The following is a 69928-nucleotide window of genomic DNA, read 5'->3' on the forward strand; positions in this document are numbered from 1 at the left end:
ACCCAAATGTCCATCAGTGGATAAATGGATAAACAAAATAGAGCATATCCATCCAATGGAATATTATTTGGCCTTAAAAGGAATGAAGTACTGGCATATGCTACAGCCGGGATGAGCCTGGAAACATCATAGAAAGTGAAAGAAGCCAGACACAAAAGGCCACATTCAAACAAAATATCTAGAATAGGCAAGTCCATGGAGACCGAAAGCCCGTTAGTGGTTGTCAGGTCTGGTTTTAGAACAGAATTACGGTTTACCCGTGAACAACATGGTTTTGAACTGTGTGGGTCCACTTAAGGGTGGATTTTTTCCAATAGTAAACCCTGCAGTGCTGGTTGGTTGCATCAGAGGATGCGGGACTGTGGATCCAGAGGAGCTTCGTATAGGGAGGGCTGCCTATAAGTTATACTCAGATTTTCTACTGTGTGGAGGGTCGGATCCCCTAACCCTGGCCTGGTTCAATGGCCATCGGTACTCAAGTGGGCTTCTTAATGTACAGATTTCCAAATCCCATCCCATATATATATATACTTATTTATTTATTTATGGCTGTGTTGGGTCTTTGTTGCTGTGCGCGGTCTTCTCATTGCGGTGGCTTTTCTTGTCTTGGAGCACCGGCTCTTGGGGGCTTTAGCAGTTGTGGTTCGCGGGCTTAGTTGCTCCGTGGCATGTGGGATCCTCCCGGACCAGGGCTCGAACCCGTGTCCCCTGCATTGGCAGGCAGATTCTTACCCAGTGCGCCACCAGCGAGATCCCCCATCCCAGATATTTTGATTCAGTAGGTCAAAACTAGGGCAGGCCAAAGAAGCTGCTTGTTTATTTATTAGTAGTTATTTTAAAAGTGCTCCTCAGGGGATTCTAGTAGGTGATCTGGTTTGGGGATCTCTGAATTAGAAGTTTGTGAAAATGAAAGGACCCTGTGGAGCTTCTGGGCACGGAAGCCTTTCTGTGTCCCCCCATTTCTTGGTAATAGGCTTCAGCCTCCATGACCTTCCCTGAGTCCGCCTCCATGACCTTCCCTGAGTCCCAAAGGGCAGATTCGAACAGTTGCTAATCAGGGAAGGGAGGGGATGCAGAGACAAGGGAGGAGCAGCCCAGAAACAGTAGCGCAGCCTTGGGGCAGGTTCCCAGTTCTGCCTCAAGGGACACACATAACAGTATCTTTGAGCTCTTCTGCAGAATTAAAACTCCCAACAAATGGAAGATAAACTACTTGATGAGGCATTCTTCATTCCAGAGAGAAGGTCATAGTTTGATAACCTGGAGAACCACAAAAGCTTATCAGGAGACGGCCTGAGGCCAGATTAAACAGGCCCTGCACACACCCTGATCCTTATCAGCAACTCACTCCTCACCAAATTCCCCTCCCCTATGTTTGCCTGGCAAAACAATAAAGCTATTCTTTTCTACTTCACCCAAAACTCTGTTTCCAAGATTCCATTTGGCATCAGTGCGCAGAGGCCAAGTTTTCAGCATCAAAAGTCCCTCTCAGCTACAAGGATCTGTGAGCCCAATTCAATAAACTTTTCTTTTCTTTTTTTTTGGCTGTGCAGTGCAGCAAGCCAGATTTTAGTTCCCTGACCAGGGATCAAACCCCTGCCCCCCTGCAGTGGAAGCATGGAGTCTTAACCACTGGACAACCACTGGACTGCCAGGGAAATCCCATCCTAATTCAGTAATCTGAAATGTTCATCCAGCCTTTACCATTCTCTTGTTTTTCTCCTTCGGCTTTCCCATATGTTCAGAGCTGTTTATATGCTTGGGGCCATGAGTCTTTTTTGTTATTCCTTTTCTCCTCCCCCTCCCCCTTCCTTCATCTCTTCCTTTTCCAGTTTATTATCTTTTGAAAAAACTGCATAATCATTGTTGAGATATCCAAACAAAGAGGAAGATTTCCTGGCCCATAGATAACCGTCACAAGTGTTGATATGGGTAGCAATCAGGGGAAGTGCCTGTGGTTCTGTGATATTGGCGTTTGTCATTCAACAGTATGTCATAGAGAGACGTGATTTTTAATTGTTAAAGTATTCTGTTTCCCTATTTATTAATTTTTTTATATTTAACAAGGCTTTTGCTGTTTCCCATGATCTTTGCCAAGTGGTTTCAAAGGCTTTTATTTTCAATTTTATTTCAATGAAGCCAATAAGTGTTTTAGGTGACAAAGCCTCTATCTTTTTGCAACACTTCTTGGGCTTGCAGATAAGATTGCTATTGATTTTTCTTTATATAGAGTGTTCTTGGTTTCATTGTTAAGGTTCTTCTGTTCTGCATTGATCCATTTGATATGGAGCTTATATCTTTCCATTTTTAGAGTTCTCCCAGTTAAAATTATTTTCCTTTATTTATTTATTATTATTATTTTTGGCCACACCTCGTGGCTTGCGGGATCTTAGTTCCCTGACCAGGGATCGAACCCGTGCCCCCTATATTGGAAGGTGGATTCTTAACCACTGGACCACCAGGGAATTCCCTCATATTCTTTTCCATTATGGTTTATCACGGGCTATTGAATATAATCCCAAATTCCCAGTCCTTCCCCCCCCCCCCCCCCCCCCCCCCCGCAACCACAGGTCTGTTCTCTATGCCTGTGAGTCTGTTTCTATTTTGTAGATATGTTCATTTGTCTTGTTTTATTAATAGATTCCACATATAAGTGATACCATATGTTATTTGTCTCTCTCTCTTTTTTTTTGACCGTGCCTCGCAGCATGCGGGATCTTCCCCTGACCAGGGATTGAACTCATGCCCCCTGCATTGGGAGCATGGAGTCTTAACTACTGGACCACCAGGGAAGTCCTGTCTTTCTCTTTCTGACTTACTTCGCTTGGTATGACAATCTCTAGGTCCATCCATGTTGCCGCCAATGGCATTATTTCATTCTTTTTTATGGCTGGTTAGTATTGCATTGTATATACGTACCACATCTTCTTTATCCATTCATCTGTCAATGGACATTTAGGTTGTTCCATGTCTTGGCTATTGTAAATAGTGCTGCTATGAACATAGTAGATTGTTTTTGATAGATGATTGCAAATAATGCTGTAGTGAACATTCTTGAACATGGATCTTTATGTACAATTATTTCTATGACAGATTTTTAGAGGTGAGCTTCGGGGTCAAAAGCATGTATTACACATTATAAAATTCAGCAGATATTACCCAGTTCATCACAGCTTTGCCAACGCTCATTTATCTGTAAATTTAAAGGGTGAAAATGGCAGACCATTAACTTATATTTCCCTGACTACTAGTGGGGATGAGATTATTTCTGCATGGTTATTGACATTTTGAGTTTGTGAATTGCCTTGCCTCTTCTTACACTTCGGTTATTTTTATCTTGGTCTTTTTTCTTACTGATTTATGAGAGTACTTTATAAATTATGAGTCTTAATTTGCTGTAAGTATTTTCTCCCGGGGTATTATTTGCCCTCTCATCCTGTTGTGGTTTCTTCAATTGTGTACTTTTAATGTTTATATAATTATATACATAGAGTTATATGATGAAATCTGTCATTCATAAATACATGAACACACAAACAAACATAGGGGCTTCTGAGTTTTCTGTCTTGGAAAGTCCTCTATCACTCCAAATTTAGAAAAATGTTTTCATATATTTTCTTCTATTAGTTTATCATTTTATTTTTTTTACATTTACAACCTTAATATATTTGATATTTATTTTTGTATAAATGTGTGGAGTAGGGATCTAATTTGACTACCGTATCAAATGAACAGCAAATTGTCTGATCATTTATTGAAGGATATATAAAATTTCCCTTGATTTGAAATGCTGCTTCATCATTTTCTCAGTTATACTTGGATCACTTTCTGGATTTTCTATCTCATTTATCTATGACTGTTTTCATTCCTGTACAACTGCCACACTGTTTTTAAAAAATTGAGATATAATTTACATACTCACAAAGTTAATAGCTTTTAGCACAGTCACAAATTGTGCAACCATCCCCACTCTTTAATTCCCGAACATTTTCACCACCCCAGAAAGAAAACTCACGCACCATTCTCCCATTGCCCTAGCCCCTGGCAACCACTAATCTACTTTCTGTCGCTATAAATTTGCCTTGTCTGTATATTTCACATAAATGGAATCATACAATTTAGGGCCTTTTGTGTCTGGATCCTTTCACTTAATCTTTCCTTTCCCTTTCTCTCTCTCTCTCTTTCTTTTTTAAAAAAGATATTTGAAATAAAACTTTATTCTGATTCTAAACGAAAGGGAGGAATGACAGTAACAAGATTTCACCACTGAATATTGTGATGTGATAGTAGCAATCTTCTATTAGACACTAAAGGAAAAAACAGCTGCATTCTAAAACAGCTAAATATGCAGGTCCAAAAAAAGAAGAAGGTTTGTGGGTTTTTTTGCGGTACGCGGGCCTCTCACTGCTGCGGCCCCTCCCGTTGCGGAGCACAGGCTCCGGACGCGCACGCTCAGCGGCCATGGCTCACGGGCCCAGCCGCTCCGCGGCATGGGGGATCTTTCCGGACCGGGGCACGAACCCGTGTCCCCTGCATCTGCAGGCGGACTCTCAACCACTGCACCACCAGGGAAGCCCCAAAGAAAGTATTTTTAAAACTGCCACATTCACTCTGAAGCCTGTTCTTCTCCTTCAGCACCCCAAAGGTTAAGCACATATCCTGCTCAACTTACATAATAATAAAGTGGCAAACATGCTGCACCACTGACATCACAGGACAGTTGCCTGTAAAACTAGACTTCTGACCTTGTTCTCCAGACTCATTTTCTCACAGGTCGTCATCCTCATTTGGGTGAACAGTTGTCTGAGCAACCTCTCAGTCATGCTTATGTTACACAGCCAAAGCCAGGTGCATGACAGTCTGGTAGGGCAAGAGTAGGCGTGCCACAAACTCCAAGTTAGGGTCTCTAATTAATTTTCTAGCCAGCCAGAGGAAGGGCTTTTCAAAGTTGAATTTACTTAGGACAGAAATTTCATAGTACTGAAATTTATTTTCTTAAAAAAATATTTATTTATTTGGCTGCATTGGGTCTTTGCTGCTGTGCGCAGGCTTTCTCTAGTTGCAGCGAGCAGGGGGCTACTCTTTGTTGCGGTGTGCAGGCTTCTCATTGTGGTGGCTTCTCTTGCTGCGGAGCACGGGCTCTAAGCGCGTGGGCTTCAGTAGTTGCGGCATGTGGGCTCAGCAGTTGTGGCTGGCGGGCTCTAGAGCGCAGGCTCAGAAGTTGTGGTGCATGGGCTTAGTTGCTCTGGGGCATGTGGGATCTTCCTGGACCAGGGCTCGAACCCGTGCCCCCTGCATTGGCAGGCAGATTCTTAACCACTGCACCGCCAGGGAAGTCCCTGAAGATTCTTTTTTAGTGGAAGACAATTTTGTCTTGCCTTTCCTGTCCTTAATATCCACTTTGTTGCCACACAGCACAGTGGGGGTGTTTTACATGCTCCTACGAGATCTCCATTACAGTTAAGCACATTCTTGTTAAGTAACTCTTGATGTTACATCCAACATTATAATGCACACTGGGCTTAGATATAATAGCCATCTCTCAGTCCACCAAATTTCTTCTGACAAACCGACCATACATTGAACTTAATAGATCATCTGCTGGTATGGAACACAGGGGGGTGGACCTCAACACCCAAGGTAGCTACATACTTCTTTTCAAATTTACCAGTCAAAGGATGTTTCATGAAAATAGTTTTTCCAGTAACACCATCACCAACCAGTATAAGTTTGAACTGAACTTGGGGTTCTCCTTGGGCAGTCATTGTGATATTTCTTCCAGAAGCATCTCTGTGCCCCATCTTAACATAATATTTTTAAGGTTCATCCATGTTGTAGCATGTGTCAGTACTTCATTCCTTTTTATTGCTAAATAATATTCCATTGTATGAATATAGCACATTTTGTTTACCCATTCATCAACTGATGGACATCTGGTTTATTTCCATTTTTTGGCAATTATGAATAAAACTTTTTTTTTTTTTGGCTGACTGCAGGGCTTGCGGGATCTTAGTTCCCCAACCAGGCATCTAACCCGTGCCCCCTGCAGTGGAAGCGTGGAATTGTAACCACTGGACCTCTAGGGAATTCCCTCCACTTTCTTGATAGTGTCCTTTAAAGCACAATTTTTAAAAATTTGATGAAGACCAATGTATCTGTTTTTTCTTTTGTCACTTGTACTTTTAGTGTCATTCTAACAAACCATTGCCTAACCCAAGGTGACAAAGATTTGCCTCTGTGTGTTTTCTTCTAAGAGTTTTATAGTTTTGGCTCTTGCATTTGGGTCTTTGATCCATTTTGTGTTAGTTATTGTATATGATGTGAGGTAGAGGTCCAATTTTACTCTTTTGCACGTGTATATTCTATCGTCCCAGCACCACGTGTTGAAAAAAACCGAGCTCCCCATTGAATTATCTTGGCCCCTTTGTTGGAAATCGATTGATCAAAAATGTAAGAATTTATTTCTGGATCCTCAATTTTATTCAGTTGACCGTATCAGAAGAAAATAGGGTTAATGTATCACAATAGGGTAAGTGAAGCAAACACCGAATTGCATAATACCACTGTTTTAAGCAGTAAAGTTTAACAGAAGATAAAAAGCTTGAAATGTAGAAACATGAGGTGACTAGTCAGGCCTACCCCCCCAGCTTTATTGAAGTACAGTTGATAAATAAAAATTATATTTAAGGTGTGCAACATGATGTTTTGATATACGTATACACTGTGAAGTGATAGCAAAGTAACATACCCATCACCTCATATAATTACCATTTGTGTGTGTGTGTGTGTGTGTGTGTGTGTGTTGTGAGAATATTTAAGATCTACCTAGTAGAAGCTAAACTCTTGATGTCTATTCCTCACTGTTGGGCCAGGAGTCTGGAGGTGCCTTGCTCCGTGGTTCCAACAGTGTCAACATTTTTGTTTAACTTACTAACTAGCCCAGCTCCCAATAAGGAGAAGGAAAACTGAATGGGAGAGGGTCTAGGCTATAATGAATTGAATAAATATCCCCCAGGATGCTGGAAACCTTGGTGTTTTGCATGCAGTATCTCTGTTATCACGTGCAGTGAAAGTCCTGCACTGCATGCCTCTGGGGGAAGAAAGTGAGATGTTCCATTTCAGTGGAAAGCATACAGCACAAAATTTTAGATGAAAGAGGTGTGAGGCAGAAAACAATGAGGGTCATTAAATTTCCTTTATTTTTTTCCATTGCATTTTCTGTTCTGTCTAGTAGAAAACTAACAATTGAAAGTTCTTGAGAAATGCTTGAGACACTCATGTATCCAGTAGCATTCCATTAGAGGGAAGGACTTTGTATCGGACCAGGCAATTTCATTGCAGTTATATTTCATTTCCGGCTAAGCCTCTTTTTTCTGTGGTGTCACAGCTTCCTTAACCCACATTTATGGGCTCAATTGGAATTCTCTTTCACCTGGTAAAGCAGGAAAAGGAGGATTTATTTTTATCTAAAGTGAATGAGCCTATCAGGGGGGATATGGTTAACGCTTCACCGAAGGGACTCTGAAGCCCTAGAGCATGTATTGTACATCATCTGAGGTGGTAAAGGTTCATGGAAGTTAGAAAGCATGAAAGCCTGAAAGATGGAAAGATTAAAAACTGCCCAGGAAGTCCCACCATGAGCTCGTATTTCTTCTGTCTAGAATGTTACTTTGGGTTACCCAATGTGTAAAGAGCCCAGTTAAACAGAGGTTCTGGCCAAAGGTGGGGCAATATGGAATGTACAATATTTGAAGGAGGAATGTTTTTAAACATTGTTTAAATGTTAAAAAAGGAGGAATGTTTTCAAACATACGGCCTTATAAGATACAGCACAAATATGCTACCTATTTTTCCTTGCTTGTATTATAGAATTACATGAAATTCCCTCTTTTCCGTTTTACTTACTGTTTTATTTAAGATATGTTGGTTGATGTTGAAACTTGCCATTTGATACACTGGTTGCAGAACTTCCGGGCAGGATTCAGGTAGTGCTAAAAGAGAAGGGACTTTACCTGTAAAACCCTAGCTCTGAAGGTAGTTGAGGTAGTGAACGGGACTTCCGATGGTCTCTTTTTGGGTTGTGTTAAATGCTTTTGGCTATTTTAATCATAAGACTTAAAAAGTTTATGAATGGAAAACAGTGCATATGAGTTAAAGAGTCAAGGGGTAGAATGTAGTGAATATTTTTGCTTTTGTCCACTATCCTCCATCTGGTAACAGCACCCCAATTGTTCTTTGCAGAACTTGCCCTTTGCATATTGGACTTTCAGTCATGGTGTCCTTTCTTTCCTATAAGTGTGGGCAGGAACAACTCATGAATGGGAGAATGGGGCGCTGTGAGTATTTGGGTAAGAGTCAGAGAATCTAGGCTTTTAATGTTCAGGGATTTTGGTTCATATTGGGCAAAATTTTTTTTTTTAATTCTTTGGCCTTGCCACGCAGCATGTGGAATCTTAGTTCCCTGATCAGGGATCGAACCCGTGCCCGCTGCACTGGAAGCGTGGAGTCTTAACCACTGGACCACTAGGGAAGTCCCAGGCAAATCTTAATTCTGTTATCTTATTGGTGCCAGGATATTTTCTTTTTGCTAAGGGGATAAATTATTATTTTGTACTTGGACATTATGAGTGAGAAAGGATTAAAACATTTTAGCTTGTAATGCATAGACTATATCAATTCTGTTATATATATTATGACTCCACATCTCCATGTGATTAATAGTATATATTCTATGTGGCAACAAATATAAGCAACCTTGATATGGATCTAGGTGGAACATTATTTTTGAAAAATGTTAAACTCATGTTTTAAAATTTCTGATAACCTTTAAATGCTTTTGCATACTTGAGTTCTAGAGTGTCATTATGATCCAGTCCTGTGTTGAGAACGTAATCAATATACAATTAGTTTCTCTGCTGTGCTAGGTCATATATTGTTAGAGGAAGCCAAATGCGGCATAATTCCTTTTTTTTTTTAAGGCTTTCATAATTAAACTGTATAAAAGACTTGGAATCTGATTTATTAGTCAGTGGGTAGAGAGGCTAAGTATCTTGTGTTGGCTGGAGTACATTCTCCACAACATGGAGACAGATCAGAGCCAAAGGCTGGAGTAAAAGGTATCTGGTTCCATGGTTCCAGCAAGGTCAACATCTTTGCTTGTCCTGATCACCAGCTCCATTGTCCTTATTAGGACAAGGCTGAATAGTGGCAGGGCTGGTGGGAGAGGCCCTAGGCTATGATGAAGGAATAAATATATTCCAGAGTGCTGAATGCCTTGTCTTTTCCCCTATGTGTTCGGAAGAAGGGCTACCTGATGGCACCATTATTTAAATATTGGGTTCCCGAGGTTCCTGTACGCTCACGTGCAAGCATGGGAGTGAATGTTCGGAACTGCAGGTCTTCAGGGAGAGAAGATGAAATGTGCCATTTCAGTGTGTGAGGTCTAAGACACTGGGTGAAAATGTTATGGGGTGGAAAATCAGCGAGGGTCATTAACTCCCTGCTTTGCCTGGATAAAACTTTTAAAAGAAGGATGCTTGAGGAAAGCTTGGGGTACCTAGTAAACCCATTAGAAGTCTATTTAAATAAGGAAGGAGTCTACATTAGACCAGTTATGACGTGGCCCAAAGGCACAAGTAAATTTTATGAGAAAGCAAATTACACTCTCAGCCCATGAAATATACTCTTCTTGTTGTGTTGTCACAGTATTTGAAATCCACACTTATGGTTTCTTTAGGAAGAAGCTGATTGCAGTCCCAGCTCTCAGCTGCTAGGTTATAAGAGCTATGAATGATGAAGCCAAACGGTAAGATGGATGGGGGGAGGGACTTCCATGAGCGATGCACTTGACATGAGTGATGCACTCGATGCAATTGGGACATCTAGTGCCAACTGTTTGCAAAATTTTGGAAGAATCAATGATTAAAATTCCATGTCTCTCTTCATATATCTTCCTATGAAGGCTGCTTGAGTTGTGTTGGTGTCCTTGTAACTTCTGGGATATCCAAACACAGGCGTTCATCCTTATATCCTTAATTTACTGTTTACCCAAGTAATTCGTCCCTTGTGGCCACCATATATTACATGACTACGGTGAATGAGGGAATTCCAAGCAGGCACCTGTGGACCCAGGGAGTTTTTAGCATTTAAGCTTCAGAAAAAGCTCCTTGATGTATTGTGAATATCTAACTCTCCTAGTCATGCTCTAAGGATCTTACTTTATCTCACCACTGTACTCATTACTGGATACACCTTATGTATTTCTCCCTTAGGACTGTGGCCCAAGGCTTCTGACCTTTTTCCATCAATTCTCATTTGGAAACGTCCCAGGCTGAGTCACAAGGCTAATTGGGAAGGGATCTAATTCATAAACTCCTAACAGAATTTCCTTCCAGTCTCACTCTGACTCCTTTCTGCTCCCTTGCAGATGCAAGAGATTTTATTTATTCATGAGCCTAATACTACTTTCTGACTTCAGGTTAAACAGCTCTCTCCACCACTGCACCAAAAGATTCTCCGGATTTGTCTAATGAAAAGTTTCAGCAATCAACTCCTTTCTTGGGCATCCACCTTCTAGGACAGGTTCCCTTACTGATTACTGCATTAAAGGTTTCTTAAGCAACTCAGCCCTACTGATACCCTACTATACTTATTTCTATCTTGAATCAATACACCTTCTTCAAAATCTTCAGAGTCATTCCATACCTTTATATATAGCATCCTGTACAGTAGTCAACCTCCCGTGTAGGATCTTTGACTGAAGTAATTCTTTGTTCACAGGCAGATATTCACTTAGTTCTGGTTGAATTAAAGGGGGAATTCTGTTCCAATCAGGATGTACTGACAGGATACAAAAGGACATAGTAAAGTTCCCATTAGAAGAGTCCCAGATTCCAACCAGAGCTAAGCCTCTGACCCCTCCTTTGGCTTCACCACATTCCCTTTCTCTTTTTTTTTTTTAATTGAAGTATAGCTGGTTTACAATGTTGCGTTAATTTCTGCTGTACAGCAAAATGATTCAGTTATACATATACATATGTATGTACATTCTTATTTGTATTTTTTCCCATTATGGTTTATCACAGGATATTGAATATAGTTCCCTGTGCTATACAGTAGGACCTTGTTGTATATCCATTCTCTATATAATAATTTGCATCGGCTAACCCTAACTTCCCACTCTGTCCCTTCCCCACCCCACATTCCCTTTACTTTTTTTTTTGGCTATGTTGGGTCTTTGTTGTGGCACACGGGCTTTCTCTAGTTGTGGCGAGCGGGAGCTACTCTTTGTTGTGGTGCGTGGGTTTCTCACTGTGGTGGCTTCTCTAGTTGTGGAGCACAGGCTCTAGGCGCGCGGGTTTCAGTAGTTGTGGCACGCGGGCTCAATAGTTGTGGCTCGCGGGCTCTAGAACGCAGGCTCAGTAGTTGTGGCCCATGGGCTTAGTTGCTCTGCGGCATGTGGGATCTTCCTGGACCAGGGATTGAACCCGTGTCCCCTGCACTGGCAGGCGGATTCTTAACCACTGCGCCACCAGGGAAGTACCTGATGTGGATATTGAACCACCTTTGCATCCCTGGGATAAATCTCATCTGATTATGATACACGATTGTTTTAATGTATTGTTGAATTCTGTTTGCTAATATTTTGTTGAGGATTTTTTGCATCTATGTTCTTCAGTAATATTGGCCTGTGATTTTCTTTCTTTCTTTTTTAAAATAACCTATAATTTTCTTTATCTTTGTCAAATTTTGGTATCAGGGTGAGGCTGGCTTCATAGAATGAGTTTGGAACATCGATGATTGTCTTTAGCTGTGAAATCTCAGCTAAAATCTATGAGACAACAGAAGAAGTCCCACTCCATAGCCTATCATAAATACATTCATTTTGCACCATTGGTCTACTATAAGTTACATAAGTAGTCTCCTCCTTTTGAGTATTAAATCTGATTCAAATATTTTATATTCATAAGTAATATTGATGAACATCTTTGACCACATCATTATTTCATCAGCACATCTTTTAGTAATGATCTTCACCTGGTGTGATGCCTATGGGTCCTCCAGTCCAACACCCACTTAATCCTCCAAAAACATGGGTCCATTCCTGTATCATCTCCAGTTCCTTCAGTTGGAAGTCCATATTGTGGGTGCCTATGAAATAGGAGAGCTCCATTTCCCAAGTCCCTTCACTACCTATTCCTGCCTCAGGCTCTTTTCATATCACACTCTTATGCCCTGAGTAAAAAGTTCAAATACATGCTTCAACAATTAATACACATCTTCGAATTTTATTCCTTTATGAATAATTGGAACTAAATACCAATACACTAAATGTAAAAAAAACTTCTATAATATTCAACCCTTGTAAAATTCTGACATCATGATTTTTTTTAACATCTTTATTGGAGTATAATTGCTCCAATAATGTTAGTTTCTGCTGTATAACAAAGTGAATCAGCTATACATATACATACATCCCCATATCTCCTCCCTCTTGCATCTCCCTCCTACCCTCCTTACCCCACCCGTCTAGGTGGACACAAAGCACCGAGCTGATCTCCCTGTGCTATGCGGCTGCTTCCCACTAGCTATTTACATTTGGAAGTGTATATATGTCCATGCCACTCTCTCACTTCGTCCCAGCTTACCCTTCCCCCTCAGCGTGTCCTCAAGTCCATTCTCTATGTCTGCGTCTTTATTCCTGTCCTGCCCCTAGGTTCTTCAGAACCATTTTTTTTTTAGGTTCCATATATATGTGTTAGTATACGGTATTTGTTTTTCCCTTTCTGACTTACTTCACTCTGTATGACAGTCTCTAGGTTCATCCACCTCGATACAAATAACTCACTTTCGTTTCTTTTTATGGCTGAGTAATATTCCATTGTATAAATGTGCTACATCTTCTTCATCCATTCATCTGATGTCATAATTTTTAATTAGCAATTATTATTTACACATCAGCTTTATAAAGCTCAAAGCAATGCCTTCCAATAGAACTTTTTCTGCAGTGATGGAAATGTTCTGTGTCTGCATTGTTTAATATATTAGCCACAAGTCACATGAGATTATCAAACACTTGCAATGTGATTAATGAGACTGAGGAGTTGATAGAATATTTTATTTTATTGAATTGTAATTAATATAAATTTACACTTAAATAGACTCCTGTGACCAGTGCCTGTGGTAACAGACAGATCAAGATTAGATGATTAAGACGGTGACAGCTGTAGTTTGAATGGGCCAAGCTTAATGTGAGAGGCCTGGCTCATTGAGCCACATCTGGTCAACTCATGGTGATAAAGGAAGCTGTAGAGTTCTCTGAACAATGTTTCCAGCTCTGGGCCAGGGGTTACCAGGGATCAGCCAGATTAGAAGGGTGTCAGATTAGAAGAAAAGTGTGGGACATAGAATGGTGATACATTTATCTTGGGAAAACTTCATTTGGAGGGGCGTGTGATTGGGGCAAAGTGGAATCATGGGAGTAGGTGACCACAAATTTCCAAGTTGGTAAATTTACATGGGATTTGCAGAGGGAAGCAACATCTTCCATAGCTGCTGGAGGTTTAGTAGAGAAATTGAGATCATTGTTAAATTAGCTGAGCTTTTATCATTTGATTTAATCCCACGATCTTTCAGGGATGGAGTACTTTCCACAAATATGCCTTGTTCCATCTGAGAAGATATTTCAGAGATCGGAGACACGATACTTGTCTTCTTTGGGAGCTAATTTATATGGAACCTAGAGGAAAAGTTTAAAAACATAGAGTTTAAGGTGGAATGTACATGTTGATTCCTTTATAAAACAAGAATTTTGGATAAATGAAGGTTTGGGAAGACACAAATAATAATAGTAACATTTTCCTTAGACCCTCTGCCAGGCACTGTGGTATGTGCTTTGCCTGTGCCATCTCATTTTGTCTCATGACACACCTGGGGTAGGTATTATTCAGCTCCATTTACAGATGAAGAGGTTGGAGCCTTGAGGACTCGGAAATACTCAGCATCTCCAGGTCAGCAAGGGCAGAGCCGGACTGAGTCCCAGAGCAGCCAGGACCCCTATAGCCCTATAGCCCTTAGTCTATCCTAGTCCTCCTTCTGAATGTGATATTCCCATGCTTCTTTTTTGTTTGTTTTCCCTCCTATTCTATTTTCCAAATCAAATATAAATTCGCCTTTAAGAAAAATAATTTGTAAAACACCTGAGTCCAGCAGACAAAATTGAAGTAGACAGCTGGTATCTGAGGGCTTCTGGACTAGCCAGTGAAGATTTTCTTTGCGAGAAAAATTCATGAAGTGTTAGGATTAGGCTACCCCTTGCCAGCCTGCTTCTCAGCCCATTTGAAAAGTCAGAATGATGTCCTCACTATATGCCAGGCATGGTTTTGGGTTTTAGGGTACCGTGGCAAAGGAGTCAGACACAGTTCCTACTTTTATGGGACTCATACTCTAGATTGAGAAAATACTAAGTTAAACAGTTACAATATAATGTGATAAAGTTTAAAGTAGGGCCAAGATAAGGTTCTGTGAAAAGAAAAGGAGAACCATTCTGTCTGGGGTGAAGCGTCCATGGAGATTTTTATTTAATATGAAACTTGAAGCATGAGTGGGAGTTTGTTGAAAAGTGGGAGAAAAACATTCCAGGCAGAGATAAGAGCTTGAGTTAGAGGACAGAGGGAGAGGGTGCCTGGGGCCTTGGAGAAAGACCAAGTTTAGTGAGGCAGGTTTCTAAGCGTGAAAGGGAATGAGGAGTCATGAGGCCCGAGTTGAAAGCAGGAGGAAAAGCATCAGTAAAAACATTCAGTGGAAACAGGAAGTGTGAGAATCTACTCAGCAGAAGTGAACTAAGCCACCCCAGGAAACAATCCTTTGGGACTAAGGCATCCCAAGCCTTGGGTTTGTAATCCAGCTCCACCACTGACCAGTTGGCTAGCGCTGAGCATATTACTTTAACTCTATGATTCTCGGTTCCCTTGTCTGTAAACTGGGTATTATGTTTGCTGTGAGGACCCCATGAGATGAAGCACCACTTGGCTAAAAATGTTAGTTGTCACTGACAAAGTTGGAAGCCCTTGACTACTCCCACCAGAGCCCAAGTTTCCTGGAAGATTGTGATCAGATCTCCTTGAGCTATTCTGTCCTCGATGCCCGGTCGCCACAGGAAGCTCAACACTGCACTTGCTGGGCATAAGATGAGTATTTTTTTCAGGCCCTCATTGGCACTGCCATCTCCTACCTCACCTGGTCTTCCCAGCCAACACCAGGGTCTCCAGAGCAGGAATGGTGAGTTGAGGGGAACCATTCTGCAGAGGACAGGCTGCAGGATTGGGGAGAGCAAACACTGCGACACGTGGATCTAACAGATCTCACAATGAATGCTGCACAGGCCCTGGATTAGGTCACAATGCTGATGCATTGATTGCTGGCCAGTGTGTGACCTGGGCAGTTAATTATTATAAGGTGCAGAGGAAGTTAGTATGGTCGGCTGATCAGGGCCTGAGCAAGGGTGAAAGTGGTCCTCATGCACTTCAACACCTCTACTGGCCTCTGCTAGCTACTCTTTTTTGAACTCCTTTGTACAGGGTTTCTAAGCTGAAATACCACGGTTCTAACTTGGAAACTCTGGTGACTTCAGAAGGACTGTTAGAAGACCCTAAGCTCCTAATTTCTCCCCACTCTGAAACAAATTCTACCAAGATATGAAGAGTAGCTTCCTTTTGGTGGCAGAGTTACAGAAGAGTCCATTTTGCTCACCTTTCTTGTAACATTGGTAAAATAAAGATAATCCCCCTTTTTTTAAAGAGGAAAAATCTGGAACCCAGAAAGAGTGAGTTGCTGGCAACTTCTACCTTTTGCAGAATCTTTGCAACGACCAAGTTCTTCCATTCCACGTGACCTCATGTAATCCTCACAAAACCCGAGGTATGGATGTCCTCTTCATCTTTTCTGTGAGGAAGCTGATGGTCTCAGAGATGTAGAGTGAGCTGACCAAGGCCACACAGTGTGAAGGGCTCAGCTTGACTCCTTGCCTAGGGCGCTGTCGACCCGGAGGCTGGCAGACACTTTTCCCTGGCAAAAGCTCAGATCTGAGTGTCCTGTGCTCGCCCTTGGGCCATGACCCTGCCTCCTCATGCTGTTCTGTGTTGCAGAACTCACCCTGGACCACACCCTGCCCCAGGGAGTGAGGACATAGCCCCAGGAGGGGAACTGTGCAGGAGGGGGCCATCAATGACAAAAGACCTTGTGGGAATATTTGAGTCCCTAGAGGCTGGAGGAAGAAAACTGGGGAAAACTTGTCTGGGAAAGTCCAGGTCCAACCCTGATACTTATGACATGCTCTGGGAAACATGAACTGAAATTCTCCATGAGACATGAGAAATTGACGCTTTCGCTGGGAGCTGTAACCCTATAAGGTTTGCATCCGAGTAGTTGACATCATGAAGCAAGGCCTGCATTTTGCACTGTTTGTTCTAATACTAATCTTTTCTGTTTATGAAACGTCTCTTACATACCAGGCAGTATGCTGTGCACATTACATAAATCATCTTGTGTGATCTTCACAAAAACTCTATGGCTCAGATTTTATTGTTTTGCCTTTTTCACAGATGAGGAAACCATGACCCAGGGAAGTTATGAGACATGCCCAAGTTTATTTAGTTCATAATTGGCCAGACTGGGATTTAACTTGCGTTTCTCTGACCCAAGCCTTTGCTAAACCATTATACTGTATCATTCTACCACTACTCTGCCAAGGATCTCTGCCCCTCAGAGAGGACACTCCCCTCCATCACTTTCCATACCCCAGAGAGACCATCAATTTTCCATGAACTCAATGCCTGTTCACTTTTGGGCTTTATTCTTTCTGGAAATGGAGTCTGGTAGAGGAAGAAAGGAACTCACAGAGTTGTGTCTGGGGTGGCAGAGAGGTCTTAGAGATCCTTGGCTTAGGGTGGGAGATAGAATTGGATGTGTATCTATTGACCTAATTCCGGTAAAATATAGCAATTTTGTACCAGTATAGCTCCATTTCCTGCTCCCATCTTTTGTGCTTTTGCAATATATCTTACATTTATGTATGTTTTAAACCTAACAATACAGTGTTATAACTATCGCCTTAAACAATCTTATCCTTTTTAAAGAAATTAAGAGAAGAGCACATACACACTTTTTTTTTTTTAATTTACTTTTATTTGTGTTGGATCTTCGTTACTGCGCGCGGGCTTCTCATTCCGGTGGCTTCTCTCGTTGTGGAGCACAGGCTCTAGGCGCGCAGGCTTCAGTAGTTGTGGCTCACGGGCTCTAGAGCACAGGCTCTGTAGTTGTGGTGCACGGGCTTAGTTGCTCCATGGCATGTGGGATCTTCCTGGACCAGGGCTCGAACCCGTGTCCCCTGCATTGGCAGGTGGATTCTCAACCACTGAGCCACCAGGGAAGCCCCCCGCACTTTTATATTTACCTGCATATTTATCAATTCTGATATTCCTGAGTTCTAGAGATATTTTCTCCACTTCTCTGAAGACCCTATTTATATTCAAGCTCTTTGGCCAAAAATACTAAAAATTATCCTCTGCTAAATATTCCACTTGTCTTTCTGAAGACATAAATTGACTCTGCTCTTAAAAGTGATCAAGCTTGTTCTCCCCCTCTGGTCATTTATTTTGAACATAAGGTGAAAATAGAAATAAACTCTCCTGGTATATGTGTGTTTTTGGTAAACGTATTTGTTATACGTACAAGCGAGTCTTCTCTCTAAGTCCCCGTTTCTGTTTTGTTTATTATGTTGGGATGATAACAATATCTATCCCAAGGACTTTTCGTAAGAATGTAATGAGTCAAGGCAGAAAATTCCCTGACATATAGCTGGTACTCAAGTGATGTTAGTTTCCTTCTACCTTCTAGAAAAGATAAACATAATATGGAGGTTATAATCTGAATGGGGAGACTTTACTTTTTCAAAATTCCACCCTTATTTACTTCCCCTGTCCCTACACTACCCAAAATCATCAGGTCTCAGTCAAAAGTAATTTAATTAATTATTTACACACGCACATACACATACACATACACACAGTTGGCATAGAGTTCGTAAGACTCCTTTTTTATATTAGAGACAGATACTACCCAATATTTATTCAAAATAAATCAATAAATCAATGAAATGATAGGAAGTTAATATAAGCATTTACTATGTCATCAGAAGTAATCAATTAATTTTTAAATTTTTTTTAAATTGAAGATTAGTAAGACTCCTTTGATGAGTATAAGTACTAGATAACTAGCAAGAGCTTCCTGCTAGCTTCTCTAATGTGTTTTTAATAAATCTTACGCTAGCCCTCCATCTTCTGGAATTACGGTAAGCATGATGCCCAAATCACCCGAGGAAGGGCCAAGTTACTGAGTCACAGCCAGAGATCTCCCAGGGCAACCTGGTACAGAGTGCCTGCTTGGGAAAGGCCAGTGCCTTGCACAAGGCTTGTTCAGCCAAGTAAGTGCAGGCACACCTCATTAAGCACCGCTCTCACTTTGTGGAGTTCGTATCTTGCTGCCAATGTTGGAAATATTTTTATAATTAAAAAGTGTTTATATTCATAACTCTTTTTTTTGTGGGGGGCAGAAAAACAATATGGGTTTATTTTAAGGCAAGTACAACAATTAAGACCACATAAGACAAACACAGGTCAAGTTAAATTTTTAGTGGTTTTTTTTTTTTCTTTTAGGAATGCTGGGGGAGGAATCTACTATACAACACCATCACACTTTGTAAATAAAAAGTATCAGATACTTGACTTCTTTATCCACCACCAACAACAAAAAATAAATTATTTTCTTGTTTTGTAAAAGACCTACAACTGGGAAAAGAATTATATCTCATAATTGTACGGGGGGAAACCCCACATGGGTTTCTTGAATTTTCACTTTGGCAGTTAGAAATGGTCGGGCAAGATGAGAAATGATCCAGGGAACTCAACTTTAAATATTGTATTAATGGCTCTGAAAAACAACAAAAAAATAGCCTGATTACAAATCCACACATTTGTACAGCACGGTTAGAGAAATTTAAAATTACACACAGCTCATACATAATCTCTAGAGACCCCCAGAGGTCTATGGGGGTCTCTACAGAGAGTCATTACTGGGTCGCTACGGGATTTGGTCCATAAGTTATAATTTTTGAAACCCCGAGTGGAGCAGTGAGCACAGCCATCCTGGAAGGGGAGGGGGATTTAAAAATCATTATTCATTTCGTTGGGCCGCGTCCCTGTACTGGGGCCTCTTGGGATCTCAGAAACGAGGCGGCGAATTAAAGTCACCTGCAGCTTCGCGGAGGGCTGAGGCTGGTGCGCGCGCTCTCTCTGCTCCCGGGTCTGCGGAAAAAGCGGTGGGCAACTTTGGGTTCTTTTTGCATCTCTGCAGCCTGTTTGAGAGGGGCGCGTCTGCTAAGCGAAGCCGGAGCGGGCCAGGGCAGAGGAGGGCCGGGGCAGCTGACTATTTCGTGCAGTCATAGGAATATGGAGCTGCGTGGCGGTAGAGAGAAGGCGTAGATCTGCAGGGCAGCGGACAGCTCGCGTTGCTGCTCACCTGGAGTTTGCCGAGCGTCGAGTTCTCAATCCCCAGCCGGTGGGAGTTGAACATCTCCCTGACGTTAGGGAAAGTCTGCTGCTGGGCTGCGAACGTGTGGTCGGAGAGCTGGTTCAGGTCCCCGCTGTGGTTCAGATACCAGGACGCCGCCTGGGCCGCGGTGCCGGCTGGGGCTGGGGAGCCGGCGGGGGCGGCGGCGCCTGCGGGTGGTGGTGGCCGTGATGCTGGTGGTGATAGCCGGCGGCGGCGAGCGCGCCCTCCTGGCCGGCGGCGAGGTTGAGGGCGCTCAGGGGCGATGTGGGTCCGCTCGGGTGGTCCGAGAGGGCCTCGTCCAGTGCGGGTGGTGGGGGACGCCCATGTGCGCCGGCCGCTCGGCCCCGGTGTACAGGCTCCTGGCGCGCACGCTGCACTGGTAGCCCCCGGCGCCCGCAGCCTCCAGGCCCTGCGCGCACTGCCGGCCGTAGGCAGCGGGCGGCGCGGCGGCGTAGGGCAGAGCCAGCGGCGGCACCACCAGGCCCGCGCGCCCGGCCTGTATTCATAACTCTTATGCAGGGTTTCCTAACCTTGGCACTATTGACATTTGAGGGCAGATAATTCTTTCTGGTGAGGATGTCCTGTGCATTGCAGAATGTTTAACAACATCCCTGGCCTCTACCAGTAGGTGTCCCCCCACTCCTAAGTTGTGTCACTCAAAAATGTCTCTAGACACTGTCCCTAGGGGGCCAAAATTGCTCCCACCCAGATGAAAACTGCTTTTCTGTTTTTTGGGGTTTTTTTTTGGCCGGGCTGTGCTGCTTGTGTTCCTGACCAGGGATCAAACCCGGGCCCGTGGCAGTGAACGCACAGAGTCCTAACCACTGGACCACCAGGGAATTCCCGAAAACTGCTTTTCTGAATTACGTATTAAAAGGCCAGTTCTCACTCTAGAAGAGGGAGCACTGTAGCAAAGCTCTCAGCCAAGGGCACCCATAGGCAATCCTGCCTTTCTTCTGCCTGAATGGCAAATGTCAGTCTGTGCTTCCTCCTTCTGCTCTTATTCTGGTTTCTGATGAACTGATTTGACCTCCTAAGAGAGCTGAGGAAAGAATACCAGGAATAATGCTGGCAGACCCACCAAAGTGCAAAAGGAGATGTACCCACAGGGATCTGGAAATGCAGGCTTCGGAGGAGCCTTCAAGGAAATAAAGTGAAAATCTGCCGGTGATGAGAGGATTGACCAACCATTGTGTGAACTATAGTTGGGAGAAGCAGTGGCCAAGGAATGAGGATCGTGGCTGCAGGGAATTTAAAAAGGAGGAAGAGCTACCACTAATGTGCAAAGATGGGTAACACATTTGTGTAGAGACCAAATGTGGTGCTGGTCCAGTTAACACTCCTGTTTCCAAAAAGGCATCATGCCACACACACACACACACACACACACACACACACACACACACACACACACCCCTGCAAGTGGCATATGCCTGTTGCACATTTCCAGTGTATGAAGCATTTGTTTATTCATTGAACACTTGCACCAGCTCTGGGAAATATGCTAAACCAGCATAATTAATCTCAATTTATAGATGAGAAAACTGAGGCTCAGAGAGGTTAAATGACTTGCCCACATCAGGAACACCTGAACTCAAAAGTACAACCTCAGACTTTGAACCTGAGGCTCACTAAAATCCCACCAAAGCAGACTGGCTTTGTCTTCCAAAAGATCGGATCTCTGGAGGATCCGAGAAAGCAGGTCGGTGGGGAATGTGCTGGACCCTGGTGATTGGGGTGATTCTCTAGACAGAATGATTCTCTAAACCAAAAAAAGTTGGGTCCTCCTTCTACACAGTAATGTGTGTGTTGTTCCCACAATTCTTTGGGAGCCCCCAGATGCCGGGGAGGCAGGATCTAAGACTATGCCTGGCATGCTGTGGGAACTCGGTGAGTGTTTGTTGAATGAATGAGTGACACAAGTTTATTGGAGCTGAACAGACAAGGGTCCCAGTCCTGGTTCTGAAATTCACTATCCATGTGATAATGGTCAAGGTAGCTTAAACTCTCCTCACTTACAAAATGGGGGTTCTAAGCCTTGCAGGGATCCTGTGTGGATTCAAGTGAGGTAATGAATGAAGAGTATTTTAAATGGTGCTTGGAAAGGTAGAGGCACTCAACAAATGGTAGCTGCTGTTTTATTATTGTTTAACGGGCTCACACCATGAAGTGTAGTAAAGTGGCCTTTGATAAATTCAGATCAGATAAGGCCAAAGGAGAAAGACAGAGCTGTGCTTTGGATGGACATTCTGTTCCAAGGGTAGATCAGCCTCATGAACAGCAGAAGTTAGGGATGAAAGAGCTGGATGTGGGATCAGGCTCCTCCTCCTTGGTCCCATTTCTCCCTAAAATGCCAACCCCAGGCTGGGCCACTTGCTGGGTGGCACCATGCAGCTCTGGGTCTCTCCCTCGCTTCTCCTGCTCTTCACCTTCTGCCAAGAACTTCGATCAGAATTAAGACAAGGTTGGTATGGAACATGGGAGCTCCAAAAATAGCCTGGGAATAGGGCCAGGGGCCCAGCAGCCCAAAGAAATTCTTGACCCAACACCTTCTAGCATGACATTAGGAAAGGCATTTCACTTCTCTGACCTTAGTTTCTTCATGTAAAGTTGGCAGTCCTAATATCTACTTTGAAGAGTAATTGCAAGGATAAAGCTATTCACATAACAGGAACATAAAAGGAGAGTTCAAGAAACTTGTAATCCTGCCTCAGAGGATCTCGTGGCATTTTTTCTCCCCATTAACAAATATTTACTGAGAACTCAGAGCCAGGCCTGTGTTAGGTATTTAGACTGCGGAAAAGAGTATGATGAAATTCCTGTTCTCAGTCTTCTTGGTGAAGGAAGGGAAGGAGTGATTGAGAGCAGCTCCTGTTTATTGATGCTTTTCTATTTATCAGGCTTTTCATTGGTTACCTCTCACCCTTCAGTAAGCCTAAAATGTGCATATTACACGCCCATTTACAGTGAAGGAAACTGAGTGCCAAAGATATAGGTGATTTGTCCAGGCTCACACCGCTAGAAAATGATGGAGTCAAGTTTCAACCCTGCTCTCAGATTGAAGTCAGTTCTCCTCTCACTATCGGATATCTACTCCAGAATGACAGTGAGACAGGGGATGGAAGCCTGAGAGACCTTACTCATCAAATCCTAGGCAATCAGATCTGGAATTGTGCTCAGAGATGGTGGAGTTCAGCTCCCTAATTTTACATATGAAAAGATGGGAATTTGGAGAAGTTAAGTCGATACAACATCACACAGTAGTATGTGGCAGGGCTAGGATTTGTATCCACTTGAATTGGAGTCTCAAGTCTCGGGTTTTCACCACATCAGGTTACTCCCAGGAGTGAAAATCTCAACTTCTGTGCAGATGGAGAAGGCCCTGGCTGGGTGGGCCAGGTGGTCTGGATGGGAAGAAATACACAGCTCAGCTAATATTATGGACAGCCTCGCATTTGTGGTCAGGGCCATCCCAGCCCCCTAGCATATGGGACCAACAAGCGGAAGGTGATGCGGCCTCTCTCAAACCACTTTGTCTCTTTAGGCAAAGCTGTCTCCGCAAATGTATGCAAACTTCGTATGGAGAATGGCCTTTGTCGAGGCTCCATCCTGTGCTGATTCTACAACTGGAGAACTTATGAATGTGAGGTTTTTTATTATGGAGGTTGTAATGGCAATGGCAACAACTTTTTGAGGAAAGAAGCATGTGAGAAAGCCTGCAAGAACACCTGATTTTCTAGTAAGAACACAGCCCTCCCTGGAGTCAGAGTTGCTCTAGGGCAATAGAAGTTATTTTTGTGAACAAGAGATGCATTCCTCCGCTTCAAATTTATTCTCCCTGCCTTGTTCTTTAAATCACCCACCTCTGTGCCCGAAATTCTACAACTATCACCAACATGTTTAAAATCTCAAGACTTTATTTTTAAAATACGTACATACATACAAATATACTGGGGGAATTAAGAGTTAAGAGTCATTCACACTTAGTATGAATTACTGCTTAGTGAATTGGAGGATAGAGGTTTTGGAGGAGGGAGGGTGAATTTGAAAACTTGGGGCATGGTATTGGAAGGGCCCACATTGAACAAGGAAGTAGACCTTTGCGGGTAAAAATTCAATTAAATTTTATCCATAGGGATAAGATTCAATTATCATCTCAAAATAACATTCCTCTGCATATGCCTTCATTTACTTTCTCCCTCCCTCTCTCTCTATGTATGTGTGTGTGTGTGTGTGTGTGTGTGTGTGTAAATTGTATAGTATTTTCTATCAGGATTTTTATGTAGCATTTCATTATAAACATTTAAACGTTTTCCCAGATCAGTGAATATTCTTCAGTGTCATTGTTAATGGCTATATAATATTCTAAACTATTTACAAAGCACTGTAATTTACTTAGCCAACCATCTGTTGTTGAATGTGCGCTTCCAATTTTTCATCATTGTAAAATAACACAAGGTTAAACGTAAGCATGGTTTTTAAACACCTTTGAAAAACAACATCCTGAGTGCCATCAGAAAGGTGGCTGAATAAGATGTCCTTCTGCCTAATCATTTGGCATCCATCCATGGGCAAAAATGCCTTTGTGGCAGCTTTGAGGTCCAGCTAGGAGACTGTGAAATCCAGTGCAGTCCAAGACCCAGGAGAACCATTTGAGAAGGCAGGCCTGCACCCAGGTGGTTGACTCACCTATCATGGTCCCAACTATAGACCCAGAAACAGCTCCATGCCCCTGAGGACTTGGCCACAGCCCCATTTAGCTTGGTCCTCTCCCCAGCACCATGTGCCCGGGGACGCATATGCGTGACCATACGTCATGCTCCCCCAGGCATCAGGTTAACAGGCATGGAGAAGTCAGTGAGTGCTGAAATGGCTTGTGAACAGCCTCCAGCCCCTCTCAGCCGCTGCCCAGGAGCCCCTGGACGTAAGCCCACCAAACTAGCTCAGACTGTAGATTCTGAAAGTGCCCTGAAACGGGGTCTAGCTCATCCCACCCACAGGCCCCAGACAGTCCCGCTGGCACAGGGACCCAGCAGAAGGCACTCCCATCTGTGCCCCCGGAGATCCTGAAAGGCCTTAGACTGAGTTCCTGCCCCTTCCAGCCACAGATTTTGAGCAGTCTTGCCGGCACAGGGACCTGGCGGGAGACACATCTGTACCTTGGGAGATACAGAAAGGGCCCTAGACTTCACTCCAGCCCTTCCAGCCACCGTCAGGGAGCAGCGCAGCCCAGCTAGGGACCTGGCAGGAGACACACTCATCCGTGCCTGTGGAACCAGGGCTACAAACCTCAATCTTGGCTGTTGAAACTGAAATAGCCCTGGGGCTTCGTTCCAGTCCCTCTCGGCCACTGTCCAGGGCCAGTCTCGCCCACCCAGGGACTCATCCTGTGACCAGGCAGCGGTCCTCCCAGGGACCTGGTGGGAGCCATACCTATCTCGCACCTGGTAATAGGCTCACTGACTGAGGACCTGACCTTGGACCCTGAAGCAGACCCTTGTCCCAGCACCTCCCTACTGAACAAGGTAGTAGAGGCAGTCCCACCCACCCAGGGACCAGATGGAATCCATGCCCACCTGAGCCCCTGATAACAAGCATGTCAATCACAGACCCCATGGCAGACCCAGCAACAGCCTCAAAACCGGTTCCAATCCAGCACAACTGTGATTCTGGTGGTAGTCCTAGTAGGCTGGGGAAGTTGTAGAAAGTTCTTACATGCCAAAACAAGTCTTTCAAGACTGGAAGAGGAGTTTGCTCCTTCAAACGCACAGACACCAACACAGGGCCACACGAATCACAGAGAATCAGAGAAACATGGCACGACCGAAAGAACTAATGAAGCTCCAGTAACCGGCTCCAAGGAAATGGAGATCTACAATCTGCCTGCCAAAGATTTCAAAACAGTCATCTTAAAGAAACTCATAGAAACACAAGAGGATATAGGTAGAAAAGTAACCAAAATCAGGGTCTTTTACAAGGATGCAATCTAGGTGTTGTCAACCGGCTGAAGCTACATTGTCATCTGAGGTTCAACTGGGGAAGGATCCACTTCCAAGCTCACTCACGTGGTTGTTGGCAGGATTTAGTTCCTCGAAGGCTATTGGCCAGGGGCCACCTTCAGTTCCTTGACAAGTGGGCCTCTCCAGGGGGCAGCTCACCACATGACAATGGGCTTCATCAGAGCAAGCAGTGGGAAGAACCAGGACGAGTGCTGGCAAGATAGAAGTCACAGTCTTAATCTTGGAAGTGACGCCCCATCACTTTTCGTTACATCACTGCTCATTAGAGACAAGTCACTAGGTCCAGTCCACACTCAAGGAAGGGACTACACAAGGACATGAATCCTAGGAAGTGGGGATCACTGGGCCACCTTAGCAATCTGACTGCCCCAGGGAGGAGCTTGGCCAGAGTCACACAGCAGTGACTGCTTAAAGGCTCGGTTCTTGGGTCTCCTTCCTCTCCCTCCTTCTTCCCTGATATTTGTTCACAGGTGAAAGCTGAAAGCTCATAGTGCCTGGTCCCTATGAGTACAAATACCCAAGAGGTCTTACATCACCAAATCTGGATTCTGAGAAATGTTGTGTTATAAAAGTTGCTTAGGCGAAAAGATAAACAGAAACTACCAGAAAGAAGAAACTACCAGAAGGCCATTCGGTGCCAGATAAGCTACAGAAGCACAGGAAATACCACTGTTGACATAGTGTTGAGAGCTCATTAAATTTCTTAATCCATATATGCTGGAGGAATATCTTCCAAATGAGCAAGCTCCTCAAGCCTTTAAAAAACTTTCTGGGAATAATGGAAGTGAACAACTTAGGAGCACACATTAATACAGATTTATAACCTGCTTTTACCAGTTAACAATATTGGGTGAAGATTTTCCTATATCATTAAATATTCTGCAACATAATTCTAAAAGGGGTAGAGCTTTCTGGGTATCGCTGGATCATAATTTATTTAAACAAGTCTTCTCTGATTAAATGTTGAGATTATTTATGCTTTCTCAATATAATAAATAATGTTGCAAGTACATCAGCGTGAGCATTTCTGACTGTTTAGTGAGGATAGATGATAAGAAGGGGAACCTCTAGGTCAAAGAGGACATGCATTTGAAAAGCTTTCAATACATAACACCTTCTATTAAAATTCTCATAATTGCCACTTATGGAACACTTATGATACGCCAGGAACCAAGTTACGTGCTTTACGTACATGATCTCATTTAATATTTCCAACAGCCTAAAGAGGAAGATTCTATTAATATCTGTATCTTACAAATGAGGAAGTTGAAAGTCAGGAAGATAAATTACTGGCCCCAAATAGCAAACCGGCAAGGAGTGAAGCTGGTGTTTGAATCAAAGTGTAACTCTAGGACCCATATTCTTAATCAGTTTGCAGTCATTAAAGTTCAGCTCTACTGAGCAGCCCAGTCTTAGCTTACCTCTCCATCCTGTAAACCCCCTGACATCTCCATATGGACTACACAGAGATATTCTAGGCCTGCCTGCTTCTACCTTTTCATGGTCATATTTTGTGGGCCCTTGAAAGTTGGGATCTTGCCTTACACATTTCTACCTCGAGCCAAGAAAAGTGATGTGTACAAAGTAAATACTCCACAAGTACCTGTTGATTATTTTTGTAGAAATTACACCATGGAGGAAAGGATGGACCCAGGATTTATTGGGTTGGCGAAAAAGTTCGTTCGGGTTATTATGTCTGATTACAGAAAACCCGAACGAACTTTTTGGCCAACCAATATTTTTCAGGTTTTTTTGTTTTCTGTTTTAAATTTTATTTATTTATTTATCTATCTATCTATCTATTTATTCTTGGCTGCGCTGGGTCTTCATTGCTGTGCGCGGGCTTTCTCTAGTTGTGGTGAGTGGGGGCTACTCTTCGTTGCAGAGCATGGGTTCTAGGCGAGTGGGCTTCAGTAGTTGTGGCACTCGGGCTCAGTAGTTGTGCCTCGCGGGCTCTAGAGCGCAGGCTCAGTAATTGTGGCGCACAGGTTTAGTTGCTTCGAGGCATGTGGGATCTTCCCGAACCAGGGCTTGAACCTGTGTCCCCTGCATTGGCAGGTAGATTCTTAACCACTGCGCCACCAGCGAAGTCCTGCGCTACTGTTTCTGGGCTGCTCCTCCCTTGTCTCTGCATCCCCTCCCTTCCCTGATTAGCAACTGTTTGAACCTGCCCTTTGGGTCTCAGGGAAGGTCATGGAGGCTGGAGTCTGTCCCCTACAAACAAGGAACGGGGGACACAGAGAGGCTTCCATGCCCAAGAGCCCCTACAGGGTCCTGCTCCGTTTCATTACATGTGCACTCCCTATGGCATTTCAGGGAAGGCCATGGCAGCCACGTGGCACCCACATTTTCATTTAGCCCTGTGCCTCATAAATTAGGTAGCTGGTCCTGTCTGTAGATTAGATAATAGCACAGTGTCAATGTTAATTTACTGAATTTGATTATTGTGCTGTGGTTATTTAAGAGAATGCCTTTATTTCAGGAACTTCACTGAAGTACTTAGGATGTCTGCAACACACTTTCACATGCTTTAGAAAGACATAATATGTGGGGTGTGTGTGTGGAGAGAGAGAGAGAGAAAGAAAGATGAAAGTAAATGTAAAATGTAAGCATTTGATGAATATGGGTAAAGAGGATGCAGGAAATCTTGGCACTATTCTTGCAACTTTTCTTTAAGTCTGAAGTCATGTCAAAATTAAAAGTTGGGGCTTCCCTGGTGGCGCAGTGGTTGAGAGTCCACCTGCCGATGCAGGGGACACGGGTTCGTGCCCCAGTCTGGGAAGATCCCACATGCCGCGGAGCGGCTGGGCCCGTGAGCCATGGCCGCTGAGCCTGTGTGTCCGGAGCCTGTGCTCCGCAGCGGGAGAGGCCACAACAGTAAGAGGCCCGCGTACAGCTAAAAAAAAAAAAAAAAAAAAAAAAAGTTGAAAGAATAAATCAAGCATAAAAAAGGAAAAAGTCAAGGAGAAATCACTGCAACCACATCAGAGCTACTAGGAGAGTGGGATATGGTGTCCCATAGGCAAATGGAAAAGAGATAACAGGGAAACCTTACAAGTGTACCACAGCTGAACCACATGAGACCAATGGAGAACTGTCCTTGTGATAAGCATGAACATACCTAATTTGTACATTAATATGTTGAGAGGTTAATGCTATTTCAAACCAGTCTCTGGCCCTACAACAGAGATCATGAGTGAGCCAATCTAGAAAATTCTACGCTCCAAATCACTCAGCCCGCCCAGGCACTCTGCCCCAGAGTCTGTGTATATTGCTACCTGGAGGGTGGTTAAAGGGGGTCCTGTGGGCACCATCCAGGCCACTTGGAGCTCTGCCTGTGGAGTGAGGTACCAACCTTCCATCAGTGAGGGGCTGTTGTTTTCAGACTGATCGCAAAGGTCGGCTGCCTTCCATTGTCTGTTCCCCTGGTAGTGCCGAGAGTCTAACCATAGTCCTAAACCTAACCCTAGCCCATAATATAAACCACAGGCTTTGGATTGTTCATCTGGTGAAACATCCCCAGAGGGCTGTCCAAGATTGAGGGCTGCAAATAATGGGGTTTCGGTAGCTCTAGAGGGTCCCATCTTTTTATGTAATGAACTCACCCCAATAAACCTGGTTTGGCTGGGCCCTGGGCTTCTTTGGGGTTGATATCCCAGCCGTGGGGGGTATGCAGAGACTTCTGGGTCTAGGACCTCTATGCTCTGCAGGCAGGGCCTACTAATGCTATGCTGTTCTGTGGCTCAGGGGGGCGCTGCAGCTCCCACCAAGTACCATCTTTAAGGGCTAAACAAACCAGACCCTCACCAACAGATTGCAGCACTGAATGGAGAGCTAACGAGTTGTCAGCCATCACTCTGTTTTCCTCACCCTCACAGTTTTGCCATCAACTTGTAGTAGAATGATCAACTGGGTAAACGTGATCATGGGGCAAGAAGGGGAGTGTTTGTTGTGTTTGCAATATGATTATTTCACGAGTTAGTTTTTGGAAGCTGCATCAATGGACAGGACAAATGGAACCACAGAGCAGTCACAGGAGCCCTCATAGCTGGTGCAGCCCTAGCTCCCGGGGCATTAGGGCTGGCAGTTTGGGGGTCTCATACAGATTAGTAGATGAAGAGGCAAAAAAAAGTCGTTTCTCCTATGTCCTGTTGGGCAGCCTAACTGCTCTTCCTGCTTCACATTGCCCCCAGAGTCTATTCTTCATATAACAGCCAGAAGGATCTTTTCCAAACATAGGTAAGATGACATCATCGCTCGCTCAAACCCCTCCTATGGCTCCTAAATTCCTCAGAATAAAAGGCAAAGTCCTGTAGTGACCACAGGGCCCTCCATGATCTGAGCCCGCACTACTTCTCTGACTGCATCTCCCTTCATGCTCCTGAGCCCTCAGCACGCCAGCCATGATCCTCAAGCATCTGAACTCAGGTCCTTAGCCCTAGAAGCTTCCTTGGTCTGGACAGCTCTTCCCATGGGTTCCGTGTGGCTCATGTCCTTCACTCAGCTCATGACTTGAATGACACCCTGAATACCCTCTGCAAAGCAACAACCCCCTACCTCTTACCCCATCCCCTGGACCCACTAGTCCTCTTACCCAACTTTATAGTTCGCCATAATCTTTCTACCACCTGACATGTTAAACCTGTGTTGGTTCATTCATTTAGTGACTGTTTCCCTCACCCCACACGCGCGCGTGCACACACACACACACACACACACACACACACCCCTCACCTCCTTGATGTCAAATCCCCACCACCTAGAACAGAACACATAGTAAGTGCTCAAAAAAGGTTTCCTGAATGAGGAATACCTCTGCTTACGCTGTTCCTCAGGCAGGGCTGTCCTCTACTGGTCTGGCTTTAGAACTTCATTTTTCAAGCTCCGGCTCCCTCATGTGTAACTAACTTCCTATTATGTCTCCAATCACCAACCTGCACCTTGCTGGAGAACAGATGTTTGTTTCTACAGGGTTTTACCGTACACAGCCGTCCGGACTGGAGATGGGGTTTAGAGGCAACAGCGAAGCAGCGTGTTGCCAGAGATGGGAGAAAGTAAGCGCAGGAAGAGACCCTGCCCTGAGCTCCGGAAAGGCAGCAGTTTACCAAGTTTCTGGCCCTGGGAGCCGTCCTTCTAGCTCAAACTAGCATGGCTGTGGTCTGGCTACAGAACACATAGCCCATCAGGATGCCGTCCACACACAGGCTCCTGGAAAGGAGGAGAGCGATTTGTGGCATGGTGCCGATGGAAGAAATAATGGCGTGCATACAAAGGCATACCTCTGCCATCCCTGAGTTAAACAAGGCCCTGCCCAGGGCTCTCTTTCAGAAGGCAAAGCCGGGGAAAGCAAGGAGAAAGTGGAAGGGGTGGTACCCACACATTTAGTCCCTAACGACTCTACCCAGCCTATCACTTTGTTTTTGCTTAGAAGGGTTGGGGAGACTGGAGCCTGGACAGGGATAGAGATTGGAAAAGGGAAAGCTAGGAGAAAAGCGATACTGCCACCCACCTACCTCCAAAGGCAGCCTTATGCAGTGAGCACCCCCATTCTCATACAGGAGACGCGTTCCCACGTACCCCCAGGGGGATGGATGGACAGCCAGGTTCTTTGCTGGCTCATGGCCTGGGGCAGAGACCCACAGGAGGATGAGAAACATAAGGCTGGCCAAACACCAAGCCCCCCAGCTTTCTGTCTCCACACAAACGCACTCAAGCTGCCTTGACCTCTTACGTTCCACGGTGGGTGGAGGAGCAGGGAAGGACATAAATCATGTCCTGGGGGCTGAGTCTCTGCCATGACTTCATTGCTTTACCCCCTCCTCACCCCAAAAGGCTAGGCATCCCCTCCCCACCCCACCTCAGGGATTAACGTGAAAAATCACTGCAGTAGAGTCAGCATGGGACTCTGGTGTCATCAGATGACTCAGGTTCAAATCTAAGCTGTAAAAGGTTGAAAGCAACCTAAATAGTCACCAGTGTAAGTGTGGTTAAATAAACTTCGTACATCCCAACAATGGAATACTATACGGCCAGAGAAATGAATGAAGAAACCTTTTATGCTGTGAGTGATCTTCAAGATATACGAAGTGAAAAAAGCCAAGTACAACACAATGTGTATAGTGTACTACAATTCTGTAAAAAGGTGGGATAGATGAGAATTTTTTCTTCCCCCCCGCGGTATGCGGGCCTCTCACTGCTGCGCCCCCCGCCCCCCCGCTGCAGAGCACAGGCTCCGACGCGCAGGCTCAGCGGCCATGGCTTACGGGCCCAGCCGCTCTGCAGCATGTGGGATCCTCCCAGACCGGGGCACGAACCCGTGTGCCCTGCATCGGCAGGCGGACTCTCAACCACTGCACCACCAGGGAAGCCCTAGATGAGAATTTTATATCTACATGTCCCTGGAGAGATAGATGATAGAAGAGGAATAGAGAGGAAGAGGGGAGGTGAGAAGGAGAGGGAGAGAAAAAGTAGGCATAGAAAGAAGGGAGAGAAGGGGGGAATAAAGAGAGGGGCCACAGAGAGAAGAAAGGATAGAGGGAGTGAGCTGGAGCTCTCTCTTGGGAAGAAGACACAAGAAACTGATGGCATTCGTTTCCTCTGTAGAAAACAACTGAGTGGCTGCAGGTGCAGGAAGAGGGTCAAGGGTGAGAGATGTTTCACTGCGTATTTTTACCTTTTGAATATTGATCCATGTGAATATTATTTATGTAAAATAACGGTTTGATTTTTAAAGAGCAGCTACAACGAAGTACCCTGGCTTTGCCACCTCCTGTGTGTCCCCAAGCAAGTAACTTGGTGGAGCCCCAGTCTGTAACACAGGACTGTCATCAACTAATTTGAGGGTTGTTTTGGGGATCTAGAAGATCTCACAAGTGAATCTCCCAGCCCTGTGTCTGGCACACAGTACATGCTGCTGCTGTTGTCAGAACCCCGAGCAACGAATCCCAGTGACTTTGGAAGGATTCCAGCATCTCTCTGAGCCCCAGTTCTCTCCTCCAAAACCCTGGGAGAAAAACCAACAACTACACAGGGCTGGTGGGCGGATTCACCCAGGGAAGGGCCAGCGCACACAGAGGAGCCCTGAGTTTATGCTCATCGTGTCAGAGCTGATCTCAGACTTTGCGCCTGGATGATCTCGTTGCACCCTGCACCCCCATGCCCGCACCTCCACCCAGAGTCGTGGGACGAATGAGCCAGAATAATAAGAACAGAGGCCACAGCCCCATCGGTGCTGGAAGTGGTCACTTTATTGGTTGGAAAAGAAGCAGCTGTGGCCGCTCAGGAGGGGCGCACAGAGGCCAGGAAGGGAGGAGGGCAGCTGGGCTGGAGCCAGACAGGGCCAGGCAGACACTTCCGCTCCCCCACTCCTCAGGCTGGTGGCTGGAGGTGGAGGAAGAAAATCACAATAATACCGTCAACAACAGTATCCATGATACTGGACAAGAATGCCTGCAGCTTAAATTCTGGGCCAAAGCTCCCCCTACCCCATCACATCCCCCCTTAGCTCCCTACCCCCGCCCCCAGGAAAGCCTCACCGTCTTGAGGCCCTGGGGCTCTGCCTGCACTTTTCGGAAAGTCCTAGACTCATCTCTTCTGCTTCTGACCATCCCCGGACACACCTGGGTATACCATGGTCCCCACTGACCATTGTGACGTGACCTTCCTGAGGGGCCACTGTCATTTATGTCCCTAAGAATCCTTCCACCACTAGGAAGTTCCATCATGCCCCTATTCCTTTGGCTAAGCTGGGTTAGCTGATCAAAAAGATCTTATTATTTTATTTATCCCATTTTATAAGCAAAATATTTGCAGTTCAGGGAGGTGAAAAAGGCTAGTTAAGTGTCAGAGCTGAAATCTGAACCCAGGTCTTCCTGACTGCAAAGCCAGCCCATGCAGCTGACACTGATGGAGGCAAGAGGCGGAGAGCTCTGTTCCCTGGGGAGACCGTGGTTCTCTCTCAGGCACTGAATTAACAACCTTGGGGCCTTGAGCACGTCCTCCCCTCTCTCTGGGTCTCAGTCTTCACATCTGGGCAATAGGTTCCATCACTGACCTGCCAGTCCCTTGGCTGAGAGCTTATCAAAATTATTGCACGATCAACAATGAGATTTCAACCAAAGGGCCCTTCCAGGTTCTTGCTTGTCCGGTTCCCTCTGTCTGAAACAGCCTCCTCGCTGCTGTACTTCAGCAGACTACCGACCTTTCGTTCATCCTTCAGGATTGGCTCAGGGTCCCTTCTGGGAAGCCTGCTCCCTCCTTTCCCCACCCCCACCTGGGTGAGGCTTTCCTCTTCTATGTCCCCATCACACCCTGCCCCTCCCTCCATTGCAACACCGACGACAGGCACTGGGGGCGTCTGTCCATCTGTCTGCCTCAGCCACTGGGCTGCAAGCTCGGTGAGGAAGGGTGGTCACCTTCCGTCCCAGAACCTGGCACAGAGCTGGCGGCACAGTGCTGGATCCTGCAATGGCCTGACGATGCATGTTCTTTGGTTTTGCTTCTCTTTATTTTCTTACACTTGCTTTATGACTTCATATTGTTTTATTTTTAATTATATGTGGGGAAAGAGAGGCTGCACAATCTTTTCCTTCCAGCGTCAGAGCCCCTTGAGGTGGCTGACTGTAGCCCTGCCTGCCACAGAGTAAGTGCTCAACACACTTGAAAGGGGCATTTGAGAAACTGAACTGAAATTAACTGATCTCTACCAGCTCTGTCCTGAAAAGCCAAGCTTTTTGGCAAGAGTAAAGATCAATTCTTCTGCCTCGCACTGGCCTATGCAAAGAGCTTCCTACTTCCCCAACCCATCCAGCCACCGCCCGCCCTCCCAGGACACAGCTGCTCCTCCAGCCACTGACTTATTTACGAGGGTGTTAAGGGGAAAAGGAGTAAATCTTCTCACAGCCCAATTCATCAGCAAATATTGTCCCATCTACCTTCACATAGGTCCCAAATGCAGACACTTACGTCACCTGGTCCATCATCTCACACCTGGCCTCTTGCAGGAGCCTCCTCGCTGGTCTCCCTGCTTCTGCCACTGTCCCCTAGGGCCTCCACACAACACCCTCAGCAATCTTTGCAAATCTAAGTCAGAGCGTGTCCATTCCCTAGGACCCGACATCTCTGGGTCAAGACCATGGGTCAAGACCAAAGTCCTTACATGGTCTGTCAGGTCCCTCCGCTTACCACCTACCTCTCGGACCCTCTCCTCTATTGCTCTCTCCTTGATCAGCAGACTCCAGCCTTCTGGCTTTTTCTGAAACTCACCAGGGAGGCTACTGCGTTACACCTGCTGCCCCCTCGGCCTGTAACATTCTCCCTGATATGCTCGCGGCCCCCTCCATCATTTCCATCAAGTCTGTTCATATGCTGCCTTCCAGGAGGTCCCATGAAAAAATTGCAGTACTGCTCCCTGCCGCCCCCCCATCCCCACTCCTTATCCCCACTCTTTTTTCTTTTTCTCCAGGCCACTTATTTCCCGCTAACATTTCACAGAGTATACTTGCATATTTATTTTGTTTATCATTCACTAGCATATAAAACCATCAGAAAGAAATTTGTGTCCGATTTGTTCACACACGGAGCATCCCCAGCACCTAGAGCAGTGCTTGGCACGTGATAGACGCTCAGTGAATCTGTTGAGTGAAAGTAAATCAAAGGACAGAGAAGGGAACAGCAGTGTGTTAGCTCAGGTTCTCCTTTTCAGCCTCCTGCAGGTGTCATCAAATCTGGGCATCAGTGCACCCCTCCCCCCAGGCCACCTACCTCAGAAGACAGGTGTGACACAGGACACCTTCCCGCAACCATTGTGGCAGCATTTCAACAGACCAGGACACTGGCTGTCCACCTGGCACTGGTCCATGCAGAGGCCGAGCTGGGGGAAGGCGATGTCCACCTGAGGGCAGGAACCCTTCTTTTCTGGGTGGAAAAAGGGGTGGGGGGGGTGGGCAGAGGGGAAGCAGGGAGCTGAACACGTCTCCACAGCACAACCACACACCTGGATTCACAAACAAGAGAGCTGCCTGCCTAAGTGGATCTTAGGGGCTGGAGTGGATCTCAGGGGACCTTGGGAGAGCACCTGCAACCTCCCTTCCTTCTGCTCTCTCCCTGAGTGTTTTGGGATCATAGGGCCCTAGTTTGCGTCCCAGATCTGCCTTTTCCTAACTCTGTGACCTGGGGCCAGAAATCTCCCAGAGCCCCGTGTCTTCAGGTGTCACATGAGATTCGTGCTGCCCATGTCGTGGGGCCGCTGTGGAAGCAGTGGAGGCAACAGACATGTATTCCTTCTCCCTGCACAAAGTCCTTGTAATAAGAATAATAATGAGGACAGCAGTTAACACTTAGCTGCTTCTATGTGCCAGGCATTATCCTAAGCATTTGACGTATATTAACTCAGCTAATCCTCACGATAATCCTAAAACAGGGTGCGAGGAACTGTTACTGTTTCCTTATGTTGCAGATGAGGAAACTGAGGTACCAAGAAGTTAAGTATTTGCCTAAGGTCATACAGGGTAGAGACAGGATCTGAACCCGGGAATCTGGCTTCAGGTCTGTGCACCATGCACTCTGCTGCTTTGTCAGCTGTAAAGTGTAGTGCACGTGTGAGGGGTTACACGCCCACAATCTCTTCACTCACTCCCATCTATTCACTCCCAGTTACCACCATCTAGCACCAAGGCCCCCATACCTCACTCATCCACACCCAGACAAGCATTCTTCCACTAACACACACACAAACAGATAACACCACAGATATGTGCTGATTACAAAGCCCTTAGTGTAAATTCAATTTGTCCTTTAAACCTCCACATCAACTCTCTCTTCTGTAGGGGCTATTTCTACCCTGCTCCTACTACAAAGGAGGAAAATTAGACCCAGAGATGTGAAGGCATCACCCAACAGCACACTGCTGATCATAAGTAAAACCAAGACCTGAGCCTAACCTTCCAATGTCCACACGCGCACGCGCGCACACACACACACACACACACACACACACACACCCTGCGCTCCACTTCCAGGGTCAAGGAGAAGGGAGCTGGCTCAATGCCCAGAAGCCCCAGGAGCAAGCCCAGCCAAGTGTCAAGCGGGCGCACAGCTGGGTGATGCGCTGCAGAGGGCGGGAGGGGCTGTCTTCCTCGCACAAAGTCACCCTTTCCACTGAGAAGGGCAGGAGCTCTCAATACCGAGCTGCCCCCGGACAGAAGGCCGTCAGGAGCGGGGTACCCACAAAACAAGCCACTGTGTGTGGAGGGTCTGCTCTCTCCTGAGACATTTCACATGTATGATTTCATTTAGCCTCATGTCGACCCTACCACATCTGGGATGCTCATCCCATTTTGCCAGCGAGAAAGCAGAGGCTCGGAGACGTGAAGCGACTTGCTCAGGACCCACAACCAGCAGACGGCACAACTAGGATTCTAGCTCAGGAGGCCCTCTGGTCCTGCCCCTCTTCCTGCCTCAGTCTGTCCATCTGAGACCAGGGAACAGCAGAGACCCCCTAACAGCAGAGATTCCTCTTTTTTCCATCCTCCTCTCTCATCTGCCTGTCTGCCATCCTGCTTTCTCTCCCAGTGTCCTCCTCTCCTTCCGGTCCTCCTCCCTCTGGTCCAGGTTAGAGGTCCCCAGACCCAGAAGCCCCCTGATGGGCCTGTCCTCCCTCCACCTCCAACCTCCCTGCTCATGAGTGACTGAATCTCCAATTACAAACCTTCCCAGCCCCTGTGGGCATCTTCAGAGAAATCACAAGGTGGGGGCATCACAGAGGTTTTTTTTCTGGATAAAGACAAGTGATCCCAGCACCTTGGGATCCAAGTCATATCCCTGGTCTAGTCCTCAGTCTTTCCCTCTGAAAAATGAGAAGCTTGGATTCCACAGCTTCCTGCTCTGATAGGAGCCCCCATGGCCTACTGGACAGTCTTCAGCTCCAAGCAAGTGCTTTTTATGACAGGCCAGCTTCACACACTTTCTCTCTCTCACTCAACCCTTAGAGTGGAAGAGAGTTTTAAAGATGAAGAAGTGGGAGGGGTGCTCTGGGAGGGGTCCTGACATTCTTCAAACCACTCAGGCAGAAAGGAACCCCCTGCGTTATGACTCCTGCCCAGCCAGAGATGGCAATGTGACCTTGGACAAGAACCTTGCTCTCTTTTGTAGCTCATATCCACATCTTTAAGATGGGCTGGGTGCTCTCCTAAACCTGGAAAGTCTCCATCTGGACAGAGGGATTCGGGGAGTCCTGCCAGCAGGCGTCCCAAGTCCTTCCTCCTGGGTTGGGGAGGCCCCAGGGTAGGGGCGCTAATGGGGAGGAGCGCCCCAGACCTTGGGGTCCAGCCCATTGGGCAGCCCTAGGCTGCCCCGCGGCTGAACCCAGACAGGAGGAAAATCCGAACCACGTCCCCTGATCTCAGAGAACAATGTTCCGGAACAACGTCCCCGCGGTGCGTCCCGGAAGTCCGTCATGCCCCAGAGCAATGAATCCGGCCAGGAGTGGGGGACCTCCCTTCCCCCTGGCTGCACTTCAGCGACGCCTAGGTTTCACCGGAGCCATGGGAAGGAGAGCACGGGCTGATCTGGCTCCATCCGCCTCGACCTGGTCGGGGACCCCTGGGTCGGTCGCGCCCCAGATCCCGTAACAGAACTGGGCACTCTCTCCCCCTCCCAACCCCCGCTGCCCCGCCCCGCCCCGCGTGGGTCCCCCGGGGTTACCATTGGGCATCTGGCAGACGGTGGCGCAGCCGGCCCGGCAGCACTTGAGATTGTCCGCGCATTCCCCATCCGAGAGGCACTCCTGCGTGCAGTTCAGGTCCGCCTCTAGCGCGGGGCACACGCCTGATTTCTCTGCTCCTGTGCCTGGGAGGCGGACGCGCAGTGGGGGACTCAGTCCCGCTCTCAGAGGCTGCCCGCCTCCTGTCTGACGGCCCCAAATCTCAATCTCCCGGGAATTCTGAGTCTCAGTCCCTGCTCCCCACACCCCACTACAGCCTTGTGAGAGCCCCACCTCCAGGGCCGGGGTCCCTGATACCTGGGACGACAGGAGTGACCAAACTCTTGGCTTCTGAGCCCTCAATTCTTAGGGGACCCCCGCACAACTAAGCGTCTAGGAGCTTCCCATGTTCAGGCAGAGGGTCCCCGCCTCTGACCAATGAGTCTCCACTGTCAGCAAAGAGTCTCCCCGTCTCCCCCCGCGCATATGTCAGCCTTCAGTGTCTCCCCACCTCCAGCACATTGGACCCCACATCTAAAGTTCCAAGGGTCACCACTTTTAGGCACCAGGGATCCCCGCATTTTGGCCTTCATGGGACTCCCCACTTCCACCCCGGGAATCCTCACTTCTCTGTCCCCAGAGAGGCTAAGCTTCTGCCGGGCTCCTTCCCGGCTCTCCTGGTTCGGCCCCTTTGGGCGCCAGGCCTCTCCCCGCCCCACTCACCTGTGACCGGGGGGAGGCCCAGCAGCAGGCCAAGGAGGAGGGCGGCGACGAGCAGACCGAGGCGGCAGGTAGGCATGGTGCTCGCCGGGGCGGGAGTGAGGCGCTGCCCGGAAGGGGGGATTTAACCGCTTTCCTGGGGGGCGTGGGGTAGGGGCGGGGCCGAAGCCGTGCGGGTAGAGGGCTCAGCGGACAAGGCAGGCGGGCCGGCTGCAACCTCTTGCCGTTTCACAATCCCCCAGGATCAGGTGTCACTCTGGCCCCAGTGGGAACTAGGAACCTAAGCTGCTTCCAGGCCGGTGCAGCTCGACCAGCTGCAGCTGGACGCTTGTCCGCTCCTGCTTCCCCACCTCCCTCCTGGGGCCCGTGGGCAGGGCAGCAGGAGGCCAAGGGCTAGACACAGGGGTTCCCATTCTGAGACTCAGGGGTCTCCCGGTAATGCCCGCTGTCGGTAAAGGAGGGGGAAAGGGCAGGACCCACAGGGAGGAGCCTGCAGATGAAGTGGGTAGATTTGGGGTCAGCAGATCAGAGTGAAAATTGCTCTTTAGAGATTCATGGTGGAGCTGTTGTGTAGGGATACACAGCACATAGTAGGAGCTACAGGAAAAATTATTCATGAATGAACCGACTGGACACAAGAAACTGAGGCCAAGGAAGGTGAAACGCCTATTAACATCTAGAGCCATTTCATGTGTGTTTCTCCCTCCCTCTCTTTTCCACACCAACACTCTCTCAGGGCTCCCTGTGTGCAGCTCTGTGTCCAATGTCTCACGGAGTCATGGATCTTCCCAGACACCTGTGAACAGACAGATATTGTTGCCATCAGCTGTGCCTGACAGATGGACTGGATGTGCAGAGGGGGTACCCTCGCACCCAAGGTCCCATGAGAAGCTGTAGAGACAAGGTTTGATCCCAAGTCTCCGTCCCTCCAAGCCCTTATTTTTTCCATTCCGTCATAAATGTACGTTCTTCGTGACACATCTAGGGCACACAGCTGGTGTAGAGAAAGGAATTAAAGGAGCCTTCGGCACTGGCTTTGGGTGACGGAGTCTGGGTTTGACTCCCACCCACCTCCAGCACCTGCCAGCTGAGGGACCTTGAGTGAATCACTTCCCTGTTCTGAGCTGCCGTGTTGTCCCCTCCAAAGATGGTGTCTCCTGCTAGTAAGGAGACTGCTGGGTACACACCAAGCTTTAACGTGCAGGCTGGTAAAGGCCAAAACACACTTACCCAGCAAGAAGAGCCTTCAAACATCCTTCCTGATCTAAACTCTGAGGTCCTTAAGCCCCAGGAGGTCTTTGCTGCTGGAGGGCACAAGGGGGCGGGGGCAGTGACCATTGGGATGACAGGTGAGTCGGAGCTGGTGACAGAAGCACATCCAGCCACTGTCCCCACAGATGGGTCCCGGGGGAAAGAGGGGAGAATGCCTCCCCAATTCCCATGTTCAGCCTGGGGACTGGAGACAGGTGCTGGCTGGGAGGGGCCAGGGCTGTTTACTCTGAGCACAGGGAACAGTCAACAGCCATGACGCAGGAGCCAGGTAGGGGCACAGCCCAGGGCGGCTCCTGGAACTCAGTCTAGGGCAGCAGAAGAGCAAATGGTCTTAGCCTGTGGACCCAGCTGCCTACTGGACCTTCAGCCTCAGGCACTGCTGCCGACAGCTTTCTTCTGGCACCTAGCCAGCTCCCCAGGCCAGGAAGCTACTCGGCCTTACCCCTCCCCAGCCCTCTTGGGCTCTCCTGGGGATTGACTCTCTCTGACAGAAATGGGGATTAGTCTGAGGCCAAGAGGATGGGGCGGGGCACACGGATGGAGGATAAAGTTTCATAGGCCAATGATGTTTAGCTTTTGCGATGCTAACCTGTGTGCTAGGTATATTCATACAATTGCTTCTACATAAAATGTAAAAAGGGCAGAGGCTTTAAAACCAAATGCATTCAGATCCCCATCAGGGGTTGGCTACTTCCTGGCTATGTGACTTATAACAGCACCTCCCTTTTTGGACCTACATCTTCTTCTTCCTTAAAAGGGGTATCATGAGGCAATTCCCTGGCGGTCCAGTTGTTAGGACTCCGTGCTTTCACTGCTGAGGGCCCAGGTTCAATCCCTGGTCAGGGAACTATGATCCTACAAGCTGCGCGGCGAGGCCAGGAAAAGGGGCGAGAGGAGTATCATGAAAAGTGTTTTGTAGGGTTAGTTTAAGGTTTAAAGGGAAAAGCATAAACCAGAGGTTGCAAACCTGGCTAGAATATTGTATTGTTAGCCCACACAGTACATTTTAAAAGTTTGAATTAGTTGGTAAATTTAAGAGTGGGGGATTTCACAAGTGAGTAAAATTCTAGCATCTTTCAGAGAAAGGAAACGATCTGGGAACACAGTCTTGCAACATTCCATGGCAACTGTCTACGAGAACAGTGGGCCTCAAACCTGAGCAAGCATCGAATCACTTAGACGACTTGTTCAAGCACAGTTTTGAGAGCTCTAGCTCCAGAGTTTTGATTCAGTAGGAGAGGGGAGGAACGTGAGAATCGGCAGCTAACAGGTTTCTGGGGCCGCTGATGGTGGTGCTCGAGGGACCACACTTTGAAAACCATGAATAAGCTAAGGAGAGCTGCTCTCTTGTTATGAGAGGAGCAATCTCTCCAGTTTCCATAATCCCCACCGTCCCCACCATTGTCTCCCCGTCCCCACTCCCACTCCAAATACCTTCATCCACATCACTTGCCTGGCCGGGAAGGAATTTAAAATTGTGACCTCTCGGGTGGGCTCACAGTAGGTGTTCAGTAAAAGGTAACTTGTTTTTATTTAACAATTATAACAAACTTAATAATTAGGTATTATTCTCAGTTTACAGATGAGGAAACAAGTGCAGCTAAGGGAAAGTGACTTGCTGACGGAAACAGCAGTAAATCAGAAGGAAGACGCTTGCAAAGCCTTTTAGTTGTGTGGCTGCAGTTATTTCAGTGTTACACACATACACACACATACACAGACATACACACAGAACTCTATCTGAGGTTAGCATAGATGATGCATCAGAAATTTGAACGTGACTTCATGAGTGTAAAATCATATTTATCAAGGAAGAAAGGAAAGAAGAAAAGGTTGAAACAGGAAGTGATATGAGTCAGCTGCAGACATGCCTGGCTGCTCTTAGTTGACTGTAAGCAAGTGAACATTGAAGATTTTAGAAATTCCCAGGAACGAACAGGGTGTCTTTAACCATACAATGGGGCTTTGTCCTCTTGGACTGTTGGACCCATTCAAACTTCCTTCACTCCAAGGAAACCTCTCTCTCTGAGTGTATTGGCTATTTTGTTGTTTTGTCAGCTAGCATTCTTTTGTCCTTTTTCTGATAACAGTAGCCTGATTTTGATTTGGGAAATGACTCTTCCTCCACCCATGACAGGTGGGGTTGGAGGGGACTGCCAGTCAGAGTTCCTGCCCTACCCCCAGACCAGGATTGGCCAATCAGATGCTCTCCCTGGAATTTTAATCTTGACCAATGAATGACAAAAGTTCTGAAAATGTATGGCACTCATTCAAAAGTGGCCTGAGAAGACCTTGGTTCTGTCTTGTTTACCATCCTTTCCAAGCATGGTTCTTTTAGCATTACCTTCAGTTTCGTGAGCTAAACTAAATCAGCGGTATAGGTTGCCAACAAAAGATTCCAGTGGATGTAACTGAAGGGTACAGTTAGGAAGGGAGAATGCTTTCCTACACACCTTTTCTGGAAATGGCGGTTCATTTCCAGTCTCAGTATGAAGAGATTCTTCTCCTTCTTTGGAAATATTTTTCCAGTGTGATTTATATTCAAGATGTGTTATCCCTTCCTATCCTTTTAGCATGTGAGGTTATATGAGAGAATATATTTTCTAAACTGAAAAGCACTAGACAAATGGAAGGACCCTTTATTTTATTTTATTTTATTTTATTTTTGGCTGTGTCAGGCCTTAGTTGTGGCATGTGGGCTCCTCGTTGAGGCACACCGGCTTCTCTCTAGTTGTGGCATGTGGGCACAGTTGTTGCGGCGTGTGGGCCCCAGAGCGCATGGGCTCTGTAGTTGTGGCGCATGGGCTCTCTAGTTGTGGCCCACGTGCTCAGTAGTTGCGGCACGTGGGCTTAGTTGCCCCACGGCATGTGGGATCTTAGTTCCCCAACCAGGGATTGAACCCACGTCCCCTGCATTGGAAGGTGGATTCTTAGCCATTGGACCACCAGGGAAGTCCCAGAAGGACCCTTTATGATCACTTGCTGAGACAGACACTCTTCTTTCTGCATCCCTCATCCAAGCAAGAATTTTAAGGAGAACTTAATTAACACATCACTTTTTTTTTTTTTTTTTGTGGTACGCGGGCCTCTCACTGTTGTGGCCTCTCCTGTTGTGGAGCACAGGCTCCGGACGCGCAGGCTCAGCGGCCATGGCTCACGGGCCCAGCCGCTCTGCGGCATGTGGGATCTTCCCGGACTGGGGCATGAACCCCTGTCCCCTGCATCAGCAGGCGGACTCTCAACCACTGCACCACCAGGGAAGCCCAACACATCACTTTAATGAAGATTTATAGCTTCTCTTGCTGCTACCAATGAAAGAAGATGCCTTCAACAACTAGTATTAGGTTTATATAACTAAAGCATTTATATAGCATATTGATCTAATTTTAAGTCTGGTTCAAAATTGGCATATGTGCTCCTCTCATTAAATAAGATAAGCCTCAAAGCTCTTGCATATCTCTTTGTTTTTTCATTCTCAACTTTAACCCATCTTTCCCCCATGGTTTTTCAGAATCGTTTCCATTCTATGGAAATCTCCAGAACCACACTTGGCTTCTACCTTAGCCAATGACCTGATCTCTTTCAGTCCCTTCCATGGAAATTTCTTCCAAATTCCATCCTTGTCAGTGAGTATATTTCTGAGGGAACCCTGTGAAGAGGAGAATCCCTTCTTTTCCGAGGTGGACTCTTCCACCAGGGGTTCCATTCCTTCCCATACTCCCTGTCTTCTCATTCCCCTTCATCTTCATGTGTTCCCTCCCCATGGGATGGAAGTCTCCGTTATCTCTAAGGAAGAAATAAAAATAAACCAGAAACAAACAAACAAAGGAAGGGAGAATGGGTGACCACTACATGCCCACACTGTTGTCACAAATTCCTTCTCTGCCTCCAATAGCCAGACTCAGTTTCTGTTGCTCACGACCAGAGAGATCTGATGCCTTTACCAGGGTCACCATCAAATTCCCCATTTCCAAATCCAATGGCCTTTTCTCAGCCCTCATCCTCCTCTAACTCACAGGTAAGGTCCTCATGGCATAAATGCAAATCAAATACTTTATACAAAAAATTTTTTTCTGCATCATCTAACTATAAAAACTATGAACAGCAGAGCTTTCCTATTTGAGTACTTTGAGTCCCACCTCTTGAATCACCAGGGCCTTAGAGGACACAACTTTCAAACCTCTTTTAGAGGACAGTCTTCGAAGTCAGAGAGTCTTGGGTTCAAATCCCACTCCTGCCAGTATTGGTTATGTGACCTTGGAGAAGAGGTTAATCCCAGATATATCATTTCCCAGCTCTGTGACCTTGGCAAAGTCATTTAACCCTTCCAAGCTTCAGTTTCTTCATTTATAACATGAAATAGTACTTCTAGCCTCATAAGGTCAAACATGATCTAAGATAATTTTTTTTGCGGTACGCGGACCTCTCACAGCTGTGGCCTCTCCCGTTGCGGGGCACAGGCTCTGACAAATGATTCCAATGAAATCTGATAATGAGTAAATAAAGAGCACGTGCCAAACACAGAGTTAAAAGAAACATATAATCCGTGATGTAAAGTAGTTGAAAGGAAGAAAAAAAAGAGAAATGAAGGAAAGAAAGAACCTCCCTCTTTCTCCCTTCAACATCCCTTCCCAGGGTTTATCTGATCTCATCCTCCATATAGTCATGAGAGGTGGGCAGGGTAGATTTCATCATGCCCACTTTATAGAGGAGAAAACGGAGCCTGAATTGGCATCCCGAGTCCAGGGAGCACAGCACAGGACAGGCAGGGGCAGAGTGCATGCACAGCCAGTATGTACTCCAAGAACTAGTGTGGAATGCTTCGTAGAATTGTGTAAGGAAGGAGCATCCTTGTAAACCAGATTTTTACAGTGGTTGTTATTCATCTGCATTATTACACAGGACCAGGCACCAGCCTCCCTTGTAAATGGACCCACCTCCAGGGTCGACCCACCTCCAGGGTCGACCCACCTCCAGGGTCACATGGGGAGGCAAGAACAGAGCTGTATTCTCCCTATTTTTGTTATTCTGCACGCTCCCTGGTTACATCATCCACTCTTCTTATACCATTTTCCATTAGGTGCATAATCTCAGATATCCATCTCCAGCATGGACCTCTCTCCATTCTTAGTGTGTTGCATTCTCTCCTGTTGGCCAGTGGCCTTTTAAAAATTAAATCAGATCATGATGTTCCCTTGCTCCAAGTCCTCTAGAGGATTCCCACTGCACATGGAATCACAATCTAGATGCTCTACAATGGCCTGTGAGCATATCCCTGCCTACTTCCCTCATACTTTCTCCTACTACACAGGCCTTTCTTTTCCCCACCTCATCGAGCTTGTTCCTACCCTGGTGCCTTTGCACTCACTCCTCTTTCTGCATCCCCTGGCCACTCACATGGCTCCTTCCCTCCTTCCATTCACAACCACCTGCCTTAAGTAGCCCTGCTTTGCTTCGCCCTGGACTCTGCATGATTTTCTGCCTAGCAGTGATTTCTATGTGAAACGTACCTTGTTCATGATCACTGAGTGTGTATCCACCATCTACAATGTCAGTTTCCACAGAGCGGGGAGCTGTGTGTTCACCGCTGTGACCCAAAGCCTAGGACAGTGCCTGGCACACACACACGGCAGGCACTCACATAGGACATGGTTATTCAGTCCTTCCTGGGTGCAGACACTATTCTAAAGTCTTTACATGGAGTCACCCCCTTGGTCCTTACTACTGACCAAAGAGGTAGGTGCCGTTACTACGACTCCCATTGTACAGAGAACTCAGACGATGACAGAAGTGAGATGACTTGGCCACATGGCTAGGAAGTTGGCAGAGCCAGAGTTTGAAGCCATGGAGTCTGGTGTGAGCTTTCGATCACCACATATTCTATCCCTAATCAGCGTTTCCTTAACCTGTTCCTGGATAAGTCAATGTCTACTCAACATCTTCTCATACATGTTCTGCAGGCACCATGGACTCAGTGATGACCAAACTCAACTCTTTGCCCTTCCCGCAAGGACTTGCTTCGCCTCCCTTCTCCCAGGAAACTGCCTGCTGTCCGTGCTTCTTCCCTTTCCTCGCCCCCAGCAGCAATCTCGTACGTAGCAAAGCCTGTTGGTCGTTCCTCCTCACTGCCTCCTCTGCAGCCTCTGCTCTCTGCTGAGTCCAGGCCCCTCCCATGTGCCCTCTGGACACTTGTCACGACCCCACTGCCTCGGCCCCGCCCCTCCTCTCCATCCTCTACCAGGGTTTCCTAAGATGTCCAGGTCCTTCCTGTGGCCTCGGGTAAAGCCCCAAACTCTTAGCTTGTCTCACAGGGCTCTTCAGGCCTGGTCCTTCAAGTCTACACCCAGTGCCATGTCGTCCCGTCCTCCCACACATTCTCACACACCTTCTCCTTCTCGTTCCTCTCTTGCTTTTCCATGTGTTGAGAACTTTCCCCACCTTCCTCTCAGGACTCTTGCTCATCCCTCAGGCCTCAGCTGAAAGTTCACTTCCTCAGGGCATCCCTCCATGCAACTCCCACCACCTCCACACTTGTCCAGCCCCCTGCTAACCCTCCCTTCATGCCCTGTGCATCACATTCCTTAGTAATCACTTGTTCAATATCTCACATAATTTCCTGCTAGAAAATAGACTATAAGAGAGCAGAGACTGTGTCTGTCCTGTGTACTCTAGTAGCTCAGTAAATATTTTCTAGTAATTATTCATATTAACTGATGATTTATTAACCCACTTTGTGTACACACACACACACAAACATGCATACACACACTGAGTCTTTTAAAAACCAGCTAGTGGGACTTCCGGGGTGGTCCAGAGGTTAACATCTCATGCTTCCAGTGCAGGGGATGTGGATTCGATCCCTGGTCGGGGAACTAAGATCCCACATGCCGCCCTGCATGGCCTAAATAAACCACTAAATAAATAAATTTAAAAAAACCAGGTATCAGGGCTTCCCTGGTGGCACAGTGGTCGAGAGTCCACCTGCCGATGCAGGGGAAATGGGTTCGTGCCCCGGTCCGGGAAGATCCCACATGCCGCGGAGCGGCTGGGCCCGTGAGCCATGGCCGCTGAGCCTGCGCGTCCGGAGCCTGTGCTCCGCACCGGGAGAGGCCACAACAGCGAGAGGCCCTCGTACCGCAAAACAAAACAAAACAAAACAAAAAAACAAACAAAAAACCAGGTACCAAAAGAGCGGGGAGGGTTTGTTGGGGTTCAGGAAGAGGCCACTGGGGGCAGACGGTGCCTTCCTTAAAGAGTGGTTCCTAATGTCTGGTTCCTTGGGGCTTTAATCCCAAGGACAACCAGCAGAAGCCCCCACGTTCCCCCTACATTTCTGAGAGACCAGAGGGTCATTTAAAGGGCTGGCTGGGGTGGGCATGAGCCTGGATCTGGGTGAGGCCTGCCCCTGAAGCAAGAGGGATTTAGATTCAGTGGGAGAAAGAATGGGACGAATTTGGAAGAGGTCTTTGACGTTCCTTGGACAATGGGGGAGATTCCTGAGGGCGGACTTCAAGGGATTGACACTACCAAAAAAAATGTTTTTTGTTCCTTTCTTTAATGCAGCTGACAACATATTTAAAAAGCAGTCAGGAGCCAAGAAAACTAAAACTCTATATATTTCTATACAATTCACTTTGGTCTGTGGTATTCAAAGCACTTCAGCATCATAATCAACGTAGCTCTTAAAAATACCCAGAGGAGTGAATTTCTTAAGGCAGATACCATCACCCTATTTTGCAAAGAAGGAAACTGTGGTTCAGAGAGCTGAAGGGATTTGCCCAAGGTCACACAGCAACATTCAGAGTTACTGAAGCCAATCACTTCTATTTAGAACCAAGTACTTTTCCATTACACGGCAATTAATTAATATTTATTAATTATAATTAAACAACTTATCTTTTAATAGTATTTCTATTACCCTTATCAGAGCTCCCAAGGTGGGGGAGTTCTCCCTTGCTGCAGTGAGTAATAAACCCAACTGGTTCAGCTAGGAACGGAAGTGTTTCCAGTGGTCTGTGGTTGGAAGCATTAACAAGTATAAGCATTATCCTTATTTTATATTTAAAGAAAGTTGGGCTTCCCTGGTGGCGCAGTGGTTGAGAATCTGCCTGCTAATGCAGGGGACACGGGTTCGAGCCCTGGTCTGGGAGGATCCCACATGCCGCAGAGCAACTAGGCCCGTGAGCCACAACTACTGAGCCTGCGCGTCTGGAGCCTGTGCTCCGCAAAAAGAGAGGCCGCGATAGTGAGAGGCCCGCGCACCGCGATGAAGAGTGGCCCCCGCTTGCCACAACTAAAGAAAGCCCTCACACAGAAACGAAGACCCAACACAGCAAAAATAAATTAATTAATTAATAAACTCCTACCCCCCACATCTTCTTAAAAAAAAAATATATATATATATATATATATTTAAGGAAAGTAAAACTCAGAGATGTTGAGAAATTGTCCCAAGACCATCAGGTAGTAAGTAACAGAATCAGTTCTGCCTTCGTATTTTAACTACCTCTGCTGTTTAGGGTCTCTATGCCTCCATTTCCTCGTCTGTAGTGAGGCAGTTAGGCTCTGCTCTTCAAAGGCCCATCCAGCCCACATCTTCCTAGAGGCAGGGGCATGAAAACATTGTCAAAGTGGCTCTACCTGGGACAGCTGGGACCTCCTTTTGACTGGGGACCCAGTGGATTCTGAACAAGTCATTCCCACAATGCCTTGCAGCTGAGAAGGTCTAATAATGAACTTGAAGTGGGGTGCATCCTGGGAAATACCTCCATAAGCCTTGAATTCCTGTCCCACCTACATCCTACCCCCTCCTCTCAGCCACCCTCATTCACTTGTTCATATTTTCATATTATCTGATTATCACTGCTCTTGACTTACTGGGGGAAGCAAGAGAGGAGGGTGACATAACCCTACTAACCATCCTCTTATTCTTACACCAACTTCTCTCCTCCAACCCAGTAAAGGGACACCTCCTGAGGGTGGGTACCATCCTATCAGCCTCTGCATCAATTGTAGGGAGCTGAACCAAAAGGATTTCCACAACTTTGAGGCCTGAGAATCTGAAAGCTGCTAGAGGGGACTTGGCAAATTTGCAGAAGAAGCTAAAAGACACTTTGTGGGAGAGGTGGTGGTGGGGGGGTACTTCCCTGACAGCCATCTCCCAATATCTGTAGGACTGTCTTGGGACAAAGACAGCAGAATAGGTCAGTAGGTTTCTTGGGAGCAGAGTCAGGACCAGTGTGGATGTCAGGGCCAGATGGGAGGCGGAGTCATTCGTTCAATGGGACAAAAGAGTTTCTATTGATGAACGCTGCCAGCTGGCATGTGCTGCCCCAGGAGGTGAGCGCTCCGTAGGAGGAGGTATAAAAGCTGAGGCTGGCTGAGTATTTACCAGCTAAATGTTCTAGCATTTAATTATTCAGAGGCCTTCCCCAATTTTATTTTTTTGCGGTACGCGGGCCTCTCACTGCTGTGGCCTCTCCCGTTGCGGAGCACAGGCTCTGGACGCGCAGGCTCAGCTGCCATGGCTCACGGCATGTGGGATCTTCCCGGACTGGGGCACGAACCCGTGTCCCCTGCATCGGCAGGCGGACTCTCAACCACTGCACCACCAGGGAAGCCAGCCTTCCCCAATTTTGCTTCCACCACCAATCCCTCCTTCATTCCAACATCCACTCACTATGTCACTCACATCTGATGGGTCTGTTTCTTAGGGACGATAAAGGCAGCTGCCTCACTCCCCTCAGGAGCTGGGACTCTCAGACGGGACCAGGAAACTCGAGCTTTAGGACAAGGGCTCTCATGCAAATGAGGTGCTTCCCTCATGTCTCCTGGGTGTCTCCTCTTCCTCTGCTCTCTAGCGAGGGGACTCCCTGGTCCATCTATGTTCAGTGTTGAGTGGACTTTGATGAACACTTTGGGGTCTTCTCATGATGCTCAACAGCAACTTGGAAACCAGTACAGACTCCAGTCTGGGAAATGGATGAAAGTAGAATCTTTGTTCTCATCTCTGCCTCTTTGTCTTACCCCAAAGTTCATGTTTCTCCTCTTCTCTCTACCTGATAGAATCCAATTCACCCTTCCAAACTCAGCTCAAACCTTGCCTCTTCTGGGAGGCTGATCTTGACCTCACAGGTGACAGCCAGGGCCTCCACCTTGGCTTCCACAGCATGTATGTTTCTGAAACTCTATGTCTGCCTTCTAGGCTGGGCAGGGAGCTCTTTGCAGGTCAAGACTGTCCTGGTCCAGAGATACTCTAAGTGGGGTGCACTGGGAGACAGGAGAAAACATCTACAAATTTCTGTTTATTTCTCTCTAGCCTACCCTTTATTAAAATTTATATTATTGGGACTTCCCTGATGGTCCAGTGGTTAGGGCTCCGCACTTCCACTTCCGGGGGCATGGGTTCGATCCCGGGTTAGGGAACTAAGATTCCACGTACCATGTGGTGTGGCCAAAAAAAAAAAAAAAAAAAATCTATATTGTTGAAAACTTCAAGTGTACATACTAGTGTAACAGGGTGCATATAATTATAATATAGAGATGGGATTTGAACACTCAGAATATTTACTGATGTGGGTGTGAGTAATCACATAGATTCGGAAGCTACTCACAGAGATTTGGTCATTACTGTTTCCCTGGTTCCTATCACAAAACAGACAGTAAATATCAGTACATGTTAGAGTGACGAATGAACGAAGGAATGAGTGATGTTGCCGCGGTTTAGTCTCTTGTAATGTCTCATAGCTGTTAGCTGGGTGACACTGGGCAAGATACTTCCCTTTCTTAGGCCCTAAATTCCTCACCTATGAAATAAGCACTTTGGATCAGTTTCTGTCCCACATGCCTTCCAGCATTAATTCTTCTAGGTGAGGTTGGAGTCACTCCTCCAGTGGAGGACAGCATAATTCAGTCAGTAATTATCCTAGCAAGTGTTTAAATTGCACTAATTACATGCCAGGCTCTCTGGTCTAAGGGCTCAGCATGTCCTAATTCATTTATCCTCACAACCCCGCGTAGGAAGAAGACAGGTGCAGAGAGGTTAAGTAACTTGTTCAAAGCCACAGAGTGTGGCAGATGTGCGCCCACCCGACCACTGACCACTGCCACTCTCAGTGTTGCTGGCTGACTTCCAGCTGCCAGTATCTGCAGCTCTTTGCCTGAGGGATTTCTTGGAGGCACATGAGAAGCCTGTGCACAGAGGAAGCCAGAAGTCCCCAGCCAATGAGTGACAGGGAGTTGGTATGTTGGTGCTCTTGTATCTCTTGGGGGAGGCAACCACAAGGAAGGTGTTGACCCCATCTGGCCCATCCCCCACGGGAGCTCATCACTGACAGTGCCAATGGGCTTGCTCACTCCATTTTAGTTGCCTGCCTTTCCTGCCCTTTCTTACCCGCCCCCATCTTACCCAACAAACTACTTTCCCTCTGCTTCTTAGGGACTGCAAATTAAGGCAGATCCAGGCTCTGGATCTTACAGACTGGCTGGGGAGTTGGGCTCTTAACTATCTTCCTCCCTGCAAAGGACAAAAGCTTTGGGGCAGTCTGCTAGGCTGTCATGGTTAGGGTCCTGCCATTTATTCACTGTGATGGGTTCAGCTGTGTCCCCCACCCAAAAAAGAAATGTTGTAGTCCTAGCCCCAGGAACTCAGGATGTGAGCTTACTTGGAAATACGATCTTTAGTGTGGTAATAAGTTAAGAGTTCATTAGGGAGTTCATTAGGGTGGGCCCCCATCCAATATGACTGGTGTCCTGATAAAAAGGGCAAAGTAGGTCACAGACACGGAGAATGCCATGTGAAGCCTGGACTTATGCTGCCACAAGCCAGGCCTTCCAGGAGCTGGGGGAATGGCCTGGAATAGATCATTCTCCAGACCCTTCAGTGGGAGCACGTCCCTGCTGACACCCTGATCTCAGACTTCTAGCCTCCAGAAGTGGAAGAGAATAAAAGTAAATAAATAAACCACTCAGTTCATGGTGTTTTGTTACAGTAACTCCAGGAAACCAACTCACATCTCCATACCTCCATTTCATCTTCAAAGGATTCTCAGAAGATTAAATGAAATAATGCCAGAAATACGCTAAGCACAGAGCCTGGCACATGGCAAGCACTCACTAAATGGGTAGATGCTTTTCTTTAACTGAAGTAGCAATCCCCACCCTACCACAGGACCTCAGGGAAGGAGGTTCCCTGGGCAAGTAGACAGTAGAGTCTCATGCTCCTTCCTTTCTCCTTCTGAGAGTCCAGGAGAACAACCTGTCCCCAAATTTGACCTGGTCCAAGAAGTGAAGAACGAAAGCTTTCATGTTGAGGTGTCTGTCACCCAGGTTTTTGTGTAGCTTGGGGTGACTATTAAGAGGTAGATGGTGCTGTAATGGGTTTGCTTCCTATACCTGGTAGGGCCCAGTCTGAGGACAGGAAAAGGGGAGGTGCTGGCTGCTCTGCAGAATAATGAGAAGGACCACCATTTCCATGGACCCTAGTGGTGAAGGTCCTTACTTGCAAACAACAGAAGCCACTCCAGTTAGTTTAATTAGGAAAAGAATTTATTAAATATAAGATTTAAGCCACAGACAGATAAATATTCAACATCACTGTGGGGAAAAGGGGTTTCTTTATTGAAAAGTCCTCTACCACCACTGACGCTCGGAACTGGATGTCAGAACTTCCATCGCTGCCCCCTCCAAGGAGTGCAGTGATGGTGGAGAGTGGGATGAAGGTGAGGAAAGAGGCAGGGTTCTGCTGAGGAGGGTAGGTCTGAGAAGGAAGCAGAGGAAGAGGCTCAGCTCTTTCAGAAGGCAGAGCCCAGCGCTGTGTGGGGCCTCCTAGGACTTCACCACCTCAGGGGAGCCCAGCTGCCCGGCTCTCTGCAAGAAGAAAGGAACTTGTTGATTGCCATCACTGAAGCCCCTGACCTTGATAGTCTACACCCTGACAGAGCCTTGACCATCGCAGAAATGAGAAAGCACAGTACTCCTGACACTAGGGTGACCAACGAGAACAAAACCAGTTTGCCAAGCCTAGGTGGGGCACTCAGGAGCACTGCAGACCCACTGTGGAGGGTGGCTGCCTCAGTGTTCCCATCTGAAAAAGGAGAGGAGAGGAGTGGCTTCGATTATCTAGAGGGCGATTCCAGTTGTGACCGTCCGCCAAGCTGGCCCCTGGAGGATGTGCTCAGTCTGTGGTTTCACAGGACACTGCAGCCACTTCTCTTGGGCAGCAGTGAGGGGGAAAAGACACTGTGCAGCTGTGAATGACGTGTGGCCCCCTGAGCGCCACCTCTTTCCCCAGCCCTTCCCCTCCCATCCTGCCCTGCCCCTGTCTTACCCCCGGCCCTGTTGCGGCCACCACAGGTGCTGATGCAGTCCTCCTTATCCAGGAAGTTGTTCTGCTTCCTTCTGCACCCACCGTAAGCAAAGGTCTCGCAGAGCCCAGACTTGGCGTTGTAGAAGTATCTGATGAACAGGGCCCTGCAGGGACCCGTGTAGGGAGGCTCCAGGCAGAAGGCAGGGCGCAGGGCTGCAGGGACTGGGACGGGCTCTGGGTCAGTTATGAGAATGGTGATCACAGCTCGGTCTACAGGGTCGGCAACTGAAACCAACAGTGTCTTGAAATAGAATGATGGGGCTGGGGGTGGGGCATTAGCAGAGCTTGAAATGTGAAGCTTCCATTTAATGGTCTGCCTTCTGAGGCATTATTATTACTGTTGTTAGGTGTGAGGATGACATGGTGATGACGTAGAAAACCATACACCCTTCATGAAGTATTTATGGAATGACTGGCATGATGCCTTAGATTAGCTTTAAAAAACTCTGGGGGAAAAAAAGGACATACCTAAACAATATTCCCCATATGTTGATAATTGCTGAAAGTGAACAATGTGTACATCGGGTTTGCTATATAATCTTCTGTACTTTTGAGTATGGTTGAAATTTTCCACTATTAAAAAAAGTGTGAAAGAATCATGCTGTAGGGCTTCCCTGGTGGCGCAGTGGTTGAGAGTCCGCCTGCCGATGCAGGGGACGCAGGTTCGTGCCCCGGTCCGGGAAAATCCCACATGCCATGGTGCGGCTGGGTCTGTGAGTCATGGCCGTTGAGCCTGCGCGTCCGGAGCCTGTGCTCCGCAACGGGAGAGACCACAACAGTGAGAAGTCCGCGTACCACAAAAAAAAAAAAAAAAAAGAATCATGCTGTAATGGAGAAAGGCATAGAAAAACATACAGTGTATTTACTTTGGCTATCTCATGGGGGCGGGAATACTAGAATTTTGAGGGGTGTGATATGGTGATTTATAATAAGAAATATATATTTGGTCTTTGTTCCATCCTGGCACAGAGCTTCTAAAACACTTGGAATTTCCTAAGTGAGGAGAGTAATAAAAGTGTATTCAGTTATGTGAAGAGGGTGACTTTTGGAAAGCCCCTAGGTGACCCAAGGATGGCGACTAGTTGCCAGGGGAAACAAGTGCCTGATCAGATGGTTGAACTTTAACCGACATCCCAAAGCGCCTACCTCCAGGGAGAAGAGAGTGGGTGGAAGTTTATCAGTCACCAATGGTTAATGATTTAATCAGTCATGACTATGTAATGAAGCCTCCCATAAAACGTAAAAGCATTGAATTTGGAGAGTTTCCTGGTTGGCAAACAGGAGCAGATTTGGGGAGTGTGTACTGATGAGAGACAGCATGGAAGCTCCGTGCCCTTTCCCCTTACCTTGCCTTATGCAGCCTTTCCATGTGGTTGTCCTGAGCTATATCCTTTTATGATAAACTGTTAATCTTGTAAGTAAAACGTTTCCCTGAGTCTGTGTCGCTCAAGGAAATTAATTTAACTCTACGGCGTTTGTGGGAACCTCTGATATGTAGTTGTTGGTCAGAAGCATGAGTGACAAGCTGGGCTTGTAATCGGCATCTGAAGATGGAAGGAGACCTGTGGGACACAGTCCTTAACCTGTGGAATCTGACACTATTTCCAGGTTCCTAGCCTTAGAACTGGTATGATGGTAGGAAAGCCAGTCAGTGTTCCCTGAGAATTCGAGAATTGCTTGGTGGTTTGGAAAAACAAACACATAGCAAGAAGAGGAGTCTTAAAACTTTCCTTACACATCTTTATATCCTCTCAAGTTCTTTTTTTTTTTTTTTTTGCGCTATACGCGGGCCTCTTACTGTTGTGGTCTCTCCCGTTGTGGAGCAGAGGCTCCGGACGCACAGGCTCAGTGGCCATGGCTCACGGGCCCAGCCGCTCCGCGGCATGGGGGATCCTCCCAGACCGGGGCACGAACCCGCGTCCCCTGCATCGGCAGGCGGACTCTCAACCACTGCGCCACCAGGGAAGCCCTCCTCTCAAGTTCTTATGAGCATATATTCCTTTTGCGATTACGAAAGAAGAAATATTTAAAATAAAATATACCACAATTTTTATAATGAGTACATTTATATTGTAGAAGAATATGTATTGACATCAAAAAATGGTTGCAGCCTATTGTGGAGTAAAAGAAGCCCTCCATCCAGTGACATATTAGTTTTGCAAAGCTTAAAACTCCTGCCCTGAAGATATGAGTGTCAATCCCTCTTTTAGCAACAGATCCCTTTTTTCAAAGAAAAACTTGTTGAAAGAAACCTGGGTGTTGGGTTGGAGCCCCATCCTCAGCCCTCTCGCTACCTACCCCCAGCCATTCTCTCACCCCTTCCTACTCCAGTACCCCCAAGTCTCAAGGAACATCTAGTGCAAATCCCTGGACTATATTCTTTAAGGTCTTAGAGGACCCACTCTTTGGCTGTGTGACCTTAGGGAAGACAAGTAACCACTCTGAGCCACAGCATCCTAATCATAGAAATGAGCATAATAATCTCAACCTTAGGGACTTGTTGAGAGGATTACAGATGATGTCCGTCAAGTAACTGGCAATCGATCAATACTCAATAAATATTAGTTATTAGAGTAATTGTTAGATGCACTCATTCAATTTTAATTTAATGTTCCAGGGCAGTGTCCAAGCTAAAAATCACCTCTGGACACAATTGCCCATTAAAGCCCTTCAACCCACCCACACCAATGCACAACAGACGAGTCCCCAGGGACCACCCTGGACATCCACACAGTCAGGTTTTGCAACATTGGGACATATGATGCTTCTTTTCTGGAACCTCAGATTAAGTAAATGGCTTCCTTTTAGAACTGTAGTATATCAAGAACACATTTATTCTATGTAATGTTTTAAAACGTGTATTGGTCAGAAATTGGAAAAATAATTATATATTTTAGACATAAGTTGTCAACATGTAAAATATCTGGATGAAACATTTAAGATAGGAACTCAAGTTCTCTGCATCATTCAATGTGTCTATTCAGCCACAGACTTCTCTATCCCTCAATTAACCAAAAAGAAAATCCTGCGAAACACAGGCTAATCACATAAATGTCCAGAGAGCAGAGGGAAAGCTCTCATTTATGAGAAAAACCTTGGCATCGATTAGAAAGTTGCTTTCTTAAACATAAGGAATGGCAAGTCTCTATTTAAAAGAAGAGTTTCCTCTTTGAAGCAGAAAATTACATCTGATAGAAGATAATATTTTCACTTGAACTTGCAATCAGGAATGAGGCGTATTCAGGTCTCAATGTAAAGCTCTTGGTCTCAGCCGAGCAGGGCCAGGATTAGAGTGAAGCAAACAGGCAGGTCAGGCAAGTGCAGGGTCACATCCTGTCTTTGTTTAAAACATTCACATGGAGTGCACGGTGGATTTTTGCATTAATTTTTGATTTTTTACACTATTGCAATCAATTATGATTTATCTGCATTATAAGTTTTTTAGCCTCCCTTTAAATTCTGCGCTGGAGGTGAGTGCCTCTCACCTTGCCCTAGTCCCAGCCCTGCCATGGAGGTGGAGCATGTCCTCTCTGGAGGCTGAGGGGGTGAGGAAAGGGAAGGCTGTGCTTCCAGAGGACACGGGGCTGCACTGTTCCCTCCTCATCTCTGGATGAGCAAGTCAATTCGTTCCTGTACATGAGGACCTCAGAGTAGAAGGATGTATCCGTAACCTTTGGGTTGCAGGATTTGGAAATCTTGATTTCCTTTTTTATGTTTTTCTTTATTGTCTAAGTTTTAGATAATGAACACATACTACTGCATTTATGTATCAGGAAACAGCAAAGGAAAGATAATTAATTGTTTAATCAAGGAACAGAATTATCCTCTACAGAGCAACTCATTCATGTTATTCAAGAGAACTGGGATCAACCCAGGGAACAACATAGGTACACACTCCATCGTGGCTCACCTGGACCACAGCAGCAGCCTCTGTCTCTGCCCTTCGCCCCCTAGAGGCCACTCTCCGCACTGCAGCCCCACGGATCCTGTTACAACTTGAGTCCTAACCCATTGCTCCCGTGACCAATCCCTCAGTGACTCCCCGTCTCTCTCAGAGTCAAATTCTGATTCTTATAAAGTCCTACAAAGCTGGCCAGGACCTGCCCCCATGGCCTCTCTGCCTCATCCCCTTCCACTCCCCTCCCCTTCACCCACTTATCTCCAGCCACCCTGGTCCTGACTGTGTGTGGCTCAAACACACCAGGCACGTTTTTCTGCAGCCTCTGCTCAACGCCTCCTTATCACAGAGGGTTTCACTGACCCTCTACAGAAAGAGCACAGCCTCCTGTATCCCCATCACTCTCTACCTTCAAGACACTTGCCATGACCTGGTATACTATTTCCACCTACTCAATTGTCTGTCTTCCTTCTAGAGGGCACTGGTTCTTGTGCTATGTTTTATTCACAGCTGCGTCCCCATACCAAGAACAGTGGCTTGTAGGGGCTTGATAAATATTTGTCAAATGAATGAATCTCCCATTTCATGCTCATGCCAAGTGCACCGACACTGAGTAGAATGAATATAATTAAATTCTTGTTAGTTAAATGTCTATTTGATGAGGGGGCACTGAAATTGAGCAGGACCCTGTGGGGTTCTGGGCACAAAAGCCTTTCTGTGTTGCCCTCCACCTCCATTTCTTATTTGCAGGAAAAAGGTGTCAGCCTCCTGGACCTTCCAGAATACCAAACAGCAGATTCAAACAGTTGCTAATCAGGGATGTGAGGGAATGCAGAAACCAAGGAGAAGCAGTCAAGAAACAATAGTGTCCAGGTTCCTCCAGAAGGAATATACTTATCAATATCTTTGAGTTCTTCTGCAGGAACTAAGTCCCCCACCCAGGTGGAGGATGGTAACTTCTGGCTGAGCACAAGATTCCTGGAACACTGCCCTGTTACCTCACCACCAACCAATCAGAAGGAAGTCACACACCCTGCAGCTCTCATCCCAAATTTTGCCTGTAAAAACTTCTCCCTCCCTGAAAACCATGGAGGAGTTTGGGCTTTTTAAGGCATGAGCCAGCCTAGTCTCCTTGCATGGCCCTGCAATAAACCTTCCTCTGCTTCAAACTCACACGTTTCGGTTTGTTTGGCCTCACTGTGCGTCAGGCACACAAATGTGCATTCGATAGCAGCATGCCTGGATAATTATGAATCTAGCTCTAATGTTCTGTATCCTGAGAGGATAATAAAATAATAGTCAGACATGGAGCGAAGGGGAAGGGCCTTGAGTTTTTACTAATATTCTAACAGCCTGGGAGAAGCACAGCCTTGACCCCAAGAGCAAAGTCACAGAAATGTTGCATTTCTTGCAATAATAATGGAGAAATAATGTCATTATTGACCCCTAAATGTTTTTTCTTGAAGGAAGGAGGTAGGTAGACAAATCTTTTCAGACTAAGACATCTTGGTGGAAAAAGGACATTATTGGGCGTGAAATGTGAAAAGACTCTATATTCATGATGGATAATCCCTTGTAAGAACTTGTTTGGTAGTTATCTCTTGTACAGGTGGGGAAATTGCAGAAAAGTGACTGACCTCAGGTCCCAGAGCAGGTGAGTAGTAAGGTCAGGACAGTATATGATCCTGTTACAACCCATTTGATGAAGCACCTGACATCTGCAGGGAACTCTTAAAATATAGATAACAGGTAAGAATTTCTGGGAGCACTGCCCCCCACTTTTACTCCCCTGTACCTGAGCCTCATCCCAGCCACCAAAGCCCAGGGATGTATGAGTCTGGATTTCTTCCCTGACACCAAATAGGTAGTGTCTCTACCAACACCCACTAATTCTCCAACGCCAACTGGGTGGCCCCCGAGTCAACTCACTTCAGACACTAAATCCGCGGAGTTAACGGCGACCCCAGCGGTTGAAGGCTCAATGCCATCAGATAGCCACCGCTTCAAATGACAGCTACATGTCCCTGGGTCACACATACTTCTGACCAATTGGCTATAAATCTGGGGGCTCTGGGACCCCACTTTCAACTTTCAATAACGTACTAGAACGACTCACAGAACACAGGAAAGTCCTTTACTGACAGTTCTGGGTTATTATTGATAGAAAGGATAAAACTCAGGGACAGTTGAATGGAGGAGATACATAGGGCAAAGGGGGGTTGAGGGGTGCAGAGCCTCCATGCCCTCTCAGGACAGTCCCCCCTCACATCACCTCGAATGTTCACCACCCTGGAAGCTCTCCGATTCCCAAAGTTTAGGGTTTTTTTTTATTGAGGTTTCAATAGGTAAGCAATTTGATTGAATCATCGGCCACTGGTGACTGAACTCGCCCTCAGTACCCTCCCCTTTCCCCAGAGTTGCTGGGGGTTGAGGGTTCTACTCTCTGATCACCAAATGGGATTTTTCTGGAGTCCAGCCCCATCCTGAAGCTATCTGAGGTCACTTTCATTACCATACAAAAGACAGTAAATTCCAAGGGTTTCAGGAGGCCTGGGCTTGGAACCAGGAGAAAGATCAAATATTGACCTTTTTATTACACTACAGTGAGGTTCAGGGACACAGCAGAGACCAGGAATAGAGAGTCTCAGAGATGGGGTCCCCGGTCTTGTAGAGTTAGGCAGGATGATTTGTTTTAAAAGCTGAAAGTGTAATGATTTCTTTTTTAGAGTCATGAAATGTCCCTGGAGTTTAAGCTGCCCAACTTCCCAGGAGAAATCCAGAGAAGACTGGCGGCACCAAGCCCACCCCTGCTCCCCAGCCCCTTCCACGGACTCCCCTCACTCCCCCCTCCCCCCAGCCTGTAGAAGAGAGGTGGGTCGGGACTTACCTTGGACCTGGTTGCTGGTTTCACCTCCCGGTGTGCCGGCCACCAGGGTGCCCAGGAGGACGAGGAGGGCGATGGAGAGGCAGAGCTGGCTCATGTTCGTGGCCTTGCAGGAGGGCTTCTGAGGAAAGCTGGGGGCTGACAGAGCTTTTCAGATCCCAGCTGAGGGGTGGGACAGGCATTGAGGAGGGGAGTGAGGAAGGGGTGGAGCTGGGCTGGGTCCTGTTTATTGTGTAATCTCCCCACCTCCCCTGGTCCTGCTTCTGCCTGCTGGGGCCAAATGCCCAGTAACAGCGCTTCTCAGACTTGACTCTGCCTGTGGGTCTTGTGGAAGTAAATACACATTCTGATCCCCCAGGTCTGGGTGACGCCTGAGAAACTGCATTCCTAACAGGCTCACCGTTACAGGTGTGTCCCCAGCCCCAGTTTCCCCTCCTATAAGATGGTCCACAATTTGATAGCAAGCCTGCAGGAGACTCACCGGGGTGGAGGAGAAGGGTAGCAGGCGCAGGGAAAAGCTGCCTTTCCCACGCACCTTGGGAAGTAGAGCAGGGAAGCCAAGGACGGGAAGAGCTGAATCTCAGGAAGCCCCGCGTTCTCTCCCACTAACCTGCGCCTCTTCCTAATTCTCTGCCTTCACCTTAATTCATTGCAATGATCACACACTGGTGGCCTGTGACAAGTACAAGTCACTGGACTTCTTTTGCAGAAACAAACGTAAGTCTCTCCCCATCCGCTGAGGATGAAGTGATAGATTAGATTTCCACGTGCTGGCAGCACACCACATCGTGTGCACAAGTTTGTAGGCTCGGAACGACCATGTTGCCCCCGCCCAGTTACTACCGAGACCCTAGGGTCTGGATGTGAGTGAATTGCCAGGACCCTCAAACCAGTGGCAAACACCCTTGGGAGAGGAAAACCTCGATTCCTATCTTATGCTGGAGAAAAACTTACCTGGGTTGTCAGACCCTATGGCATTATAACTGCATGTTTCACCATGAGGAGGAACGGATTACGTGCTCCCCCTCAAAATATACCACATGGCGTGTTGGTTATTTTGAGCTGAAGACATGCAAGGCCCAAAAGACTCAGGAAGAGATGATTACTATTCCCTTAACTGCCTAAAGGATTTAGATAGAGGGCCTGTATCAGGAAGAGAGCTAATCCCAGATAACTTTTAATATCAGTAACACTTATCTACCTGCCCAGCGTGGCAAACATTTGTTAAGCAGATATCTGCTTTTCTCATCTTCCTGGAATTTATCTTCCTCCCCTTGGAGCCCCAATCCTCACTTCCTTCTCCTTCACTCAGGATGGCATATAAGCCTCAACTGCCTGTCTTTGGGTCCCATGTCTTTGGGGATGCTCTACCTATGAAATTTGGTTTTCTCCTGTTCATCTGTCTTATGTCCAGTTTGTCTTACCAAACCAGCCAAGGAACCTAGAAGGGAAGCAAAGAAAGGTTTCCTCCCCAACAACAGTAGGAGGACCTGGGTTTGGCAAATTACTTAGTGTTCCTGGGCCTTGGCGCCCTCATCTGTAAAACGGGATTGTTTATAAAATCAACCCCATTTCTTTGGGATGCTGTGAACGCATTTGAGACTAATGAATAGAGAATGCTCAGCTCTGTGCCCCTGGGGGGTAAATACTCAAAGACTCAGGGCTCCTCCTGTGATCATCAACATGACACCCAACTCCCAGTAGGAACGTCTGGATCTGATCTCAGGCCTGTGTTGAAATAAATATCTAGACCCAAGATGACTGGGGTGCCATGTCAGCAAACCAAAACCTAACTCTGGGTCCTTGTAAATGCTCTGCAGTTCTCTGGACCCTCGGGGATGGAGACTTCCCACTTCATGAAGTGTGAAATAAAGTCAGTATCACCTAAATTGTCTTCTTTAATCATTTTAAACAAGGGAAATGCCTGCTTTCCCTCTGGGGTCTGGGGCTTCCCTAACTGAGGTCAGCCTTGCAGGCAGTATACGCCCATGTGACTGACCACAATCAAAACCTGACTCCCAGGCAGGAGCGAGCTTCCCTGGTTGGCAACTGCTCGGACGCATTGGGCTGAGGGAAGCAAGCAGATTCTTTGCGACTGGACAGGGAGGAGACATGTGGAAGCTTGTGTCTGTGTCCTTCCAGCTTCACCCCGTGCATTTTTCCCCTTTGTTGATTTGACTCTGTGTCAATTTCCTGTAAACCTAAGTATTACACCTTAGTGTCCTGTGAGTCTTTTTATGAATTAAACCTGTGTGTGGTCTTGGGGATTCCAAACACAGGTAGTTGCCATTGTTATCTCCAAATAGAAACTATATCCACAGAAGTTAAATAACTTGTCTGAGGTCACACGGATAGCAAAAGGCAAAGCTGGAAATTAAATCTCTCCTGTAGACACGCTTTTAACAACTACTGGATGACAAGTGAAGATAATCTAACATAATTGATGTTGCAAATAGAAAACTCAACAACTGGAACAGAAAATTTATTTCAAGACGTAATACAAGAAAACTTCCTTTAAAAAATCTGTAGATTGAAAAAAAAAATCTGTAGATTGAATAAACATTCCATGTTCTGGTAAAAAAAAAAGAAACAATGATGCAGAATGATACCAAAATATCCTTGTTCATTCACTGAAACTCAAGGATAAGCAAGGAGGTTTTAGGCATTCTGGTACAAAGAAGTAACCTCGAAGGGAGAAAAATATTTAGGCCATTTCATAGCAACCTCAGAAGACAGGTACAAAGAAGTAACCTCGAAGGGAGAAAAATATTTAGGCCATTTCATAGCAACCTCAGAAGACAGGCAGAATTCAGTGGACACGTCCACAATTATTCTAGCAAAAGAAAGCCAGCCTTCTGGCTTTTCCTGAAACTTACCAGAGATGCTCCCACTTTGCACCTGCTGCCCCCTCTGGCTGTAACACTCTCCCCTGATGGCCTCATGTCTCCCTCTGGCATTTGCACAACTCTCTGTTTATAAGCTGCCTTCTTGGTGGTGCCCTCACTCGTGGTCCCAGGTAGAAACTGCAACACCATTCCCTGCCCCCTTCCTCCACCCTAGTACTCCTTATGCCCTTTCTGTTTTCTTTTTTCTCCAGGACCCTGATCTCCCTCTAACATCCACAGAATATACTTGCTTATTTATTTTGTTTATTGTCCAGTAGTGCATAAACTGCCTAGAGAGAACTTTCTGTCTGATTTGTTCACTCACAGAGCATCTTAACACCTAGAGCCGTGCATGGCAAGTGATAGAGCCTCAGTGAATAGTCGTTGAGCAGATGAAAGTAAATCAATGGGCAGATACATAAACAGCAGTGTGTTAGCTCGGTTCTCCTTTTCGACCCCCTGCAGGTGTCATCACATCTGGGTATCAGTGTGCTTCCCCCCACCCCCAGCAACCTTAGAAGACGGGTGTGACACAGGACACCTTCCCACAAACATTGTGGCAGCATCTCAACTGGCCAGACACGTGCTGTTTACCTGGCAATGGTTCAGGCAGAGGCTGAGCTGGGGGCAGGCGATGTCCAGCTTGGAGCAAGAAACCTGCTTTTCTGGGTAGAAAAAGGAGAAAGGGGCACGGGCAGAGGGGAAGCAGGGAGATGAACGCTTCAGAGGATGACCTCCCACCACCCTTCACCTGGTTTCACAAACAGAAGGGCTGCCTACTTGAGTGGATTGCAGGGGAGTAAGAAGATTGCCTTAAAGAAGATTGCCTGCAAATCTCTCCCCTCTGCTCTCTCCACCAACAGTTTTGAGATTATTGGACCCCAGTTTGAGTCCCAGCTCTGCCTTTTCCTAACTTTGTGACCTGGGGCCAGAAATGTCCCAGAGCCCCATGTGTTCAGGTGCCACATGAGATCCATGCTGCCCATGTCGTGGGGTTGCTGTGGAAGCAGTGGAGGCAACAGACATATATTCCTTCTCCCTGCACAAAGTCCTTTGTTGTAAAAATTACAACAGTTAATACTTACTTAGCCTCTTCTATGTGCCAGGCCTATAGCATTTGATGTACATTAACTCATCTAATTCTCACAGTAATCCTAAAAGAAAAGGAGAGGAATTGTTAATATTTCCTTATGTAACAGATGAGGAAACCAAGGCATTAAGAGAGTAAGTAATTTGCCTAAAGCCACACAAGGTAGAGACAGGATTTGAACCCAGGAATCCGGCTTCAGCATCTGTGCACCATGCACTCTGCTACTTTGTAAGTGATAAAGTGCAGTGCACGTGTGAGGGCTTACACACCCACAGCCCCTTCACTCACTCCCATAAATTCACTCCCAGTGACAGCCATGCAGCACCAAGCCCCCCCACCCCAATCACTCATCCACACACAGACACGCATTCTTCCACAAACACACACACACACACACACACACACACACACAGACACACACACACACACCCTGCGCTCCACTTCCAGGGTCAAGGAGAAGGGAGCTGGCTCAATGCCCAGAAGCCCCAGGAGCAAGCCCAGCCAAGTGTAAAGCGGGCGCACAGCTGGGTGATGAGCTGCAGAGGGCGGGAGGGGCTGTCTTCCTCGCACAAAGTCACCCTTTCCACTGAGAAGGGCAGGAGCTCTCAATACCGAGCTGCCCCCGGACAGAAGGGCTTCAGGAGCGGGGTACCCACAAAACAAGCCACTGTGTGTGGAGGGTCTGCTCTCTCCTGAGACATTTCACATGTATGATTTCATTTAGCCTCATGTCGACCCTACCACATCTGGGATGCTCATTCCATTTTGCCAGCGAGAAAGCAGAGGCTCGGAGACGTGAAGCGACTTGCTCAGGACCCACAACCAGCAGACGGCACAACTAGGATTCTAGCTCAGGAGGCCCTCTGGTCCTGCCCCTCTTCCTGCCTCAGTCTGTCCATCTGAGACCAGGGAACAGCAGAGATTCCCCCTAACAGCAGAGACTCCTCTTTTCTGCCCCCTCCTCTCTCATGTGTCTGTCTTTCTCTCCCAATGTCCTCCTCCCTCTGGTCCAGGTTAGAGGCCCCAGACCCAGGAGCCCCCGATGGGCCTGTCGTCCCTCCACCTCCCACCTCCCTGCTCAAATGACTGAGTCTCTAGTTTCAAACCTTTCAGGCCCCTGGTATTCAGAGAAATCACAAGGCGGGAACATCACAGGGGCTGTATTTGGATAAAGAACAGTGATCATAATACCTTGGGACCCCCAGTCATATGCCAGCTTCTAGTCCTCAGTTTTTCCCTCTGAAAAATGAGAAGCTTGAATTCCACGCTGTCTAAGGCCCCTTCCTGCTCCGATGGGAGGTCCCATGGCCTGCTGGGCAGTCTTGAGCTCTAGCAGGTACTTTTCATGACACCCAAGCTTCACATACTTTCTCTCACTCAATCCTTAGAGTGGAAGAGAGTGTTTTTTTTTTTTTTTGTTTGTTTGTTTGTTTTTGTTTTTTTTTTGCGGTACGCGGGCCTCTCACTGCTGTGGCCCCTCCCGTTGCGGAGCACAGGCTCCGGACGCGCAGGCTCAGCGGCCATGGCTCACGGGCCCAGCCGCTCCGCGGCATGTGGGATCTTCCCAGACCCAGGCACGATCCCGTGTCCCTTGCATCGGCAGGCGGACTCTCAACCACTGCGCCACCGGGGAAGCCCTGGAAGAGAGTGTTTTAAAGATGAAGAAGTGGAAGGGGTGCTCAGGGAGGGATCCTGATTTCTTCAACCACTCAGGCAAAAGCTGCGCCTCCTGGCTTGGACTCCTGTGCAGCCAGGGATGGCGGCGTGGCTTTGGGCAACAACATTTCTCTCTCAGATGTTCACTCCACATCTTTAAGATGCTCTCTTAAATCTGTAAAGTCTATTTCCATCTGGACAGAGGAATCCAGGGAGTCTTGCCAGGCCAGGCACCCCAAGTCTTACCCCCAGGGCTGGGGGAGACCCCAGGGGAAGAATGCTGATAAGGATGTGCTCCCCAGGATTTGGGATCCAGCTCTCTTACTAGGGCGGCCCTGCAGCTCCAGCTGGCTGGGGAGGTCCCCTGACCTCCGAGAACAATGTCCCCGCAGTGTGTCCTGGAAGTGGGTCCTTCTCTAGAGCATTGAATCCAGCCTGGAGTGGGGATGCCTCTCTTTACCCCTGCTGAGCTTCAGCGATGCCTTTGTCTCGGGGCTGTGGGAGGGAGAGCCCTGGCCGGACCTGGTTCCATCCGCCTTGACCTGGCCAGGGACTCCTGGGTCGGGAGCACCCCTGCTACTGAACCGGGAGCTGCAGTCACTCCAGCCCCCGTCCCGCGTGGGTCCCCCGGGGTTACCATTGGGCATCTGGCAGACGGTGGCGCAGCCGGCCCGGCAGCACTTGAGATTGTCCGCGCATTCCCCATCCGAGAGGCACTCCTGCGTGCAGTTCAGGTCCGCCTCTAGCGCGGGGCACACGCCTGATTTCTCTGCTCCTGTGCCTGGGAGGCGGACGCGCAGTGGGGGACTCAGTCCCGCTCTCAGAGGATGCCCGCCTCCTGTCTGACGGCCCCAAATCTCAATCTCCCGGGAGGAATTGAGAAATCTCAATTTCTCCCCAGAAATCTCAGTCTCTGGCCCTGGCACCCCCTACGGCCTTCAGAGAGCCCCACCTCTAGGCAGGGGTCCCCAACACTTGGGAGGGCTGGAGTGAACTAACCCTTGGCTTCAGAGCCCTCAGTCCCTAGGGGACCCCCGCACGGATACCCACACCGCACAGCTGAGCTTTGGAGCTTGGGCAGAGTTCCTCTCCTACCACTGTGTCTCCAGCCTCAGCACAGAGTCTCTCCCCAAATTTCAGCTTTCAGTGGTCTCCCCACCTCCAGCACATTGGACCTCACACCTGACAGTCCAAGGGTCACCCCCTTTAGGCACCAGGGATCCCCGCATTTTAGTCTTCATTGGTCTCCCCATTTCCACGCCGGGAATCTTCATTTCTCTGTCCCCAGAGAGGCTAAGCCTCTGCTGGCTCCCTCCTGGCGCTCCTGGTTCGGCCCCTTCTTGGAACAGGCCTCTCCCCACCCCACTCACCTGGGGCCAGAGGAGGGGGAGGGGCAGCAGCAGGCCAAGGAGGAGGGTGGCAACTAGGTGACCGAGGTAGCCGCAGGCAGGCATGGTGCAGGAGTGAGGCACCTCCGGATGAGAGGTTTAACCTTGTGCCTGGAGGCGTGAGGTGTTGGCGGGGCCCAGCTGGCTTGAGTGGAGGACTCAACAGGCACCTGGGGCAGGCTGCCACCTCCTGTCATTTCACAATCCCCCAGGATCAGGTGTCACTCTGGCCCCAGTGGGAACCAGGAACCGGGTGCAGCTCGACCAGCTGCAGCTGGACCCTTGTCCGCTCCTGCTTCCCCACCTCCCTCCTGGGGCCCGTGGGCAGGGCAGCAGGAGGCCAAGGGCTAGACTCAGGGGTTCCCATTCTGAGACTCAGGGGTCTCCCGGTAATGCCCGCTGTCGGTAAAGGAGGGGGAAAGGGCAGGACCCACAGGGAGGAGCCTGCGGATGAAGTGGGTGGATTTGGGGTCAGCAGATCAGAGTGAAAATTGCTCTTTAGAGATTCATGGTGGAGCTGTTGTGTAGGGATACACAGCACATAGTAGGAGCTGCAGGAAAAACTATTCATGAATGAACTGACTGGACACAAGAAACTGAGGCCAAGGAAGGTGAAACGCCTATTAACATCTAGAGCCATTTCATGTGTGTTTCTCCCTCCCTCTCTTTTCCACACCAACACTCTCTCAGGGCTCCCTGTGTGCAGCTCTGTGTCCAATGTCTCACGGAGTCATGGATCTTCCCAGACACCTGTGAACAGACAGATATTGTTGCCATCAGCTGTGCCTGACGGATGGACTGGATGTGCAGAGGGGGTACCCTCCCACCCAAGGTCCCATGAGAAGCTGTAGAGACAAGGTTTGATCCCAAGTCGCCATCCCTCCAAGCCCTTATTTTTTCCATTCCGTCATAAATGTACGTTCTTCGTGACACATCTAGAGCACACAGCTGGTGTAGAGAAAGGAATTAAAGGAGCCTTCGGCACTGGCTTTGGGTGACGGGGTCTGGGTTTGACTCCCACCCACCTCCAGCACCTGCCAGCTGAGGGATCTTGAGTGAATCACTTCCCTGTTCTGAGCTGCTGCGTTGCCACCTCCAAAGATGCTGATAATATAAAAATCCCATGAGAACACAAATGGCGTGTTCGTGAATGGAACAGCTGTGCCCTCCTTCAGGGCTAGATACACACTGCCTGACACTGGAACCCCAGCTCTGGCGCATAACAGGTCGTAGCTCAATGGCTGTGAATACTTCAAAACTGGTGTCTCCTGCTAGTAAGGAGACTGCTGGGAACACACCAAGCTTTAATGTGCAGGCTGCTAAAGGCCAAAACACAGTTACCCCGCAAGAAGAGCCTTCAAACATCCTTCCTGACCCAAACTCTGAGGTCCTTAAGCCCCAGGAGGTCTTTGCTGCTGGAGGGCACAAGGGGGCGGGGGCAGTGACCATTGGGATGACAGGTGAGTCTGAGCTGGTGACAGAAGCACATCCAGCCACTGTCCCCACAGATGGGTCCCGGGGAAAAGAGGCGAGAATGCCTCCCCAATTCCCATGTTCAGCCTGGGGACTGGAGACAGGTGCTGGCTGGGAGGGGCCAGGGCTGTTTACTGTGAGCTCAGGGAACAGTCCACAGCCATGACGCAGGAGCCAGGTAGGGGCACAGCCCAGGGCGGCTCCTGGAACTCAGTCTAGGGCAGCAGAGGACACTTTGATGAGCAAATGGTCTTAGCCTGTGGACCCAGCTGCCTACTGGACCTTCAGCCTCAGGCACTGCTCTCCACAGCCTTCTCCTGGCACCTAGCCAGCTCCCCAGGCCAGGAAACTGCTTGGCCTCGCCCCTCCCCAGCAATCTTGGGCCCCCTGCAGGCTGACTCTATCTTACAGGAATGTGAATTAGTCTGAGTCAGAAGGATAGGGTAGGGCTGAAGGTTGGAGAAGAAAGTTTATTAGGTCAGTGGCCAGAGGCAAGCAAAAGCCTGTTAGCTTTGTGTGATGCTAGGCTCTGTGCCAGGTACATTCACATATTTTTGCTTCTGCATAAAAAATAAAAAGAACAGAACCCTTAAAACCAAATACATTCAGATCCGGGTCAGGGGTTGGCTACTTCCTATCTATGGGACCTGGAGCAACACCTCACTTTTCAGACCTACGTCTTCTTCCTTAAAAGTGGTACCCTGATAACTGTTTTGTAAGCTTATTTTAAGGATTAAAGGGAAGAGCATAAACCAGAGGTTGGAAATCAGGCTAAAATATTGTAATGTTAGCCTACATAGTACATTTAAAAATTTTGAATGCTTGCCAAGATTTAAGATTGGGGGATTTCACATAAAAGTAAATTTCTAGCGTCTGTTGGAGAAAGTAAACAATTTGGTAACACAGTCATGCAAACTCCCATGGCAAAGTTCAACTAGAGAAGTGGGTCTCATATCTCAGCCAGCATC

The 69928-nt window shown here is 47.3% G+C and overlaps 5 protein-coding genes and 1 pseudogene across 5 annotated transcripts; 1 reads left to right on the forward strand and 5 right to left on the reverse strand.

Annotated features, from left to right (window-relative positions):
• Positions 1-4767: 4767 nt before the first annotated feature.
• On the reverse strand, positions 4768-5765 carry LOC113605064 (GTP-binding nuclear protein Ran-like; annotated as a pseudogene).
• Positions 5766-17406: 11641 nt separating this feature from the next.
• On the reverse strand, positions 17407-21774 carry LOC113605025 (forkhead box protein C2-like). The gene is made up of 3 exons (XM_027078037.1): positions 21770-21774; positions 19576-20104; positions 17407-19361 (listed from the first exon to the last, which is right to left on the reverse strand). Exons 1-3 carry the CDS (start codon positions 21772-21774, stop codon positions 19221-19223), a joined length of 675 nt encoding a protein of 224 aa, XP_026933838.1. The 3' UTR covers positions 17407-19220.
• LOC113605026 (kunitz-type protease inhibitor 3-like) lies at positions 21038-26853 on the forward strand. The gene is made up of 2 exons (XM_027078038.1): positions 21038-22103; positions 23229-26853. The coding sequence occupies exons 1-2, from the start codon at positions 21997-21999 to the stop codon at positions 23338-23340; spliced, it is 219 nt and encodes a 72-aa protein (XP_026933839.1). The 5' UTR covers positions 21038-21996; the 3' UTR covers positions 23341-26853.
• Positions 26854-32855: 6002 nt separating this feature from the next.
• LOC113605065 (WAP four-disulfide core domain protein 2) lies at positions 32856-39127 on the reverse strand. The gene is made up of 4 exons (XM_027078065.1): positions 39052-39127; positions 38331-38474; positions 35391-35543; positions 32856-33008 (listed from the first exon to the last, which is right to left on the reverse strand). The coding sequence occupies exons 1-3, from the start codon at positions 39125-39127 to the stop codon at positions 35392-35394; spliced, it is 372 nt and encodes a 123-aa protein (XP_026933866.1). The 3' UTR covers positions 32856-33008; position 35391.
• A 13765-nt stretch (positions 39128-52892) lies between these two features.
• LOC113605066 (serum basic protease inhibitor-like) lies at positions 52893-60620 on the reverse strand. The gene is made up of 3 exons (XM_027078066.1): positions 60472-60620; positions 53648-53839; positions 52893-53187 (listed from the first exon to the last, which is right to left on the reverse strand). The coding sequence occupies exons 1-3, from the start codon at positions 60563-60565 to the stop codon at positions 53162-53164; spliced, it is 312 nt and encodes a 103-aa protein (XP_026933867.1). The 5' UTR covers positions 60566-60620; the 3' UTR covers positions 52893-53161.
• Positions 60621-63920: 3300 nt separating this feature from the next.
• Positions 63921-67553, reverse strand: LOC113605067 (WAP four-disulfide core domain protein 2-like). Its single transcript, XM_027078067.1, has 3 exons — positions 67466-67553; positions 66737-66880; positions 63921-64018 (listed from the first exon to the last, which is right to left on the reverse strand). The coding sequence occupies exons 1-3, from the start codon at positions 67551-67553 to the stop codon at positions 63921-63923; spliced, it is 330 nt and encodes a 109-aa protein (XP_026933868.1).
• Positions 67554-69928: the final 2375 nt, after the last annotated feature.

Source organism: Aethalodelphis obliquidens, unplaced genomic scaffold, assembly GCF_003676395.1.
Source record: "Aethalodelphis obliquidens isolate GAN/ISIS:26980383/991018 unplaced genomic scaffold, ASM367639v1 scaffold42, whole genome shotgun sequence".
NCBI classification, from domain to species: domain Eukaryota; kingdom Metazoa; phylum Chordata; class Mammalia; order Artiodactyla; family Delphinidae; genus Aethalodelphis; species Aethalodelphis obliquidens.

Coding starts and splice junctions, on each gene's coding strand:
- LOC113605065 (XM_027078065.1), bottom strand. CDS start 39,127: ATGCCTACCTGCCGCCTCGGTCTGCTCGTCGCCGCCCTCCTCCTTGGC. Junction 38,475..39,051: donor GGGCCTCCCCCCGGTCACAG/GTGAGTGGGGCG, acceptor TCCGCCTCCCAG/GCACAGGAGCAGAGAAATCA. Junction 35,544..38,330: donor CGTCTGCCAGATGCCCAATG/GTAACCCCGGGG, acceptor TTTTCCACCCAG/AAAAGAAGGGTTCCTGCCCT.
- LOC113605025 (XM_027078037.1), bottom strand. Junction 19,362..19,575: donor CGACGCTCGGCAAACTCCAG/GTGAGCAGCAAC, acceptor CTTTTTCCGCAG/ACCCGGGAGCAGAGAGAGCG.
- LOC113605066 (XM_027078066.1), bottom strand. CDS start 60,565: ATGAGCCAGCTCTGCCTCTCCATCGCCCTCCTCGTCCTCCTGGGCACC. Junction 53,840..60,471: donor AACCAGCAACCAGGTCCAAG/GTAAGTCCCGAC, acceptor CAGTCCCTGCAG/CCCTGCGCCCTGCCTTCTGC. Junction 53,188..53,647: donor TGGCCGCAACAGGGCCGGGG/GTAAGACAGGGG, acceptor TTCTTCTTGCAG/AGAGCCGGGCAGCTGGGCTC.
- LOC113605067 (XM_027078067.1), bottom strand. CDS start 67,553: ATGCCTGCCTGCGGCTACCTCGGTCACCTAGTTGCCACCCTCCTCCTT. Junction 66,881..67,465: donor CCTCCTCTGGCCCCAGGTGA/GTGGGGTGGGGA, acceptor TCCGCCTCCCAG/GCACAGGAGCAGAGAAATCA. Junction 64,019..66,736: donor CGTCTGCCAGATGCCCAATG/GTAACCCCGGGG, acceptor TTTTCTACCCAG/AAAAGCAGGTTTCTTGCTCC.
- LOC113605026 (XM_027078038.1), top strand. CDS start 21,997: ATGCAGCTCTGGGTCTCTCCCTCGCTTCTCCTGCTCTTCACCTTCTGC. Junction 22,104..23,228: donor ACATGGGAGCTCCAAAAATA/GCCTGGGAATAG, acceptor CCTGTGCTGATT/CTACAACTGGAGAACTTATG.